Source organism: Grammomys surdaster, unplaced genomic scaffold (assembly GCF_004785775.1).
Source record: "Grammomys surdaster isolate TR1022 unplaced genomic scaffold, NIH_TR_1.0 125846, whole genome shotgun sequence".
NCBI classification, from domain to species: domain Eukaryota; kingdom Metazoa; phylum Chordata; class Mammalia; order Rodentia; family Muridae; genus Grammomys; species Grammomys surdaster.
The window spans coordinates 1,931,850-2,003,484 of NW_021620672.1; the positions used below are offsets into that span (position 1 = coordinate 1,931,850).

Genomic DNA, 71,635 nt, shown 5'->3' on the forward strand with positions numbered 1-71,635 from the left:
CAGGCATGTACCTGCATGAATTCGTGAACACATACACTGTGTGTGCACGCACAAACACACACACACACATGCACACATACACACATGCACACACACGTGTACACAGAAAATTCCAGACTAGCTTGAACTACATAGCTACACTTGGTATTTTTTTTTTTTTTTTTGGTTTTGTCATTATTGTTTGTATAGTTCCTTTGCTTTGAGACAGAGTTTCACAGTTTATCCCAGGCAAGCCTCGAGCTCCCAGCTGCCCTCCTGCCCCAGACTCCCGAGTGCTGCAATTATAGGCATTTGTCATTAGGCCTGGCAAAATTCCATCTTTAAAAACAGGTTATATTTATTTATATAACGCACACATGAAGCATAAATGATTCTTTTGTTGTTTCTTTGTTTGTTTGTTTGTTTGTTTGTATTTTGAGACAGAGTTTCACTATGTAGCTTTGGTTAGCCTAAAACTCGCTATGAAGACCAGGCTGACCTTGAACTTATAGAGCACTGCCTGTTTCTGCCCATCTAGTGCTGGGATTATAGGTGTAAGCCATCACATCTGGTGGCATCAATGAAAATTTTCGATCAGATGTAGTCCTGGGACGGGGGAGATGATGCAGTTACTAAGAGCACTTGCTGCTTATGACACTAAACTACAGTACTCCTCTCAAGGGGACTAGAGTTTATTACAGAGCCAAACATGAGTGGCCAGGGCCCAGAAACTCAGACCGAGGCCACCCCAAATTCAATGTGCCAATGAGGTAACAGTCTGACGGTGCTTTTTATAGTAACAGAACACAGAAAGTCCTAAACCAAGGCACTTTTCGAATCCATTGATGGAAATGTATAGGAGGCAGTTACAGTGGACAGGACGCCTAAGAGAAAGTGGGTTAGACCAACATTACTCTAACCTCTCCACAGCCATTGACATTCTGAGCTGTCAATGAGCTCTGCAGAACGTTCAGTAAAAGGTACAGCTTCTTCCTGAGGACTTTCAGCTGCTCTAGCAGAGGACCTGGCTTTAGTTCAAAGCACCCACCTCAAACAGTTCACTACCATCTATAACCCCAACTCCAGGGACTCTAACAGCCTCTTCTGGCCTCTGAGGCTGGGCACACATGTGGTGCACATACATACATACACACACACACACACACACACAGACACACACACACACAGAGGCCCTCACACATACACATAAAGAAGAGAGAGAGACTTGGATGCTACATGGTCAGCCATAATGCACTCAGGAAGCAGTAGCAGGTAGATCTGTGAGTTCCAGGTCAGCCTGGTCTACAGAGTGAGACCCTACCTCAGAAAAAAGACTTGGATCCTGTTCCCAAGACACTTCATTATACCTATGCATATATTCCAAAATGTTTTAAAGTTAAATCCAAAATACTTCTATCCCCAAGCATTTCAGATAAAAAGAGACACATTCTGTCCTGGAACTCACTCTGTAGACCAGGCTGGGCTTTAATTCACAGAGATCCACCTGCCTCTGCCTCCCGAGTGCTAGGATTAAAGACGTACACCACTATACCTGGCTGTTGCAGTTTTTTACAGTATGAGAAAAGAGTTTATGTGTATGGTTTTCCCCTTTCCTCATGTGCCCCTCCATATAACGTGGCAGCTCAAGATACAGTATTTAGTACATCCAGCTAAGAGCGACACTTTGGAATCAGAAGCCTTAGATGTCAGGACAGGGGAGCCCAGTATCCGGGTGCACACATGTGGATTGTTGGTGGCCATTAGACACCTGCCTTTACCTGGTGTAATTTCTACTCTCCTGTTCCCCACCTATCTCCACCACTGTCTGGGTCTCATTATTCTCAGGCCGAAGTGTCTGCAGCAGCAACTAAGAGCCGGTTCCAAACCTAGTGAGCAGAGAGCAGCCCCCAAGCACCTCCTCTGTGCCTTCCTGCGTGAGGAGGGGACATGGGATCCTCTGCTGGGGTGCCCAGCTGCTGGGGTGACTCAGCAGCATTCCAAACGCAAGTGAAGATGCAATCTCTCTGGTGGCTTGTATTGCTCTGCAAGCACAATGTCCCCATTGATAAGCTGACATAAAGCAGCACCTTAATAGATCCCTGCCTATCTCAGGGCACCTCCCAATGAACACATGCGTCAAACTGCCATGTGTTCCTGAAGCAAATGACTTTCTGAAAGTCATGGGTGAGTGCCCTCCTGAACTTCCTTTTGGCCTGCCCACTCTAATGTACCCTAGTCTGGCTGTTCTCCATCCACCCAAGACCGTTTCCTGGCTCCAGCTCTGGCTCCAGGTAGCTACCTCACCATCTTGTGGGGTGGATCCCAGAGGCTGCTCTGCCTTGGGCAGTGCCATTTCCATCACCCCTGCAGAAGTTGATGACAATTCCTTGCCAACACACCCTCTTCCTGCAGCACCAACCAAGACTTGGGAAGCCTTTGCAGAAGGGGGTGCGGGGGCCTTGGGTGCTATTAAGGGCTGCCTCCCTGATGCTCAGGCAGGACTTCAGTCCTCCTCAGCTAGTAGGAAGAGCCAGCCAGAGGGAGATCCTACCTGAGGATTCTCTGTCCCGGACCCAGGAAGGGTCATGAGCTGTTAAGCAAAGAGTTCCAATGGCTTATACAATGTGAGTCAAGGCTCTTCCAAAAGACATGACGTGTATCTAGAGAGAGATCTAAGATGTGGGCTTTTGTGAGTGTGGAGGCTTCATGGGCTAAGACTGTGGTGGGGCCTGTGGGAGATCCAGGGAGGGAGCGAGTTCAGTCCAAAGGCTTCCTGCTCACATCTGGACTTTTACTGGCAGGTTATCCCTTGTTATTCAGGCTCCCAACCAATTAGTTAGCTAAGTCCAAGCACGTAAGTTCCAACTTGATTCAGTAGGGGCATCTGCTTTAATCCCACTACAATGGGGAAACCCAAATCCTATCCTCAAGCCCATTTGACACAGAGAGACAACCATCTCTGAATCCCCCTGCGGGAGGCCAGTGTCCCTCCCTGTTGGCTGGGAGGGCACAGCTCTCTGCACCCTGGTAGGTCCTTCTCTCTTTTCTCATGTCTTCTGCTGGTCACCTCTGCTGACGCCTGGCTCTGCTTGCCAGCAGTGGCCTCACAGCACCAATCCTGGCCAGCCTCGGCAGCCTCTGAGGACTGGCTCCAGACTGGCTGCCTGGGCACACCTTTAATCCCAGCACTTGGGAGGCAGAGGCAGGCAGATTTCTGAGTTTGAGGCCAGCCTGGTCTACAGAGTAAGTTCCAGGACAGCCAGGGGTACACAGAGAAACCCTGTCTTGAAAAACCAAAAAAAAAAAAAAAATTAAGTGTTGTGGGGCCTGGAGAGATGGTTCAGTGGTTAAAAGCACTGATTGCTCTTCTAGAGGTCCTGAGTTCAATTCCCAGCAGCCACATGGTGGCTCACAACCATCTGTGATGGGGATCTCATGCCCTGTTCTGAAGACAGCTACAGTGTACTCACATACATAAAATAAATAAATAAATCTTTTTTTAAAAATATCAAGTGTTGTACCAGCAACAAAATACCAAAATCAGACCCACATATACATATAGATGCATATATATGTATGTGTATGTGTATGTATGTGTAAGACTACACTTAAAAAAAATTAAGGCCACAGTTTCCTCCTACAAAACTCCCAAAATCGTAACCCTCATTCATGGGGTGCCTACACCTGGGACTCCAATACAGTCTCAATGTTCTTCAGACTGTTTTTTAAGACAGGGTCTCACTATTGTAGCCTTGGTTGACCTGGAACTCGATATGTAGACCAGGCTGACCTCAAACTCACAAAGACCTGCTTGTGTCTGTCTCCTGAGTGCTGAACTAAAGGTACATGCCGCCATTGCTGGTGTCTTTATTATTTTTAATTACATATATATGTGTGTGACTATGTCGGTGTGCGCATGAGAGTTCAGATCCCTGTGGAGCTGGAGTGACAGGTAGTTATGAACTTCCCAACGTGGGTGATGAGAATTGAACCCAAGTCCTCTGCAAGAGGTGCTCTTAACCACTGGGCCACCTCTCCAGCCTCCATGTTTAACCATTTTACAGATGGAGCAGCTTATTCATGCTCAGCCACCAGCTCAAGAAGGACAGAGCAGGCCCTGGGCCTCTCTAGGAAGAATAGCTTATGCTTTCTATGGTCCTGAGCTTCACCCCTCAACAGGGAGCATATCCTTCACTGCTGTAGCAGTTGGGGGTGGCATGTCCCACAGCCTCTTACCATCTCTATACTGGCTTAGGAGCCCCAATTACCAAGCTCAAACCCATCTGGATACACAAACCATGTGTACCTCACACTCTAAGGCATGCACTTAGGGGAGGGAAGACTGGCCGCCGTCGGTGTGTGTGCAGTGTGTAAGCTGAAGTGAGCTCGGTTAATGGCAACGCTGAGCGATGGTCCCAGGGCTTCACTACTTTAAGACACAGGAAAATGGACATTTTTTTTTTTTTTGTAAATAGTAAGAACGGGGCTCTCAAGATGAGAAAACAGAGTTCAGTGTGTGTGTGTGTCACTACTTGTGACTGCAAGGCAGGATGGGTGGGGAGCGCTCCACCCAGCCCCAGCCCATCCCTGGGAGACAGTGGGACCCAGACCCCAGAGTGCTGGTCTGACAACACTGAGCTGTGGAAGACAGCTGGGAAGCGACTCTTCTCCACTCCTGGCGTCACTGCCTGCGGATGAGCTCAGGAAGGCTCCTGGACTTTGGACCCTCAGTCTACATCTGCTAAAAAGGAACACCTGTGTCGCAGGACTGTTTGAGAATTCAACATCACTGTGTCAGCAAGACTTTCCCGGCCACCCCTCCTAAAATGAGTTTCCTTGTGCTGTGGAAGCAAATCTCTGCACTGGGAGAAGCAGGACAACCTGGCTGTGTCTGCCTTCTAGACATCTGACGCCATACCCTTCAAAGTGTAGGTGTATTAGAGCATAGTATACTTTGCCCTGGAAGACGGTCTCCTCACCTATGCCTGTTTCTAGGGGCTTCCTATCTTCCTTAGCTCAATAAGGTCATGCTCCTGAATCTAGATGGACCAGTCCTTACTGTGGCCGCTTTGTCTTCACCACTCTTGCCTGCCAGGGCACCCTGCAGGCATTCCCAACCCTTCAGAATAAGCAGCCATTACGACAGCCAGCCATGCTTGTGCTGTCAGCCACTGACAGGAGACCTCATGTTTTCACATTTATCTACTTAATGTGTGTGCGCGTGCGTGTGCATGTGCGCATGCGTGCAGGAGCTGATTGAGTTGGTGATGGACAGGACCACTCCTTGACCAGAACTGCTTCGCCATGTAAACCCCTTGCCCTCTGTTTAAAACTAAACCGCATCAGGACCCTGTAGACAGGCTCAAGGTTTTGGGTGTCCACTGATCCTTTTTATTTGTTCCCGACTGTGGCCACACTGAGTAAATCTCCTTTGCTTTTCACTATTGCTCCTACCTTTAATAGCCCTACTAAGGACAATTGACCTAGCCAGGCTTGTGAGGGCTGCCAGGGATCACACCCTGACAGGACAACTCTGATAGCACGCCTACAACAATGTAGTCCTGGATTCAGGAGCCTGTGATCCAGACCCTTTGGGGACCGTGGTTCTGCTTCTGACAGCTCCCTGATGGTACAGTCCAAACTGTCACCACCAGTGGGCTGGTGAGATGGCTGCATGGATAAAGGCCTGCCAGGCCTGGTGACCTGCATTTTACCCCAGGATGGCAGAAGAGATGGTCAGTGGTGTTCTATGTCGTGTGCTCTCTCCTCCAAAATAAATAAATACACCAAAAACATTTTTGGTGGGGCATGGTAGTGTATACCTTTAATCCTAGCATTGGAGAAGCAGAGCCAGGAGGACCTCTGAGTATCAGGTCATCCTGGTCTACATAGCAAGTTCCAGGGCAGTCAGGGCTGTACAGTAAGACCCTATCTCAAAAACTCAAATTGTTAATATTCTCCCAGGCTCCCTTCCCTGCCCTGTTAACCCCTTAGATTTTCCTTCTTCATTATTTCTCTCTTCCCCTGTGATATGGCCGCCACATTGTCAGGGGTCCCAGAGGCAAGAGCTGCCCTCTTCTCACAAGTCTATCCTGACTCTGGGAGCTACAGAGATGGCTCAGTGGTTAAGAACATATATTGTCCTTGCACGGAACCCAAGTTCAATTCCCAGCACCCACATCAGGCAGTTTACAACTGACTGTAACTCCAGCTCCAGGGGATGCCCCTGCCTCAGGCACATGTGTGCATGTAAGCAGACACACACACATCCATGTAAATAATACTAAAAGTGTTTAAAATGTAAAAAAGGGAAAAAAAAAGCCTGGAGTGGTGACATATGTCTTTAATCCCCAGCACTCTGGAGGCAGACACAGGAGGACCTCTGAATTCAAAACCAGCCTGGTCTACAGAGTGAGTTCCAGGACAGCCAGGGATGTTACACAGAGAACCCTGTCTAGGAAAAACAGAAAGAAAGAAAGAAAGAAAGAAAGAAAGAAAGAAAGAAAGAGAGAGAGAGAGAGAGAGAGAGAGAGAGAGAGAGAGGGAGAGAGAGAAAGAAAGAGGAGGAGGAAGAGAAGGAGGAAGAGGAGGAGGAGGAAAGGAAGGAAGGAAGGAAGGAAGGAAGGAAGGAAGGAAGGAAGGAAGGACGGACCAAAAAAAAGCTGTGATTCTAGATTGTATGGTTTTTTTCTCCCAGGGAATTCACACCAGCCTTCACCTGCAAGCCCTGGGTACCCAGTACTCCAGAGACCATGGAGCAGAACGCACTCAAGGCAAAAGCATTGTCTCTGGCCCCTCAGTTCTCTTCAAGTGGCCCCCAACAGGCCAGCCGCCCGGCTTCCACAGCGTCCTCCACGAGGGACCTGCACAGTAAGTCAGCCTTCACCTTGCTGGAATGTTCAGAGGAAGTTTGTGTACAGAGGCTCTGTGCTGCTGTTAGTGCTCGGGCACATGAGGAAGGGACATTTCCCTCCTCTATAGAACCAGGGCCCTTCCCAGTGCTTCCTTTGTCCCAGGGACCTGTCCTTTCCTGTTTACTCCCTGCTCTTAGGTCAGCAGCTAGTGTCTATGCTGGCAGAGTGACACCCCGAAGGTCTTGTCTCTTAGAAATAAGATTCCCACACTCTGAGGGGCTTGCAAAGGCCAGCTGACCTGTCTCAACTGTGTAAGACTGGTCTAGAACTGAGATCCACCTTCTGGTGGGAGGCCTCTGCTCAAACCCAGCCTTTCCATCTTCCTCGACATCTTTCAGCCTCAGCCCTTTGACTGATCTACCCCAGCTGGTGGATCTTTCCCAAGGGCTTTACTAACAACAAAGAGAACAAAAGTCCAGAGCAGAGATGTCAAGCAGTACCAAGTCACCAGCTTGGGTACAGACACCTCTTGTCTCCACCCATCCCTGGCCAGGCCCTAGCATTCTGTCGAGGTGATGGGCCATGGCTAAGCCACCATGGGCTCTCTCTATTCCCTCTGGAAACGGTAAAGCGGAGGTTCAGGTCAGACTACTTCCTCCCAAACTCGGAGGCAGTGCCAAGGGGCCATGAGAAAGCCTAGCCAGGAGGAAAGCAGTCAGGCCTCTCTGACCCCATCCCCATTTCCAAGATGCACAGGGTTGGGGAGCCTCAGTTAATAATAATCTCAATAATAACACCACCCCATAGCTGATGGCTGGCCATACTCCACATCCAGTAGCATCCCGTAGCCCAAGCCTGGCGTACAGAGTCCCTGAGTGGTGGATTTGATATGTCCTGTGGACTCAGCAAACAGTGAGCTGTTGCCAGGAGGCACGATGAACAAACCGACCAGGCGGCCTGCTTCCTGTGAGGAAAGACCTGGGCGGGCCACAGAGCCAGGACCTGGGAGGGAAAGTTCTCATTATTCTGTTTGTACAAGGGCAGATTGAAAGAAGGAACTGTACGGGATAGAGGGGTTCTGTGCAGGAACCACTTGGCACTGGCATGTGCCTCTGGCTTCTCTCCTACAGGCAGCCAGTCCTTCAGGAAATGAAGATGGCTTCCTTCCCAAGCTGTGACCATCACGTTGTCTGAGGACCCATCGGCTTCCGGTTCTCCACCAGCCAGCAGCTGCAGGTGATGGATGTGAAGAGACACTTGTCTCCAAGATCCTGGGTGACCGAGGATCCCAGGCGTGCCGGCCCTCCAGGCTGCCCAGGAGTCGAAGCCCCACTGTGTGGGCATCATCTCCTCAGACTGAGCCAAGGGAAGAGGGTGGGGGGGTCTTGACTGCCCTCCTGGTGAGCGGAGGGTTCCTTGTCACCTTTTGCACCCAGAGGAGAAAAAGGGGTAGACTTTGATAAGGATGGCAAATTCTGGACTCAGCTTCCCTGGCCTTCATAGATTCCAGGCTAGACACAAAGCCACTCCAGTAAGACAGTATCATCCAGACTGAGAAGGATGCGCCAGAGGAGTCTTTTCCCAAGTGCCTGGCCAGAGTACTTGGCAGCCCCTCACCTCTCATGTGAACCAACCACAAGCAAGGAAGGAGGACAGGAAGCCCCCAGTCTCAAGGCATGAGCTTTAGCTGCCTCTAAACAAGTGGTTCTCAACCTGTGGGTCTCAAACAACAGGATCGTACATCAGATATCCTGCACATCAATATTTAAGTTACAATTCAGTAAGATTACAGTTATGAGGTAACAATGAAAATAATTTTATTTTGGGTTGAGGTCTCTACAACACAGGGAACTCAATTAAAGGGTCACAGCATTAGGAAGGTTGAGAACCACTGCCATAAACCTTGCTAAAGGTTATAAATTTTCAGGGGATGGGGGACGGGGACAAGGGAGAATGTGGTCCCAGTGCTCATGTACAAAGTTCTAAAAATAATAAATTTAAAGACAAGAATAGGCTGCGGGCCCATGGATGTCGCTCATGGGGAACAGCACTTGCCCAGAGTGCACAAAGCCCTGGCCTCCCTCTTTAGTACCACAGAAACCATATGCTGTGCTGCTCACCTGTCATTCCACATGAAGAAGGTCATCCTGTGCTATGTAGTAAGTCTGAAGCCAGCCTGGGCTACATGAGACCTGTCTTTTAAAAGAATATGGTGTGATCTAATGTATAGAGTAGACTCCATTTCCTCAGACAGTTGTCTGGGATTTTGTTGTTTTTTTATTGATTTCATTTTATGTGTATGCATGCTTTGCTTGCATCTATGTATGTGCTTGTGTGTGCCTGATGCCCATGGAGGCCAGAAGAAGGTCTCAGCAGCTCTTGCACTGAAGTTATAGGCAGCTGTGAGCTTCCACATAGATGCTGAGAACAGAACCCAGGTCTGCAAGAGCAGCAAATGCTCTTAACCACTGAGCCGTCTCTCCAGACCTTCTTTATACAGTTTTAAGACCTCAGAAGGATGAGGAACTTAACCTGTCCATCTCCCAACCCCTGGCAGTCACATCTCCATCACTGCAGAAATATGTGCCTCCCTCGGCTCTTAGGAAGAAAGAAGGCTGTGAGCTAAGGGCCTGAAGCACTCTCTGACCACCTAGCTCCACCTGTGGCTGCCCAGAGGAAGTGTGCCTGAAGTATAATGCAGCAGGGTGGCAGGCAAAGGGCTCTGGAATGGTTCTGTGATGAGATCTGGGGATGAACTGCAAAGGAGGGTCATGAAGAAGGCACTCCACCCACCGGCCAACGCCCCCAAGATTCCACAAGTGCCAGCGCCTGGCACAGCCTTTCCCTGCCTGGTGTGGGAGTGGCAGGCACCTAGACTGGGGAGAGCCATCTTTTCAGGCCCCTGGAATGAAGGCAACAACTGTCTCTTCCTCAATCCCACAGCTGAGTGGAAGTCAGACAGACTGTTCATCGTCTGTCTGGCCATTTCGGGAAGAAGAAAAGTTAGTAGTGTAGAGGGACAAGGGGACTCTTTCACAGGCTCAGCACACTGACATCACCAAGCAAGGTGTGAGCTGTTCTCTGGGAAATTAAGCATCACTCAGGCTTTTTACCGCACTCCTACAAGGGCTCCTCCCAGCACACATTTCAAAACTGAAACTAGGAATAGAACTGTTTATAATAGGGTTTCCCTGTGTAACCCAGGCTGGCCTGGAACCTGCTGTAGACAAGGTGTCTTCAAACTCCACATCCACCTGCCACATGCCTTTTAAAAAAAATATTGTCAACTGAGGGCTAGAGAGATGGCTCCGCAGTCAAGAGTGTGTGCTGCTCCTCCGGGGGAGCTTAGCACCAGCACTCCTGTTCAGTCCCCTACACAGACACGTTCATACACATAAAAGAAAAGAATTCTTTTTGACAACTTTTTAAAACAAATAATCCAAGCACCTTGAGTATCTTCTGTTGGCTCTGCTGAGATTGGGTTTGAATCAGTCTACAGGGGGAAAAATCAAAAACAACTTTTGGGTTTTTTTTTTATTTTATTGATTGTGTTTTTTTTTTTTTTTTTTTTTTTTTGAGACAGGATTTCTCAGTATAACCCTGGCTGTCCTGGAACTTGCTTTGTAGACCAGGCTGACCTCAAACTCAGAGATGTGCCTGCCTCTGCCTTTGCCTCCTGCATGCTGGGATTAAAGACGTGCACCATTACTGCCCAACCAAATCAAATATTTTAATTTCATTTATGCAAATATATTTTCTGTGAATGAGTGTAGGTTTTCTGGTTGCCCTGACGCACTCGTAGTCAGAAGTCAAGTTTATGGAGTCACTTCTCTCCTTCTAACTTTATGAGGGATCTGGAGATTGAGCTCAGGTCATCCATCCGTCTTGTAAAACGGGCTCTTATGAGCCGAGTTCTTGCTCCAGCCCAAGCAAGACATCCCAGAGAGTCACCTGGAGTGGTGGTGCACATCTATAATCCCTGCTCTTAGAGACAGAGGCAGATGGACCCCTGTGAATTCAAGACCAGCCTGGTCTACATGGGGATTACCAGACTATCCAGAGCTACACAGTAAGATCCTGTTTCCAAAAAAATAATCTGAAGAGATCTAATCACTTGGCCCTGAAAGTTTTCCAATGAAACTGACTGCGAGAAGCCATTGGAGGAATGTTCTGACTTCTGGAAGATTGTGACCATGCCCTTGTATGGCACTACGTGCTTGCCTATCCCTAATCCTGGTCTTTGTTACAATAAAACTTTATTTATAAAATAAGCAGCTAGCACATGGACAGGTTTCCTTGTTTGACTTTTTAAAAATACTGCATTAAGTATTTATCTTGATTCTCTGAGTTTTCAGGTTCTTGCTCAAATCTTGAATGAATGTGAATGTCTCACTTCCCTTTATCCTGCAGGGTCTGGGGGAACCCTGCTGGGCCTCCCAGTGTCCCTGACAGCATGTCCTATGGCTTAGGTGGCTGCACCTACTTGCCTGGTCATTTACTCTCACTCAATGGTCTCCAGTGTATTGAGTGCCACTCTTAGCCTTTGCATATAACAAAACATTTCCCACCACCACTTCTTAGCTTTACAGATATGTAGATCAGCAACTGAATCTGGGCTTGGAGCATCCTCAGAACTTAGCTGGACTGCTGAATTATACATTGCTGTCAGAGGCCGTTAGTTGTCTGGGCCCTCAGACAACTTGTGAGTCTTTATCTCCCAGTGAGGTGGCTGGGCATGCTCACAGTAATCTCAGAGTTCCCCTGCCACAGGAAGTAAAACCTAAGTACTCTTTAAGTCTCTTCTGGTTTCAGTCTTCTTCTCCCATGGACCAAAGCAGGTCACATGCTCAAAGCGTAAGTCAGTATGAGAGGCCACAGATCCAGGCTGTTGACTGAAGAGAGAGCATTACTGACCAGCCGCCACATAGAAAGTGCTGCCCACACACCTACCTACCCCTTCTGACAGAGCCTGTCAGGGTCATTTGCCCACTGTGCTGCTGCCTCCCTGTTTTCATTCAGCTGAAGAACTATATCTTCTGGGGCTACTGTGTGGAAACCTGGAAACACTACCCCACTCCCACAAATTGCTGTTAATCATCTATAAAGTATTCCTGGCTTTTGCAAATGGCTACAATCTCCACCAGAGCCTCCACTGAAGGGGGAATCGATAGACAGATTTGAAAAAAGATGGGCCTAGCAGGTCCTACCGAGTCCTCTCCCTGAGGTGTCAGGTGAGGCCTGGGAGAACATGAAAGGAAACCAGAAGAGAAAGAAGCAAAGAGAACCAGAGTGTGAAAAAGAAGAGGTAGACTGAGAGATCACTATCCGTAAGTCCCAAGAGCATGAGGATCTAAGTCCACTCCCCAGAACCCAGGTAGAAATACCAGGAGTCATGGCAGCACACATGCAATCCCAGTGCAGGGAGGTCAGACTTGGCCATCCTGCTTGGCAAGCTCCAGACCAGTGAGAAACCTGTCTCAGAAGAAAGGGGGAGGTGATGGTGTTGGAGAGATGGCTCAATGACTGCTCTTCCAGAGGTTCTGAGTTCAATTCCCAGTATCCATATGGTGGCTCATAACCATCTGATACCCTCTTCCAGTGTGTCTGAAGAGAGCAACAGTGTACTCACATACATAAAATAATTTAAAAAAAAAAAAGGAAGAGGAAGAGGAGAAAGAGGAGAAGAAATAAGAGGAGGAGGAGGAATAAGAGGAGGAGGAGGAGGAGGAGGAAGAGGAGGAGGAGGAGGAAGAAGAGGAGGAGGAGGAGGAGGAGGAGGAGGAGGAGGAGGAGGAGGAGGAGGAGAAGGAGAAGGAGAAGGAGAAGGAGAAGGAGAAGAAGAAGAAGAAGAAGAAGAAGAATCAGTATGTACAGAGAGCAGTAAACAACAAACAACACTGGAAGTTATTTACTAGCCTACATGTATGTACACACCACATGCACTTATAATCACACACGTGAACATGTATGTACGTACACATACAGACAGGGGCGGAGCTGGTAAAGAAGAAAGGCTCCAGGAGCTGAGAGATGGCTCAGCACTTGCAAATTCCAGAGGACCTAAAATAAACTAGGTTCCCACATCAGGAGGCTCGACAGCCTAAAACTTGACTTCCAAGGAACCCAATATCTTCTTCTGGCCTCCAGACCACACACACACACACACACACAATAAAAACTTTTTCTTTTTTTTTTTTAAAGAGAGTTTCCAGGGAGATGGGGAGAAGGGCACGAGGGCTGTCGCCACAGTCAGAACTAGAGGAGACAGGGATGGCTGCCTTTGAGAGTACTTTCCTCATAGGGTTGGCCAGAGGTCCTCAGTACCAGAGCAGACCACGGCTGCTGGATGGATTAGAGCTTTGACCAAAGAGCTCCTGGGGTGGGAGTGGGCAGGGAAGCTGTAGTAAAGAACTTGAATTCAGAATCTTGAGGGCACCTGGAAGCACAGAGCCCACCAGGACCTGGGCAGGGGACAGCATTATACTGTAGTGTGTTTGCAAGAGCTTCTTCCTAAATTATCGGGAGTTCTCTGAGTTGGCTTTAACATAGCTCTTACTGGGACTTAAAGCATGCTACAATTCAATGCATTCTATTAAAAAACAAGGAGGGGCTGGAGAGTTGGCTCAGTAGTCAAGAGCACTTGCAGCTCTTGCAGAGGACCTGGTTTTCATTGCCAGCACCCACGTAGTGTCTCATAACCATCCATAACTCCAGTTCCAGGGGCTCCAACACCCTCTTCTGAGCTCTGTGGGGACTGGGCACGCACACGACACACATGCATACATGTAGACAGAACACATGTACATATAAATCCTCAAAAATGATAAGGAAATTGGCTGAGGATGCAGCTCAGTGGGTAGAGTGGTTACAAGAAGTCCTGGGTTTAGCCGGGCGGTGGTTCCAGCACTTGGGAGGCAGAGGCAGGCAAGCCTCTGAGTCTGAGGCCAGCCTGTTCTACAGAGTGAGTTCCAGGACAGCCAGGACTACACAGAGAAACCCTGCCTCAAAAAACCAAACCAAACCAAAAGTGCCCTGGGTCTGATCTTTAGCACTTTAGGTGTGACAGCACACGCCCGCAATCCCAGCACTTAAGGTGGAATCAGGAGAGAAAGTGAAGATCATCTTCAGCTGAGGGCTTCCCCGGCTTGACGTGGATGTTCCTTCCTGCTGGCACATTGCCATGCTCACACTTCTGAAGTCCTGTGTCCCAGGCTTCCACCATGAGTCATCACTTCTTGGGACAGGAGAAGGTTCATCAGATATGCAACTAGATCCTTGGGACTTGTGCTATGATTCTTGGTTTAGGGAGGGGAGCACAAACTAAAAAAGAAGCAACTAGGAGATGGCTCTCAGACTAGCAGCTTCCCAACTAGCCTGAAGGTCCTAGTGACTTAGAGATCTGGAGGAACAGAGTGGAGACTCCGGTTTGCTGGTGGAAGGAAAGTGTCCTAGTCAGTGGTCTATTGCTATAGAGACACCAGGATCACAGCAGCTCTTAAAAAGCATTTGATTGAGGCTGGCTTACAGTTCAGAGGTTTAGTCCATTATCATGGCAGAGAGCATGAAGAGATAGTTGAGAATTACTTACTGATCTGCAGGAGGAGAGAAGAAAGGGGGGTGGAGAGGGAGACTGGGTCTGGAATGGATTTTTGAAACCTCAAAGCCTACCCCCTAGTGACACACTTCCTTCAACAAGGCCATGACTAGTCCAACAAGGACACACCTCGTGTCCTTTCAAATCCTTTCAAATAGTGCTACTCCCTGGTAACTAAGCATTCAAATATGTGGGCATAGGGGAGACAGGATAAAGTGTCTTAGCTACAAACAAAACAACAACAAAACCAAACCAAACCAAAACAAAGGCAAAAGCCACCAAAGAAGCCAAAGGACCAAGACACCCTCTGGTCCAACTGTGGTAAGATAAAGGGACTCCTGGGCACAAGGCTTAAGTGATGGCTCAGAATCAGCGTCCCTTTTGCTCCTGACCTAGGACCTTACCTAGGAACTATGTCACATAGCATATGGCCCGAGGAAGAGGGCTTTGTCCAGAGTACCAATGGCAAGGCGTATGGTGACTGTGGACACAGTCAGCTGAGGACAGGGTAGGTCCTGTGACTCTGCCTGAGGCTCAGGGTTCAGGCTGACTGTGCAGAGTGCAATGAACCTCAACATGGTATCAGTGTCAGTGCTGGGATACCCAGCAACCATGACCCTCTCCCCACAAAGTCATGGAATGAAGGGCCAGGGGACTGGATAATAAATAGGCCAAAGAGAAATTAAGCATTCTCACGTCTGTGAGACCACAGGACAGGGAGTCCCACAGAGAGAACAGGGCTAGAGCACACTAAGGGAATAGCAACGGAAGCTGGGCAGACCAGAGAGCCAGCCACCAGCGCTACACCACAGAAACGGGAAAGCGACAGCCTCACGAGCATACTGTACTAGAAACAGACAAAGCCATTTGCGTCTCTCTACAGAGTCAGAATTCACTGAATAACAATAGATTCATGAGGTTTATTGGTTTCCTATCTGAGTAGCCTGTTTTGGTTTTTTTTGTTGTTTTTTTTTTGTTTGTTTGTTTTTGTCATTTTAGTTTTTCAAGACAGGGTTTCTCTGTGTAGCCCTGGGCTTCCTGGAACTTACTCTATAGCCCAAACTGGCCTTGAACCTACAAAGATCTACCTCCCTCTGCCTACCGAGTGCTGGGATTAAAGACGTGTGTCACCATCTGCCTCTTTATTCCACTCTTAATTATTAACTTCATAGCACACACCACCGAGCAGACAGTCAGTATATTTTCTATCTATATACATATGTGCATGGATTGTGGAACAAATACAAGCCAAAGAGGCTGCAGTACTATTCAAGCAGGTTAGCAGTGGGTTGAGCGTCTGGATCGGTATGGTAATAAACCAGACCAGTGCCAGGAGAGAGCTGCTGGTGGAAACTGGAGAGCTGGAGTCAGCTTTGAGAGCAGAGCTGCAGACCTCTGCTGAGAACTACAAAGGCTGAGCCAGGTCTGGAGGAGGAATGGGTCATATCTGGGTCCAGATGGGAGGACAGGTAGACAGGCAGGCAGGTAAGTAGTTGGGGAATCTAGCCAAGTCAGGAAGTCCTTGGTCCTTGACACACAGACCAGGTATCGAATGAGAAATCAGTTATGGGGCCATGGCATCCCAGTGTTGGTCACATTATAAGGTCCAAGGGAAGGAGCTGCACCTTGTTCCTCTCTCTGTTGGCTCTGTTAAGGTTTTAGGCCACTTCCCTGATTTTAATATGCACAATTTCAATTCTTCTCAATAAACTCACAGGAATACTCACTTTCCACTTCCAGGAGTAAGGCCCTCATCAGTTCCTACTAGCAGGTTGGTCCCAACAGCTCCTGGGACCACCAGAAGCTACTGGTTTCCTTCTCCCTCAAAACAATCAAAAGCTGATTATAAAGTGGAATCTTCCTGGGCAAGGCACAGCCCGAAAAACACTCTTGTATTCAGTATGGAGTAACTTGGAGTATGGTACATAGCCTGATCTTAGCGGTTGGGCAGGGCTCAAATTCCTCTGCAGCCACCACAGTGGCAGTGCTGAGGTTTGCTGTTCCAGTGGCTAGAGTCCAGAGAAGAATGGAGGGAGAGGCCATCTCCACACAATGCCTTCAAGGAGAATCACTCCAACATCGCGCACAGATGCACCAATGGGGGAGGGGAGTTCACGACATGATATGACCACTCTGTCCTTCCAGAGGCTACAAACGGTCGCACACGGTCAATACGGAGCCAAGGACAGGAGGGACGATGGGACACAAGGCACCGTGCTGTTCCATGGAACTGGCTGCACAGGTTGTCTGACATGAGCTGAGATCCCAAGATTCCAGAGCAGTCTGAAATCAGGGTGTTCCAGTAGTCATGGTGTTGCCTGAGAACGTCAGCATTAGTCACAGCCTGCCCTGGGAGTTGACTGAAGCTGGAGGGGACCTTGATTTCTGTTTGCTTGTTTGTTTTTGGACATACATTGACTGATTGACGTATGCACATGCCATCTGCACAACATATCTGCAGGTTTTCAAGAGACAGCTCTCTTTTTCTGCCATGTGGGTCCTAGGGATCAAATTCAGGTTGCCAGGCCTTATGGCAGGTGCCTTACCCACTGACCCATCTTGCCTGCCTGACTTTCAAGGCTGCAAATGATAGATGCAGACGCCATATTTCAAGCTCTGAAGGAAGCCACAGGAAGAAGAAAAATAGCCACTATTCAGGAAGTCTGTGGTTGCCACCGTTGGTAATAACACCCTGACCTATTCCTGTTCTGCTTCTCTGAGCCTTTTTCTTTCTGACTTAAAAAAAAAAGATTTTTAAATTGTGTGTTGCTTGTTGATAACTAAAAGATGCGTAGCGAGAACAGTGGTCCAGGTCACTCAGCCATCAGTAGCCACTCAAGCATCTCCAGCCACAGTGTTCTCGGTCATTCTTACAAATCCACCTTAGGTCACACAATGGGTTGGGTCCTCACTGAAAATCCCGATTTTTTTTGTTGTTGTTGTTGTCAGCAAACACTTCTCCCACAAAGTTAAAACCCACTTGTCCTTCATTGTCATGAAAGCAACTTTCCACTTTCACTTTGACTTAAAAATTAGAGAGGGTACCCTCCTACCCCACAACTGTCAAAACTATGATGAGACAAGAACAGGAACAATATGGCCAGTGGTTGGAGAATCCAAGCATGGCAGGCCAGGCCATGGTCCACCTGACATTCATGCTTTGTTGATGGATGAGACCTTTTCAGGATGCCCAGGGCTCCTGCTGAGCTTTTGTTGGTAATGTTTCTATTTGTTTTAAAGCAAGTCTCACTATGTATCCCAGTCTGGCCTTGAACTCATAAAGGAACAACCTGTCTTCCTCCTGGGGATTTATTTTAAAGTCACCAAACAAACTTTAATAATTTCAAGGCTCACAATTACAATTGAAGAGAACTTGCCAGAAACTCAGTCTGGCCCAGGATGAACCACACTGTCACACTTTTCCTGCCTGGTAGTTTGTTCAAGCAAGCACTGCTAGAATGGAAGGCCCCATGATTAATGGCCCAGGATGGGGACAGGCTGATACAGAAATGCCTCCGTTGGGGCTTATGTACCTCTGAGGTAGCCTTGTTGCAAGGCCCTGCCCCTCCATCCTCTCCCTGGTTGGTTTACAGGGATCAGACACTGAAGCAAGTCACCTCAGTACCCCTTGAGGACAGACTCAACACCGAACCTTGAACCTTGTAGCAAGGGGGTTCACTACATGGGGAGTAGTGCTGTCGGAGCCTGGCCCATGCTCAAAGGTGAAGTGCGTGCATGTCGAGAGTAGGGACTCTTATCTGTTATGAGCAAGGGGTTAGAATCCCCTGAGGGGAGAGGATCGACAGGTCCTGCTCCACTCAGGGATCGTATATTGGATTTGACTGTGAGATCATCAGCTCCTGGAGAGGGAAGAGAGAGTACGCCAAGAGACAGGAGTTTTGTGATTCAGTTACTTTTTAATGATGCACAGCAGACAATATATTAAGGCAATTGCTCCAACAAGGTATTACCACATTTCCTATGCATTGCCTCTAACAATATGCCCAATGAACACAAATAATAAGTTGCTAATTACCAAAGAAATAAGCGCATAGCAATAAATACATCATTCATTCATGGATTATACAACCTGAGTCCTTATGTTGGTTTTGGGTTACAGGTCCAGAGTCCGGGAAGGCAGGTCAGGCTGTGGCTTCCAGATAGTTGAATTGATAATTTGACGTTGCAGGATGCTTGACCACGAAGAAGCTGGAGGCATTGGTCTCTTGGTTAACTCTTTGATGACCGGGTGCTGAGGAGGCTTTGTCCGGAGGATCACATTGGTCAGTCATGGCTACAAGTGTGATGAAGTGCTCTGATCGGGCTCCTCTTTTATGTTGGATTTGGCGTTACTCCTGACATGCATGGCAGATAACCACTCGTGTCTGGTTATCTCAGCACAGCTTCATTTCCACACTTGCCTTTACAACTACCAGACATGTCTTTACAAGTGCCAGACTAGTCTCTACAAGTTTCCTATCACAGAATGGAGTTGGTCCTGTTTAAAGGCCTTCTCCTTACGGTGCATGTGTACATTACCACTCCAGGCTGGCCTGGAACTTGCCTTGTTGACCAGGCTGGCTTCGAACTTACTGAGATTCACCTGCCTCTACCTCCTGAGTGCAGGGAGGAGATAAAGGTGTGCGTCGTCACCCCCGGCCATTAGTATATACATTTTAAATTATAGATTAATTGATTTGTATACATGGTATACTCCTGGCGTATGGCCAGGACTGTGCCACGGTATGTGTGTGAAGGTCTAAGAGAAGACAACCAATGGGAGATGGCTCGATTCTTCAGCCACATGGGTCAGCTTGGTGACAAGCTCCTTTACCTACTTAACCATCTTGACAGCCATATTGCTATATTGTATCTGAGAAATAGTAACTGTGCAGAAGCCTCAGGTACAGCGTGGCATTTCAGTACATATAAACAACATCTACTGAGATCAGATCTTAGGCTGGCAGGAGGCGTATGGTGCACCTCAGACATTCATCATTTTTTTTTTTCTGTTGAAAACATTCAAGACTCTGGCCCACTAGCTCCTTTGAAATACTCAGTGAAGTCTGTAACTGTAGCTGTCCTATCAACTATATTCTTCGATCACAGCCACACCTGTACCACCAACCACCCTCTTCCCATCATCCCTCCCAAACATGCGTTTTTCCAAAGTTTTACCAAGGCATCATTTGGGACAATAAACTCTGTGTTTAGAGTCCAACTATGACACACTTGGAGACAAGTCATTACTGTAACCAGTGTAGGGATCAACTCACGCACGGGGACCGACGTCACTCCTGTGGTTTTGTTCACCCTCTCTCCTAACCTCTTCCTTCTGCCTTACCCTATGGCAAGTAATTCATCTTTGTCACTGTGGATTTGTTTACATGTTCTAGAGTTTTGTACATATAATCACAGAACAACATGTGCTGCTTCTCCTCTTCCTTTTTTTTTTTTTTTTTTAAATAAAGACAGGATTTCTCTGTGTAGCCCTAGCTATCCCAGAATTTTCTCTGTAGACCAGGTTGGCCCCAAACTCAGAGATTCTCAGAGATTCTGCTTCTGTATCCCTCCCCCACCAAACTCCCCTCACATCTCTACCTCCTGAGTGCTGAGATTAAATGCATGAACCACCACTCCCTGGTGCTTCTTTTTCTTTTTTAATCATGAGAGTTCTTTTGAGATCCTTTGTATGACATATATTGATGACATTATTTGATAAATAATCCCTTATTATCCTTTAGCATACACTGCACGGGTACACTGCAAATTTGTATCACTCCAGGACACAAATACATTCTGAAAAAGGCAGCATTAGGCAATTTCATCATTGTCTGAACATCAAAAAATGTGTTTACACAAACCAACACAATCATAATCACTAAGCCATAACCCCCCCTGAAGAACTAACAGATTCCTTGTTGACTAAAATATCATGTGGTGACCATCACTGGCTGCTACAAAAACAAACAAAATAAAACAAAGAAAACCCTTAAAAAATAAAATAAAATAAAATAAAATAAAATAAAATAAAATAAAATAAAATAAAATAGAAAACTCTTGTCAGGCTTGGTGGCCAACAACTGTAATCCCAACAGAGGACTGAGAGTTTGAGACCAGCCTGAGCTACATAGGGAACCTAAGGCTAGACCAGACTACAATATCAAAACTCTGACTCAAAAATTAAGTACAGCCTGGAGACATACTGGAGGTTACTCGAGAGGCTAAGGCAAGAGCTCTGATGTAAGTTTAAGGCCAGTATAAGCTCCATAGCAAATTCCAGGCCAGCCAAGGCTCCATAAAAAGGGCCTGACTCAAGTGAGGTGGCTCAGCAGGCGCCTGCCGCCAAGGCTGACAACTTAAGTCCATCCCTAGAACCAGCTAGGTGAGAGGAGAAAAGCCAGCTCCAACCTCTACACAAACACCTCAGCACACGTGCCCACCACACACGGTTTCCAGACGTGTACTGATTCACATTCCCACTAGGACTGTATGACAGCTCCAGCCGCCACACAGCATGCTTAACTCTGACACCTCAGGTGCACGTCAGCTTCGTTCACATCACCCTAGTGACGAACGGTGTTGAGTGGACGCCGTCTGTGTATACCTGCTCTGTTCCTTGGAAGGGTCCTTGGAAGGATCCATTAACACTTTTTTTCCCTTTTGGATAGTCCTGGGCTTACAGGCACCACTGTGAGAAAGCTGATTACGGGCCCCAGAACTTCATGCACAGTAGGCAGACATTCTACTGACTGATCCACATCTCCAGCCATTCAGATATTTTCCCTTTTTTTTACTTTTTTTTGGGGGGTCAATACATTTTATCATTTTAGTGGGTTTTTAAAAATTAGGATCGTACATAAGACTTCTTTATTCCTTTTTAAGATTTATTTTATTTAACTATGTTTATGTGTATCTCTATATGCCAGGTACAGCATATGGGTGCCCAAGGAGGGCAGAATGGACATTGGATTCCCCAGAGCTAAAAATACAGATGGTTATGATCCACTTGACATGGAGGCTAGGAGTTGAACTCTGGTCCTCTGAACTCATAAGAGCAAGTGCTCTTAACTTCTGAGCCATCTCTCCAGACTTGTTTGTTCTTGATCATAGCACTATAGCACTTTGTCAGAATTGTGTTCCCCCCCCCCCCCCGTGTGTGTGTGTGTGTGTGTGTGCCTATCTGTCTCTGTCTCTGTCTCTGTCTCTCTCTCCCTGGCTGGCCTCAAACTCACAGCACTCTGCCTACCTCTTCCTCCCAAGTGCCGAGATTAGAGGTCTGGCTATCACACCTAGAAAAAATTATCCTTTAGAAGTGTCTTCTCTAAGACCGGACTGCACTGGTCTTCTCATTTTTCCTCAGATATTTTTCAGAGCTGAACTTCTAGACTTTGATGAAATCCAGCTCATCAGGGTGTTTTGGGTACCGTATCTAAGAAATGTTCGTTTTCCTCCTGTGCCTGGCACCAAGCCTGCATGCCCTCCTTGCTCAGTCAGTGGGTATGAAGAACAGAGCAAGGGAAGGGGTGGAGTGGGGGAGCAGGAAAGGGTAACGAGACATGGATGAACAGGGATTACGGGGACTCTGGGGAAGGTCCCAGAGGGATGCCACTTTTTTTCCATTTGAACCCAGGGCTTTGTACATATGAGACACACGCTCTACCAACTGAGTCACACCCCAAACCCACATTGCTTCTTAAGAGGCTCTCAAGAGACAAAAGTTAGTTCAGCCTTATGATCCCACAAGTAGGTTAGAGGCAGACTGCAGATTCCAGAGGGAGCCCTGGGGGAAGAGAGTGGGAAGCAAGGGAAAATGGGGTCCTCTGAAGCTCTGATCTCCTGTCCATAAGTAAAAGATGACATCTCTTTCCTTTATTTAGCCCTCTACCTCTCCCCTCTGATTCTTTATTTTCAGACTTACTTTTAACTATGTGTATATATGTATATACTATAATGCTAGAAGTACTAGACATATATGTATATTATATGTATGAGTATGTATGTGTGGGAATGTGCGCGTGAATGGAGGTGCCTGCGATAGTCAGAAGAGCGCGTCAGGTCCCCTGGAGCTGGGGTTACAAGTGGTTGTTGAGCCTCCTGACATGGGCTGGGAACCAAACTCTGGCCCTCTGCAATAACCAACCACACTTTTAGCAGCTGAGCTATCTCTCCAACACCATTACCCCCAATTTTTCTTTCAAATAGGGTTTCATGTAGTACAGTCTAGCTTCACATGCACTTCCTTGAACTGATCCTCTCCCCCTCCACCTACAAAGATCTGTGGTGGTGCCCTCACACCTGCAGCCCCTCCCCTTCCATCTTCCTTGCCCCCTCCCTTCCTTCTCACCTGTTTGCCAACTTCGTTCTCTGTGAGGTCTCAGCTCATGTCTGCCCTGGGGTCTTCCTGGCTTCTCCTGCGACCTTGCAAAAAAGAAAAAGTCTAGGACCCTGTATGTAGCGAGCTTAGCGTTAGTCTTTTGTGTCCTGCTGTTACCTGCCTTCCCCTTACAAATGGCTCCCTGTGTCTTAACCAAGACGCCAGAGAATGTTCACAGATACTTTTAATGCTTCCTTCCTCAGTGACCTCAGGTCAGCTAGGTTCGCGCTGGCAAGGAAGAGGGACTCCTCATACCTTTGAAGGCTCAAAGGTTCTAGAGAGATTTTTGCTGTCCTTAAGTTCTGGGTGTTCTGTTCCCACCCAATCTGCCGAAGCTATGCAAGTCAGGCAAGGAGACAGATTACAATAGCACCATCATTCTGAAATCTTGAGTGGGGGATTTATCAAATCACAGATGACAAATTCCTGGCTCCTGAAACCAAACCAGGAGAGAGAGGCTCAGCAAGGGGCACCTGTCAAGTTCCTCATACCATGTTCATTGATCACAAGATATGGCTTAAAGCAGCACACCTCCTTGAATCTCAATCTCTCTCTCTCTCTCTCTCTCCCTCCCTCTCCATCTCCCTCCCCTCCCTCCCCCTCCCCCTCCCCCTCCCCCTCCCCCTCTCCCTCTCTCTCTCTCTCTCTTTCTCTCTTGACCATACCCTACCCAACACTGGTTATAATCTTATCTGATCAGATCAATTGATTATCTGAATCAGATTTTATATGGCTGAAATCAAAGAGTCAATCATGTGGGCTCTTACTAGGCTAGGGAAGACCCTGTTCCAGGTTTTTCAGTACCTACCTTCAGGAAAGAGAGGGGTCAGGGTTCTTACCTGCTTTGGTCTCTCCAGTTGTCTTTCTACTCTTTTTTTTTTTTTTTTTCCTGAGACACGGTTTCTCTGTGTAGCCCGGGCTGTCCTGGAACTCACCCTGTAGTCCAGGCTGGCCTCAAACTCAGAAATCCACCTGCCTCTGCCTCCCAAGTGCTGAGATTAAAGGCATGTGCCACCACTGCCTAGCATCTTTCTACTCTTAAAGAGACAATTCCTGCATTTCAGGGCTTATGTGTCTAGATTGGGTCCTGACTTCCCAGGTATTCCCCCAAGTCGAGGTCCATGATCTTTTTAATTTTTTAAAAAATTTTACACGTATGAGGGTTTGCTCATATGTACGTTGTGCACCGTGTATATATCTTGTGCTCATAGAAGCCGGAAGAGGTCGTGGATCCTCTGGAACTGGAGTTAGAGGCTGTTGTAACCACTGTATGGGTACTGGGAACTGAACCCAGGTCTTCTTCAAGAACATCCAGTGCTCTTAACTGCTGAGACATCGCTCCAGTCTCCAGGTTCATAATTTTAATATAGGCCTTTTGCCAGTAGGCTAACATAGTCCCGGGTTCTGGGTCCTAGGTGAACATCTTGTGGTCACAGGGCCTCTGGTACAGGAGTCAAACCCTGCTCTCACCTCGTTCCTCCCCTTTCTTGTGCTACTTCATTCTGTCTCCTGCAGCCAAGAGTCAGGAATATAAGACATTTTCTTCCAAGATATTGAGTTACACAATCAGTGAGTAAAGGTTCTTGCTGCCACGCCTAAGACATGAGTAATTCCTAAGAACCCACGTGGTAAAAGGAGACAATGAATTCTTACTGCTTGTTCTCTGACCCCCATAGGCATTCTACGGTACATGTACACACGTACACACACACACAATTTTGTTTTGTTTGTCTTTTAAGATAGATTTATTTATGTAGCTCTGGCTGTCCTGAAACTCACTCTATAGACCAGGCTAGCCTCAAACTCACAAGAGATCTACCTCCTTCCTCCTGAGTACTGAGATTAAAGGCATGCACCACTACCACCTAGGGAAAAAAAAATGTTTTTTAAATTGCATTTATCAGAGACCAGTCCTCTTTAAACACCCAAGGCAAAGCCCTGGCTGGTCCACCATGCTAAGCATGCTCACTCTGGACAGGAAAGGCCGAGATGCTGGACAAGACCCCTGCAACTCCAGCCAGACGCAGAAGCCAAGGAGCCAGCTCCTGTAGTCTCACTACAGGAGCAAGATCGGTTAGGTACTAGGTACAAAGCCCATAACCGAGGTTTGGGGTCACCGTCACAAGGTAGCACCTGTGGCCTCTTCTCCAGGTGTATGGGAGGTTGCTCTTTCACACTTCACCACAAGTCTATTAAAATAGATCATTGAGATCATGCCAGGCTATTGGCCCGGGATACAGTTATAGTCTTCACCTTGCTCTAAGTCTCATTGCATTTCTCTGTAACATGGAAATGATAATAATCTTTGCCTGGCCTACCTAGTTAAGGGTTTTATGGGAAGGAGACAGGAGGCTAGAATATGGAGAGAACTCTGGTGTGTGTGTGTGTTGAGAGAGAGAGAGAGACAGACAGACAGACAGACAGACAGACAGACAGAGAAATACTCAGCATAAGCACACTGTGGAGCCTAAAAGGCACGCATCTCTGGGTACTTCAGCTCTCCAGCCCACCCCTCATCTCTCTGGCTAGATATCTGGCCGGCTGTCATGGGAACGAGGCTGTCCAGAATGCACCTGGTCCGGGCTCTGGTCTGAAAAGGCAGCCATTCAAGGTTGGCTTGGCCAGGAGCCTTGTGATGAGAGACAGGGGGCCCTGTGCTCTGGAGGGAAGGAGGCCTATGTGGCCTCAGTGTGGAGCTAAGCTGTCAGCCTGGGAGGGTGGCAGGCTGGTTGGGAGGGGGAGGTGTCTCAGAAGGAAGACTGAACTAGTGTTTAAGGCCTAGAGCTGAAAGGCCGCTGTGTGTCCCATGCTAGCTGCCTGGCAGGCAGGCATGTGACTCATTGGTGGCCAGAGGAGGGTGTAGCCTGGGCCCAGCTGGCCAGGACAGGGGGCTCACTGCCCACCCATATGCAAATGTATGTTAGGATAAGTTGGAACAGGTATGCTAGTGCTGAGGCTACCTATCTGCCTGGGCTCTTGGGACCCCTTGCAGTAGCCACCTCTTGTCCCTCTTCTGACTGTGGCTGTGGTAAGTCTGTCTCTCCTCCCAGTCAGGGTCTCTTGAGGTGGCCCACGCCTGCCTTCATCTCCGCCCCCATTCTATGCATCCTTCCCTGGGTGCTGCCCAGCAGAAAGGGTTGTCCTTGTTCTTTAATTGTACCCACTGTGGTAGGACAGATGAAGGAGGGAGGGATCGACAGCTTGTTAAAGTGATGCTAGCCATTCGAAGCCGATTTGTAAAGGCCAGGAGGAATTCATTCCGTTTCTAAGGACATAACACAGTTGAGCGGAAGGAAGGCAGGGTATTGGGGAACCAGAGGGAGACAGGGGAAGTCTTGCTTGCTGGAGTGGCAGCAGGAGGCAGCGCACACTATTAAAGGTTTGTGGGTAGAACCGGGGGTCCTGGAGCAGGCACAGAGTTGAGGACCTGGGAGTGATAGAAGAGGCTACACAAGACCTATAGCCTATTCCCAAGGGCCTGCCAGGCAAGGTTTCATTGAAAAAAAAAAAAAAAAAAAAAAACAGCTAGTCACGAGCAAGTGTGTATTTATGTGTGTCACTAGGTAAGCAAATATCTCAGAACTTTGTGTGTGTGTGTCCATCTATGAATTTTCTACATGTCTCTGAATGCTTATATATTCATGTGTAGTTTGCTTTTACTGTACATGTGAGTGTCTGGGTATATGTGTTCACAGTCTGTGCCATGTGTACATTTATGTGATTTTATATATGTCAGTGTGTGATGGTTTATTTATGAACCTAACTCTGTGTGTGTGTATGTATATGTGTGTCCATGAGTTTTCTACGTGTCTGAATGCTTATGTATTCAGATGTAGTTTGATCTTCCTGTACATGTGTCTGGGTACATGTGTTGATAGTCTGTGTCTTATGTACATTTATGTGGTTTTATATATGTCAGTGTGTGATGGTGCATATCTGCCTGTGTGAGAGAGAATGTTTGTGTGTATGTGTGCCCTACTAAGAGGAACTGGGGTTCATCTCCAAGACACAGGCAATGCTGGGAACCAACCACTAATCGGCCCTCCACTCCTTTCTGGCCCCCCCTGTCAGTTTATTTCTGCTTTGCTGCCCCTGGATCCTTTAAGCTCTGTCCTCTGAGTGACAGACCAACTCTACTTCCACTTGACTGCCACCCCATACCCACAAAGCCATGGGTGGCCTTGGCTGTCCCCACACTAGCTGGTTTGTGCTTGAGCACAGGAAGGGACCAGAAAGCTGTCCAGCCCAGAGGTGCTGTGTCCATCTTCTATTGGCTAACCCAGGGCTCCTCCCCATCCTAGAAAGAGATGTCTAGACAGCATGATGCAGTTGTCCACACAGCACCGCCCTTCTTCCTCCTGGGCTCTGTATCTGAGCAGTTTGTCTTACAGAATAGCCAGAGAGTCCTGGAGGCTTGGCCTAAGTGGTAAACATGACTGGAACGTCTCCAAGGTATCTGAGTGAACCTCTGACTGAGCAGAGTTTTTAAGATCTGCAGAATCACCAGGCAGCGGTGGTGATGCATGCCTTTAGTCCCAGCACTCAGGAGGCAGATGCAAAGGGATCTCTGAGTTCCAGGCCACTCTGGTCTACAGTGTGAGTTCTAGGACAGCCAGAGAAACCCTCTCTCCAAAAAACTGCCTCTTCTGAGAGAGAGAGGGGCAGACTCCTTTGGAGGCTATACCCCCCCAGCTGTTCCTGGGGGCTGCAATTTCAGTATCTTGTGCCATGCATAGAATGGAAATTATTACCCAGGCCTGATCTGCCATGCTACTTCAACCCTGGGGATGTACTCACTGGCCTAGGGTGGGACAGTCCCTCCCTGAGATTTTATATGAGGAAGTAGAAATGGGGTGTGTGGGATCTGGGGTGAGGTAATAAGTATCTAAGGGTATCTTGAAGCCTTTGCCCTTCTCGTAAAAGGACAGGATAGCCATAAAGTGTTGGTGGTATTTCTACTATATAAGCTAGCAAGTTTCTTTTGCTTCAGCTACTTAAGAGTTGGGACTTACTATCACTTAAAGCCAGAGGAATCCTGGACTATTTCTTGCCTGAGCCACATGTTTGGTCTTCAGGGTGCCAGAGCTACTTTGCCTGGCTCATAACCTCCTCATGGCCCCTCCTTGGCTCTCTCAGTCCCCACCTAGATGTCTTACTGCCAGCGTCCACTCCTCTCAAAGGTCCTAAACCCACCTCCACTGTCTCTGTCACCACCTACTTCCTCAGCTTTCTGGCCCCAGTCCTTCCACAGCTACTTCCCTGTCTGTCTGCTTCTCCCCAGCCTCACAGGAAGGCTGTGTCTCTTCAGGTCCTTGCTCAAAGCTGGCCAGCCGAGCTCGGGAATGCTCCAGGAAGATGGCTTCCCTGCATCAGAGGTGCCTGGAAAAACTAAGAGCTGCTTTCTTTCTCCAGGGCTTCCCAGGTAGCTCTCCCCGGTCTGGCCTTGGGACCAGCTCTGGGAAACCCCCGTCTATCACTCAGTACTGTCACCTCCTTGATTGCTGAGGATTAGCTCCATGAGTAAGGGACAATCAAAGATCACCTTGGGTTCCCTAGAGCTGGGACAGGTTGCCTCACTTCCTCCATTCCTGGCTCTTTCCCTTGTGATCTGCATTTCTTTGGTGTCTAGTAGGCCTTCATGTCCTGCGCATGCACACTCTGTCAGAAACATAGAGGACCACGTTCAGGCCTTTCTACAACGTCCGATTTTATTGAATAATGAATTCTCAGAGTCCAGAAGTTTCACTGAGGGCAATTCATCAGCTGGTTCCACTCTCCTCCCTAGCCTTGGCTGAGGAAAACACAGATTCTTTCATTCCAATCTTAATTACTAATATTAACTGAGGTCACAGATTACAGATCGAGTAGTAAGTCTATGTATATGGGTATAGTTATAAGCTACAGAATGGCCACTAAAGTTGCAGGGGTCCCAGCAGGATTGGGTCCTCCCTTTAAGGTCAGAGGCCAAGAAGGAGGCAAGGAGTTGAACTTCAGAGCATGGAGTGTCCTCCATTTAAATCTAATTGAGACTCTTGGAAGTTAAAACTCTGAAGGAGCTTCAAAGTGGCCTAAGAGATAGAAGCTGAAAGGAACACAAGGGGGGGGGGGGGGGGGGAGGTGAGACAGTAATGCACAAGGCTGCAGAGCCACCGGAGACCCCACTGACTGCTGCCACCACAGAGCCAGCACAAGGCTGGAGAGCGGCAGGAGACCCCACTGACTGCTGCCACCACAGAGCCGGGCTGCAGGGCAGGGCACGGCTGAGCCTCAACTCTGAGTCTTGTGTCAAGAGTGAGAATCAGGACCAGTCCAGAAGGATGGACAGATGGACGGACAGATGGAAAGACAGCAGTTCAAGAAGGCTGTGTTAACATCAGGGAGTCAGCCAAACTGAAACCCCTGAACAGTCAGAAATTCTGTCAGTCCACTGACACAAAACCCAGGTGGTCAGTGGGACCAGAGCCATGGCAGGGTTAAGGGTCTGTCCCTTCATGGGGTCCAGGTGGCAGTGTTACACCACTTCCCCTGTCTAGTGTGTCCCTTAAGTTCTCAGGCCTCATTTTCCTGATGTGACGATTCTCATGTGCTCACATGGTCCCAATTTACTTTGATAAATATAAAGGGTGACACCCTTTCCACTTTTAGAAATAAGTTATTTATTCGTCTGTATCTCATGTATAGCAGCATTCATACTCAAAATAAAGCCCAAAGTGGCTTGTAAAACAGTGTCTCTCAGGGCAAGGCACAGCCTGGAAAACACTGCTACATACAATATGGAGGGACTTAGGGCAGGGACTTCCTGTTCCCAACACCTTGGCTGAAGGAAATTCTAAGAATTCAACTAGACTCTTCCGTGGAAGATCCCCAGGCTCTGAGGATTCTCCCTACTCACCCCTGCTTCCCATCTCCTCCCATGTTACTCCTTGCTCCTTCTTGGGCCCCCGACTTACAGAGAGGACCTAGGCCTGTAAGATGGTTCAGCAATTGTATCTCACCTGTCAGCCTCATGCTGGAAGGAGAACTGACTCCTGAAAGTTGCCATACACACACACAAACCACATAATACACACATATACATACATATGTACACAAACACACAAACATACACATAAACAACACATACATACACACATATACCATATACACACATATATACACATACATATGCACACACACTAAATATATAAGTGTACATTTAAAATTGAAAAAATAGGCTGGAAGGATGGCTCAGTGGTTAAGAGCACTGACTACTCTTCCAGAGGTCCTGAGTTCAATTCCCAACAATCACACGGTGGCTCACAACCAAATGAGATATGGTGTGTCTGAAGATAGCTGCAGTGTACTCATATACATAAAATAAATAAGTAAATCTTTATAATTGAAATATAAAGGGGATCCAGCCTCCAAGGAGATACGTCCCCTCTGTCCATCCCTTAATATTCTCTGGTTCCAGATCCTGCCTCCCGTACCTCCATGTGGGGAAGACCATTTACCTGTGGGTACTCTTCTAGTGCTGACTTGAATGGTATCCCTGGGGTCTCCCTGACCCCTTCAGCACTACCCTGTACTGTGTCAGGTTCTCAGTAGCAGATACCTGTGGCCTATGAGGACCAGAGGTTTCATTCTCAGACTGTCTCATCAGAAATCATCTCAAATCCAGATTTATTCACTGCAAACTTCTAGAACAAAATGCAAAGCAAGCATCCTACCATGGTTCAGAACTTGCAGAAACTCCTTTTAAGATCTGCACAGGAAAACGTGTCAGGGCGATTCTCCTGGTCACTCTGATCAACAGCTAGCCCTGAAGTCACAGAGGACCCGTTATAGAAAGTTCCAGACCAGGGTAGTGCTCCACAGAGTTGGTCTGGCATGGACAGAGGAGCCAGGCCATTATTTCTTAACAGACAACACTTTTCCTTCCAGCAAATGACCACTGACTGCCCCAGCACTGGTTCATCAGCCTCCAGCTGTGAGTGTAGGCAGCTGACTCTGAAGCCCCTGCTGTGGCTACCCCTGGAGTGTAACACTAACTAAAACCAATTCACTTGCCCTCAACAGCTCTGGGCTGAGTTAAACTGACTACAGCTGACATAGCTTGTTGGTCCTTCAGCTCCAAGTCTCTGCCCGAGGTAGACTCTCCAAGGTGCCCAGAGTTCCTTACTTTCTAGTTTCCTGTTCTGTCTGACCCAGGGCATCCCCCACATTGTCCAGCAACAATATCTACCCAGTATGCCCTCTTGTGGGTCAGCTCTCCCTACATCTCAACTCTCTGCACACCTAACGGGGAGGGAGAAGTCTCAGGGAGAGGAAAATGGGAGCTGGGGGAGAAGCGAGTTATTCAAAGAAGAAATAGGGAAGGAGAAAGGGGTGTTTCTTAGTGTACTTCTATATATGTCAGGTCACTCAGCACCCCTTCTGGCCCAGCAAGAGAACAGTTCAGAAAATGACTTGTTAGTTTAGGGACTCTCTTCAATCCCTTCTTCCACCCACACCAACGTTTCCTGGAACTGCCGTCTCCTCCCACCAAACTCTCACCTCAGCATGGGGTGGGGGGGCAGTGGCAGAGTCCACTGCAGACTGGCCTTGCTCAGCCAATCCACTTGTTCCGAGACAGTCCCCATCCCTTGAGGGATGCTATGGCCTCAAGGCTGGACAGGTGGAGGGGATCAGACTATGAGCCCAACGGTGAGAAGTCACTGTGCTTCTGAGTAGTGATGGGGATCTGTGGCTCACTGAAAGCAGAATGGGGTAACCTTGGAAAGTGACCAGAACCTGGGGAACACACACACACACACACACACACACACTCATGTACTTCATTGTTACGCATTTCCTTAGTCTGAATTCTCAAATCAATGATCTTTCACAAACTGTCCTGATTGACCAGTTCAACTGCAAAACCCAAGGTGACCTTGGGCAGCTTCACCCCCCCCCCTCCCTCACTCCTTACCCCCCCTCCACCCCGCTTCCCTGATTACTCCATGTTCTCTTGTGGTCCCAGGATCCCCTGGGATAGGTCAAACATTAGTGATCAGAATATCAAAAGCACCCACCTGTCATAGGCTCTGTGTGTCTGTGTGTAGGGGACACTGGTGTGTCTGCTTCCTCTGCGTCATCTCACATAACTCTACATTGGCAGGAAATTGAGGTCTCAAGAGGATAAGCAGGCTGCCCCCTAGAAGCAGCCAGGAAGTGCGGAGGACTGGCCCAACCCCCAACCCTCTGGCACTCAGATCTCAATCCACAGGCCCTTACCAGAAACACCTGTGTCTACCTTCACCTAGCACCTAGAGAAACGCCACACTAGGGTGAAAGGTGAGTCAGAGGCTAAGAGGACTGGTCTCCAGCAAGGCAACTTGTGGAGAGCTGGGACAGAGCACCTGCTCTTCCCCAAAGTCACACTTACAGGGCAAAAAGAGAGAACCCCAAAGCTTGGCTGGTGCCAGGTGTGATGACATATCTGTAACCGCCATCGTTCAAGAGGCTAAGACAAAGAGATCTGGAGCTCAAGGCCAGCCTGAACTGCATGCCAAGACCCTGACTCAAAACAAACAAAACAAAACACAGTACCCTGGGTGGTGGAGACAGGGATGGGTAGCCAGTGCCAAGCTAAGACAACGAGGACCGGTGACCTGGGACTAGTGGGACTGCAGTGACTCCTAGGGGCAGGCAGCCAGGCCAGTGAGACTTACACTTCAGGCCAGCAGGGCTTCTTGAGGACTTAAAGAGGGCATTGTCCCGGGATGCTCCTCTGAAATTCTGATCTGAAGGCCCTTCATCATTTCTGACTGGAGCTTACAACATTCCAGAAAATTCCACTGTATGTTTAAGCACATATGGGAGCCCAAGGATCACTAAGGGAAGGCCAAAAGGAATCTTCACCCTCGAGACTCACTGGGGCTATCTAGCCTCCCTGGGAGTATGGGTCAGTATCTAGTATTCCCTGGGAGAGGAACAGCATTGCAGAAAAATCGTTCCCCATTCCTACTATCTGATAGAAATGCCTGAGGCAGGACTTACGGACCACCTCCTGAGCCAGACAGACCTCCTGGGTTTGAATATTAAGGTTGTGACTTCATCCATCTTGTGTTCGTTCCTGACTCTACCTCCTGGTAAGATAGAAACAAGACATAGCACATGTCACCAGAACCAAGTGAATCACTAATCCCAGGGACCTAGAACTAGGCTTGACAATAGGAAGCGCTGGATGTTAGGAGTGGACTGTAAAAAGTTCGATTTCAATCCTGTGGGTATTTCTGAAGCCTTACTGTGTACTCTGCATTGAGACCCCAATATGGGTCCAGACATCTGGATGACAGCAGGACCAGTAAGTAGCCTTATCTGCCAGAAAATTTCCAAAGTTACCCAGAGGAGACATCAACCCAGAGCCTGGACCAAGGTGTCCCCTCCCTCCCTGTACTGTGATTGTGTGTAGCCCACTCCCAAGAGAAAATGGTGCTCACGCAGCAGATTAATAAAAGCCTGGAGGCAAAAGGAAAAAAGTGGGAAGTGGTTAAGTGAAGGATTTGTTGGCAATACAAGAAGGAGGTTTTTGTTTGTTTTGAGACAAGAGTCTCATTAGGGAGTCCTGGCTGACCTGGAACTCACCACGTAGACCAGGCTGGCCTTAAATTCACAGAGATCCACCTACTGGGATTAAAAGCACGTGCGAACACTCTAGCAAAAGAAAGGACTTTTTTGCAGAGGCTAATAAGCATTCTTACTGGGGCAGGGTAGAGCAGAAAGAGTGGGGAACCCAGAGCCTTCCTGGGTGACCTGGGCTGGCTGGGGGTCTGACACAGGCAACCCAGCCTCTCCTAGCATCATCTCCTCTTGAGACCGCCGACCAGACCTAAACGATCGCGGGAAGAATAAAAGTAGACGGGCAAAAAAAAAAAAAAAAAAAAAAAAAAGGAAGCTTTAGGGAAAACAGCCTTTATTCGCCACCCTCCTGACTACACACCCAGGGCAACTCCAGAAGGAAGCAGCCAGGCCGCTAGGCGCCGGGTGGGCGTGGAGGTGGGCGGCGTCCGACGTCCCCACGTGTCCCGAAGGCAGGCGACCCCGTGAAGGCCCAGCAGCGGGGAAGTCGCCGCCTCAGGATGTTGGGGATCCTCAAGGTCTCTGAGATTCCGGCTCTTACCTTCGCGATCCTGCGGGGCGTGCCTCTGAGGTGACCAGGGCTGAACGGAGTTGCTGTCCCCGCAGTGAGCCAGAGTGCGAAGGGTTAACCTACCTGGGCCGCCGCCCCTGCGGCCCCTCCTCCAGCCGCAGGGAAAAAGAAAGTCTCAGCGGGGGCGCGGCTCGGCCTCGTCCCGCCGTCCCCAGCCGCGGCGCCCAGAGCTGTGATCCGTGCGCTCCGCTCAGCTGCCCTGGACCGGGCCGCCATGTCTCTGTGGTGAGTCGGGGTCCCGGTGGGGCACAGGGTACCTCCGAGATTCACCTCCTCCCGTGACCGCAGACCGCAAGGGATGCACGCTGGGTGTCCTGGGACCGACCCCAGTTTCCCTGGGCAGCGAGGGTGGCGGGAGATGCGGAGCAGGGAGCAGCGCCGGAGCGGCAGGTGGGATGTGGGAGATGCGGGACTCTCGCTTGGCTCCCCGGCCGCGACTCGGGCAGCCTGTATGCAAGGTCTCTCCGGCCTTGGGATCTCACTAGCAGACACACACACACCTGACCCCTTCGGTTCCTCTTTCCTCCTGTGGCCTCTTCTCTGGACCGCCTCGACCCTTCTCCCTCCCTGGCTTTGCTCTTACAAATGGAGTGAACTGGTATGTGCGAGCCAGGGCTCTGGGGCTGGTCCTTACCCGGACTCTGAAGCTGCGGCGTGGAGCTTCTTTAGAACCCTAAGGACTGGAACTGGGTTCAGAATCCTCTGCTCCGGTTCCCAGCAGTGTACCTAAGTCATTTTTCTGTCTTTCTCTCTCCTTCCAACTTGATGGTCAGGAAGTCATGAGGCTCTTGGGGAAAGCTCGCTGAATGTGGGGAGGAGGACTCAACATTCACTCACCCTGCGCCTCCGCAGGCTTAAAACCTGGGGTTGCCGGGCAGTGGTGGTGCACGCCTTTAATCCCAGCACTTGGGAGGCAGAGGCAGGCAGATTTCTGAGTTCGAGGCCAGCCTGGTCTAGAGAGTGAGTTCCAGGATAGCCAGGGCTATACAGAGAAACCGTGTCTCGGAAAAAAAAGAAAAAAGAAAACCTGGGATTATCTCTACCTGCTTCGTGGCTCCCTGGCTCTTGTATCTCCCCGCCTGGGGGAGAGCCATCTCTCTGCTGCCCCAGCGCTGGAAGGTCATGAGTCTCCCAGTGTGAGCTAAGGAGAGAAGGTTCTCAGGGAAAGGGGCACAGGCTGGATCGTTCCTGAGAAGAGCTAGGATTTCTGCCTATGAAAAGGGCGTGGTGGGATTACCTGACCAGGAAGGGTCCCCGGAAAGTGGGTTTCCTTCCCAGGGATGAAGGGCTAGGCACCTCGCTGCTCCATGTGCTCCATAAAGGTAGGCGTAAGGAGTCTGATGGGATTTGTCCACTCCCTTCCCGGCCTCCCATAAAGAGTGAGAATGGCTGTTGAGTCGGTGGGGGCTGCTAAGCCAGAACCCACTCCCCACTGCACTCCACAAGGAGACTCCCCAAAAGCTGCAATAAGGATACTGTCTTTTCCCCTTAGAGTGACTTGTTCAAAGTCACCTGGTGATACTGCTGTCCACTATTTATGTGAAGAACTAAAAATGAAAACCAGAGCACAGGGGGTGGACAGAGGTCTCTTTTCCTGGCAAAATGACAGCATTTCACTGAGTTCATCCCTGGTATTTATCCTGTGCCTTGTCCCATTTTGGGGGAACTTGAGGGGTTAAATGGCCCCCTTCCCAAAATTGTTGGGTTTGGGATCCCAGTAACTAATTCTACAGTGCTTCTTGAGTTGGGCAGTTAGCAGGAGAGAAGCAGGATCCTCTGACCGTCCAGGAAGTAGAGGCCACTGGTCCATCTGTGGGCCCCTAATCCTCAGGAGGAGGATGAGTGCCACCTCACCCTCTTCTCTGCTGCTCCCCCTAGGAAGAAAACCCTCTACAAAAGTGTATGCCTGGCTCTGGCCCTCCTTGTGGCTGTCACTGTATTCCAGCGCAGTGTGACCCCTGGTCAATTCCTTCAGGATCCTCTACCACCCACACTGGGGCCACCCAAAACTGGAAATCTGGTCAACAGCTTCTGGAAGAGTCCAAAGGATGTAGCAGCTCCCACCCCCACAGTTCCTCGGAGACCCCAGGTCTGGGATGTGATTACCACTAACTGTTCTATCAACATCAACCTGACCCATCAGTCCTGGTTCCAGAGTCTGGAGCCACACTTCCGACAGTTCCTGGCCTACCGGCACTGCCGTTATTTCCCCATGTTGCTGAACCACCCAGAGAAGTGTGACAGCGATGTCTATCTGCTGGTGGTAGTCAAGTCAGTCATTACACAGCATGACCGCAGAGAGGTCATTCGTCAGACCTGGGGCCATGAATGGGAGTCAGCAGGTCGGGGCAGGGGCGCCGTGCGGACTCTCTTCCTGCTCGGTACAGCCTCCAAGCAAGAGGAGCGAACCCACTACCAACAGCTGCTGGCCTATGAGGACCGTCTCTATGGTGACATCCTACAATGGGACTTCCTTGACAGCTTCTTCAACCTGACCCTTAAGGAGATTCACTTCCTTAAGTGGCTTGACATTTACTGTCCCAATGTCCCCTTCATTTTCAAAGGTGACGATGACGTCTTTGTCAACCCCACCAACCTGCTCGAATTTCTGTCTGACCGGCAGCCTCGGGAAAACCTATTTGTAGGTGATGTTCTGAAACATGCTCGGCCCATCCGCAAAAAAGATAACAAATACTATATCCCCTCGGTCATGTATAGCAAGGCCACCTACCCACCCTATGCTGGTGGCGGGGGGTTCCTCATGTCTGGCAGCCTAGCTCGGCAACTCCACCATGCCTGTGACACACTGGAACTCTTCCCTATTGATGACGTCTTCCTGGGCATGTGCTTGGAGTTGCTGGGAGTGAAACCCACAGGCCACGAGGGCTTCAAGACCTTTGGCATCTCTCGAGTCCGAGGTAGCCGAATGAACAAGGAACCGTGCTTCTATCGGTCCATGCTTGTGGTACACAAGCTGCTGCCTGCCGAGCTGCTGGCCATGTGGGATCTGGTGCATAGCAATCTTACCTGTTCTCTCAAGTTCCAGGTGCTCTAATGCTGCTGGGCCACCACTGCATTTGTCCTCGAGTCCTTGGGGTCCTAGGACTGGAGATACATGGCATAGTCTTTGGTCCCCTGCAAGAGGTGAAGGGTTTGGCCCCTCTGTGCCCCTAGGTGTGGTGGGGTACAGAGAGCCAGAGAGGAACTCCCAGAAATTCCCAGAAAGAGGTCCAGGAATTGCCAGAACTTCCCTGACTGGAGGTTATCTGAGGACCTGGATCTCTCCTAGCAGGGCCTCTCTAGTCTGGTAGGAGGCCCCAGTGGCCTCTAAAGGAATTTTGCTCAGGTACCTGAGCTAGACCTGGCCCCAGTGGGTCTGTGGCTGTCTCTTGTCTTCACAGGGAAGTCTCTTTCCTGTGAAATGCCTCTGACTCCCTGAGGGCCAGGCAGCCTTTGCGGGAGCTCAGTCCTGTGCAGGTCCACAGGTGTCCCCTGGTCCACATTCCTGGATCTCCTGAGACTGGAGCTCCACAGGCGATCAGCACAGCCCCAGGCTTGCCTGGAGTCAGCTGCCGAGGCATGGCTCCTAGCTAGGTCTTCTCTTGTCCAGAAGCCTGACTGGCCGCTCTGACTACCTCAGCACTCCTCTAAACCTCAGTGTGGGCTAGCGCCGCACCTCACACCCCTGACACAGAGCAAAAGAGCAGTGCTCCTGGCCCCCAAAGCACAGTGATCCCTAAGCCCAGCCCAAGCCGGGTCTCACTCTTGGCACTTCACCAATACTGACTCCCTGGCCAGAAACTGGCCAGTTAGGCCCTAGATGTAAGATGTTCTTTTATTACTGTGAAATTTTATTTATGAAGAATTGGAAGGGGAAGGAGGCGTCTCCAGGCCTTGGGAGGTGTACCTCTCTTCAGTACGCTTTCCCTCAGCAGCCCCATCTACCGGCTAGCATCTTTACCACTCGCCCCTGCCTTTCAAGTCCCACTCTGAGCCCTCCCCAACTGACACCCCTACTTTTCTGGGGCCTGCCCAGACTATTTTCCCCTGTGAAAGAATGCCACCTCCCACCTCTGCCTGGGGTTACCTGAAAATGATGGAGGCATCTTCTCTATTTTCTCAATAAAACTGGACTGGTTGTTGAAGGTGTCTGAACTAGCTGCTTCCTTGGTCTTGGCTAGTGGGTGTGTAAGACCTCTAGAGGGGCCTTAGAGGAAGGGGGGACTGTGGTGGTGCAAGAAGCCTGGGAGCTCTAACACTCAGCTATCTCAGGTGACCACATGGCCAGCTGAGGCCTTGGCCTAAGTATCAATTAGCAAAGGTCAAGGCGAGAGTTCAGGCCTGAGGCTAGTGTTCTAGTGGGTGCCCTTAGGCAGGGTGTGCAGAGTCTAACCGGCTCCCTGATGTCCTTGTGAAAGCATTGAAGTAGTCTTGGCTGGAAGGAGAGCTTGCCACCACGTGCAGGACTTTTGCCAAAGCTGCTGCTTCCGGAGGAGGAAGGGCAGTTACTGCCAGGACAGGATCTTCTGAGACAGTAGTGAGCAAGCCAGCTGTGTCCAGTTCAGATCCACTATGGGCCCAGCTGCCCCAGTCCAAGTCCTAGGATTGGAAGGGACAGGGCTGCCACCATTTCTCCCTAGCACAGTTCTTCCCACACCTTCCTTTGTTAGCTGGCTGTATTATGTGCAGAGCTCAGTGTAGAACACATGCCTAGTTTGCAGAAGTTAAAAACTTGAAGATTACAACAGTGCAGAGTCCTTTGGAGGCGCCAGCACCTGTTCCCAGAACAGCAGCAGGGGAGCTAGAAGGGCCAGGCAAAAAGCTCAGGTCATCTGTAGCCACATTTAAGGACCAGGCAGAGACATGATTTAATCAAAGGTCCAGGGAGGGAGATGGATGCTTGGTTGTGCAGTTAGATGGCAGACAGGCCTGAATCTCAAGCCTCAGAGGTTTAGAGAAGTGTCTGGAGCTGACCCTGAGGATGGATGGGGCAAGAGATCAGGAGTTCTGAAGCTACTACTTTTGGTTTCCTTTGTCTTTGACTTGGGTCCTATGGACTGGGAACTCAGTGGAAGTAGCCTGTCTACACGGTGGGTTTTGATGACTGGTGGTGTCATCAAGTTAAGACTCAGTGCTTTCTGAGCCTTGCCCACTGAGCCTGAGTGTGTGAGGTTTTGCTTCACTTGGGCCCAAGGCTGGGCAAGCAGGCCACCTTAACTCAGGAGAAGGAAGGCCAAGGAGCCCCTAAGGGGATGTTGTGACATTTCCCATCCCCCAGCACCAGCGCTGACTGAGCTTTGTACCCACTGCTTAAAGGGATAATTCCCTGAGGTAGACTGGAATTTGGGGAGGAGCCACTGTGTGTGTGTGGGGGGGGGGGAGAGACAAAGAGGAGGTTCCCTGCTGAGTTTGTTAACAGATCCCAGTTCTTGGGTCTGGGAAGGGGTAGAAACACACCAGACCCAGAGATACTCAGACAAGAGCCAGTTCAGGCCAGTGGTTCCTAGAACAAAGGAAAGGGGTTACTCTAATAATAACTCTCCAACCATCCCATCCAGGTTATCTGATGGAAGGAAAGGAATCAGAACCAGAATGGGTATTGTCCAGACTTGACTGGTCAGGGGCTAAGCAGTCTCATGCGGTTCACTGATCAGCTGTGACTCTCAGGGTCGGGATATTCTCTAGAGACTGCCTTTATCCTACATCTGAGAGAATGAATGATTGTGGTTCTTAGCTCTAGGCTGTGTGGACCCTGGGTCACTGTTTGAATCTGCGGGGAGAGGACCATCCAAACAGGCAGGATCCTCCCTAGGATCAGATGGGTCTAGCTGTTCCAGGTGGCCCTGTCTGTTTCAAGTTAGGGTGCTCTCTGCAGGCTCTGAACTATGAGAACCCATCGGGTAGTCAAGGGTCCACAACCTGCTAGGCCAACCAGGACAGGCACATATCCCCAAAACTATACTGTGAGATGTTCAGAATGTCCCAGCTGCTGCAGCCCCTACCAGGCCCCCTCTCTCTGTTGCCTTTGGCTTTTTTCAGCCTTCTCTATCCAGACTGTCTCTATAAAGATACTTTTATTGCTGGGATTACTTAAGGAAATAGGCATAAAGATAAAGGTTTTCCTGGAAGATTCAGGCATTGTCACTCATTTCCTAGTTGAGAGGTGTGTCCCATCACCAAGGTTGCATAACAAAAGACAACACGAAAAGTCTTAACAGGTTCCTTCCTGAGGTCAGTCTCCCTCTCCCGTACCCCAGGTTGAACTTGAACTCACAATAACTCAACACCTCCTGGTAGCTGGTGTTTCAGGTGTTAGATAGGAGCTGATGAAGGCTAAGTGGAAATGAAAGGAAGCTGACAAGCATCTCTTGAAGCAGAATTGTTCTTTAATCAGAATGGCTGGAGGACAACCCCTGCGGAAGCAAGACTGTGTGAACATGGCCTGGGGGGGGTTGGGGGATTGTGGGCCAGTAAAGGGGGATTGAGATGGAAAAGTCCAGCTGTAGGTCAGTTCCCCCCACCTACCCCCAGTCTCAAAATGGTAAATACCACCCAGCAGGTGGGTATGTGAATCACCTGATCGGAAGCTCCCACCCGTGCTGTTAGTCAACTCTGCGGCCCAAGTCTCTCAGCCCACCTGAGGCTTTTGGGTAATTAACCCTTCAACAAGCAGGCTCCACCATGTCAGGCTTATTTATGCAGTGCTGAAGGTTAAAGCAGAGGCTTCTTGCCGGCTTAGGCAAGCACTCTACCAACTGAGCTATCTCTCCAGCTCTGTTTAAAAGTTTTCCAGTAAAAGCAAAAAGTTTCTGAAGAGGCAGAACTCAAAAACTAGGGAAGACTTTTTATGACCCAATTGAAATCACACTCAGTGGGGAGACTGAGGAAGGCCTGTCTGCTTGGACTTCTCACCCAACGATCCCTCTCTCTCTCTCTCTCTCTCTCTCTCTCTCTCTCTCCCCCCCCCCCTCCCCCCCTCCCTCCCTCTCTCTCTCTCTCTCTCTCTCTCTAGAACGACAGATAGAACTCGTATCCCCAGGCGAAGATTAGGACCCTCTGAGATGAGTCTCTCCAAATAGAAGGGAACAAAGTGAACTTTCTAAGTTTTATGGTTTATTTTAAGGGAGGAGGGCTTTTCTTTTCCTCTCCTTTAATTCAGGGTGACAAAGGGCCGGCACTTTTTTCTGGGTGGACATAAGTAACAACTGTGGAGTGTAGTCAATATGCCTGGCGCTGGGAACATCTTGCATGTATAAGCTGTATTACTTTGTCTTTAGTTAAAAACAGGTTTCCGTTTCAATGTAAACTCTTTTATGTACCCTCGTCGGGGTGGGAAGTGGGGAACCCAAGCATACCCTCAGCAGGCAATTCCAACTGTTAGCTCTCGCTCCCCACTGGGGCGCTGCTGAGCGGACCTGCGCAGTTCGGGGGCTTCTCAGGCCACGCAGGCTGCGGGGAAGCCTATACTTCAGGCATTTAAGTATCTGTCTCTAACACTCACCGTCACAGCCATCCTTCACCAAAGAGCAATTGGATGTTGGGGACCTGGGTCCAGGGCCTCTGGATGAATTCCATAAACTCTCTCAGGCTCTCTCATACAGTAGCAACTTTCAGGCTTAGGATAGCAATCGGTGTTGGGAGGAGGGTTTCCTTACTAAGGACAGAAGGCTTCAACTGCAAGAAGTTCCTGTCCTCAGCCACCAGCTCTGTATTCAGAGGGGACTTGAAAGGGGGCAAAAGGCCATCCCACTGTTACCCAGAGCTGGGCGGCCTCCTCCAGAAGATTTGCATAACTAAAGGAGACCACTTAAGGAATCCTGCCTTTCACAAAGGAAACCTGTTCCTAGGTGTAGTACCGGGGAGTAGAAGCTTCTGGAATTCCGTTCAACACTATATTCAAAGGAAGAAATGGAGGTCTCAGAAGGATCCCACAGCTATTGTGTGACAGGGATTGACTGGAACCGAATGCTCCCAACCCCCAGTCCATCTCGTCTCCCCCGGCATTCCTCTCCTGTTTTCCTTACAACAACTTAGTGGTAAATGTGTTTGCTTCTTTGTAAAAGCCTACAGCGCAGCAAAAAAAAAGTTAGATTCAATGAGTGATGGCATTTGGGAGAATCTCAGAAGCATAGCACCAAATGAAAAAAAAAATCCAGATAATTATTTAAATATTCTGATGCAAGGATTTTCTGATCCTATAAAGCCCTGGCACTGACTGAAATGTCTGCTGCAAGTCACGTTCACTGTCGGAAGCCTCTTCCTACACTTTTTGTTAAAAAAAAAAAAAAAAAAGTTTTTATGGGAGGGGATGTGTGTGTGTGTGTGTGTGTCAGTGGGGAAATCAGAGGACAGCTTGCAGGAGTAAATTCTTGCCTTTCAGTAGGTAGGTGGGGTCTGGGGATAGAACTCACGTGTCAGGTTAGGCGGGGAGCGCCTTGCTCAGCCATCTGGGCTGGCCCCCCTTTCGCACCACTTTCTAAGTTCATGACTGCAAACTGCCCACTCTCGGGGAGCACTTAGGTTGACTTTTCTCCCTTCTGTGGACAAACCAGTTTTCCTCCGTTTGCAATTCAATTCTTCAGCTCTGTAAAGAATGTGTGCTGTTGAACGGTTCCTCTAACTGCTCACGGCTTCCCCTCGAACCAGAAACTAAAATCCCTAACGCATACTCACTTTTGTGGTGAGGTGTTTTCTTATTTAAACAAACACCTAAGCACAAAGTGGATAGAATACAACTTCTGCATATATTTCTGATACAAAACTGGAACTGTGGGAAGATAGGAGATGGTTAATTCTAAATAGGTAGGTAGTTAGGGAGAGAAGTCCGAGATGAGATCAGACTGACCTCCGAGCGCTTCCACTATAGATGGAGCTGGGCTGTTGCACAGAAGAAACCCTCCTTGTTTCTGTGGCTTGTTTTTCACTCCTGCAGGCCTCTGAACTAACTGCCAACCAGCAGGATAACTCCCTGCCCCATTCCCTAGCCAGCCACAGGTAACCCAAAGGGTGGGTTTAGCTAAACTAACTCCTTATCCCTCCCAACTGCACTAACTGCTGGCCGCAGATAACCCTCAGGGTGGGTGTGGCCCTCTTTTGAAGGTCCCCACCCCTGTCTTAATCAAGTTCTTGCAGACCTTTAAAATGACCCAATGGACTAAAAGTATCATGCCCAGTCTGATTTTAAGGGAACCAAGCCCTGCACTGCACCCTATTAGAAAGTATAAAAGCCAAGAGCTGGGTGTAGTAGGGCACTGTTTTAGTCCCAGAATTCGAGAGGTAGAAGCAGATGTATCTCTGTGTTTTCAAAAAAAAAAAAAAAAAACAGTCTAGCCTAAGTAGTGAGTCCCAGACCAGCCAAGGCACAAAAACCCAATACACACAGAGGGGCAGTGAGACGGAGAGAAACAGAGAAACTAACTACCTCAGGACAGAGAACTACCTTTTTCTGACACCTCCTGCCCCCAAGCCCCTTGTTAGGCACTGGGTTCCGCCTCTACAATAAAAACTGTGAAGATGGACTGCAGCTTTCTTGTCCTGTAATTCTTTTTTTTTTTTTTTTGGTTTTTTGAGACAAGGTTTCTCTGTGTAGTCCTGGCTGTCCTGGAACTCACTCTGTAGACCAGGCTGGCCTCGAACTCAGAAATCCGCCTGCCTCTGCATCCCAAGTGCTGGGATTAAAAGGCGTGCGCCACCACCGCCCGGCTTTGTCCTGTAATTCTTTACCAGGCAGAAAGATGTACTGGAGAAAGGAGAACTAGCAGGCAACATAAACTTGGAAGTACATTTTACATTCTCTATAGGCTCATCAAGGTAAGCCGAGTACTGTATCTAGTCTCTTTGGTGTGGTCTGAATCCCCCTAGTGGCTTGGAGAAAATACTTGACCAGGACATAAACTGAGCAGATTAAAAAGGAACCCGAGGGTTCCGAGTGGACTTGACGCTAGCCAAAGGCCTTGGGACTCCCAAGAGCCTGGTGTCAGCAGCATCCTGGCAGCATCGAGGGACAGGGATTTACTGACCCATGCAGAACATGAGGCGACCTATCCCGAATCATCCTGCATCCGGATTTCTCTGGCACAGCCCAACGGACTGGAATGACCGGAATTCCTTCCCAGTCCTGGGTTCTGCAGGCCCAGCTCTTGAAGTCACCGGCAGGAGGGAGCCTCAGGTGGTCAGCATCTGAGACCCTGCTGGGGACAGATGGAGTGCCCTGAGCACCTGCTGGATCCGGCGGAGGAGGCTTATTGCGGGCCTGTGTGTGCGCATTCAGAAGGATTGACTTTGTGCTGGGCACCAGTGGCGTGGGTAGTGTGCAGTGGTCGGCACACCCCTGGGGCAGGCTAGGGGAGGGGTTCCCTATGTTCCCAAGGAGCAATGGGATCTCCGTGAACCCGGGAAAATGTGGGGAGCGCCCCCTGCCGACCTCTTAGATGCCAGGCTCTAGAGAACTGATACCTTGGACCATTAGGTGCAATCTGGAATTTAGCATCATTTGAACATTATTAACGTTTTGGGAGAGCGTTGTGTGCCTCGGTATCGGCTTCACACCAGACAGGTAGTGGGAATTGACCTCTGACAGTGAGTACGAAGGGTTCTTGCTCTTTGCATACCCGGACTGTATAAAGGTCTCCATTGTACCCATTTTGTAACACAAAAGCTCCGGCTCCAGCAATTCCAGCAAGGCTGCCACCTCCCACAATATACCAGTTAAGAGTTATGGTGTCCATGGAGGCCCAAGCTTGGAATCTTAACATTTGGGAAGTTGAGGCAAAAGGATCCCACACAAGTTTGAGGGCAGCTTGAGCTACAAAAAAAGCAGAGAGCTTTACTCAGTGTGGCCACATTGGGAAGAATGAATAAAAAAGGTCCAGCAAGTATTGGCCGGAACCAGGTCTAAAGAGAAAAAGAGCTGAGAGACAGAGATGGCAAAAGCTATTTGTGTTAAGCAGGCCTGGTGAATATGTGGTCTGGCCAATTGCTATCTCTGTTCTGCCACTGAGCTATACCCTCAAGTCTCTCTTTCCTTTTTTTTTTTTTTTAATCCTATAACAGGGCATTGCTAAGGTTCCCAGGCTGGCCTTGCATTTGTTCCATAGCCCAAGGTTGTACAAGGTGGTCCTAGACTCCGTCATGGCTTGAGGGGCTCAGCCTGGGTCCTAGAAGATGAGCACTTCCGCCTCAGGCTGCAGCCTGCCTTTCTATATAATCACCCTTGTGTCGGGACTGGTTTGTTTTCCAAGCTTTGATCCTCCGGCAGAGTTAGAATAAGGACTTATCTCTGTGCCTTCAGCCAAAGGAAACATACACAGGAAAAGCAGAGATGCCAGGTTCCATCCTGCTTTAGGTACCCTGTGGTTACACAGAAAAACCTTGTCTCCAAAAACAAAACCGAAAAGATACAAGAAAGAACACAAACTGAGGTCTATGTACACTATGGGTTAAATAGATGTACCAAGGTTCCTGGTTTATTATGTGTCATTTTTAAGAAATAGTTTTTTTAAATGTTTTATTAGGGGCTAGAGAGATGGCTCAGCAGCTAAGAGCACTGGCTGCTCTTGTAGAGGACCTGAGTTCAATTCTCAGCAACCACATGGTAGCTCATTCACTTGTAACTCCAGTTCCAGGAGACCTGATATCCTCTTCAGGTGTCCATGAACACTATGTGCAGAGACAGACATGCAAACAGCACACCCATACATATACAATAAGTTGAGTCTTTTTAAAAGTCATTAGATGCATTCACTTTATGTGTGAATGGTTTGCCTGCGTGTATGTATGTCCACCACATCCATACTTAGTGCCCTCAGAGGTCAGAAGAGGGTACCTCCTGGAACTGAAGTTATAGATGTTCATGACCTACCCCATGGGAGCTAGGGAATCAAACCAGAGTCGTCATCTTTTTTTAAACATTAATTTATTTTACATATGTGAGTATACTGTCACTGTCTCCAGGCACACCAGAAGAGGGCATCAGATCTCATTACAGATGGTTGTGAGCTACCATGTGGTTGCTGGGAATTGAACTCAGAACTTCTGGAAGAGCAGACGGTGCTCTTAACCACTGAGCCATCTCTCCAGCCCCCAAACCAGAGTCTTCTATAAGAGCAACAAGTGTTCTTAAGCCCTAAGCCATTTCTCTAACCCCTAAAGAAAGTTTTTAAAAATTGCTGAGCATGGTGATAGACACCTGTAATCCCAGCCTTCAGAAGGTAGAGGTAGAAACATGAGGAGTTCAAGGCCAGCTTCAGCTACACTGTTAATTCAAGATTACCCTGGGGGCTCCAGTTACACATAGACAGGTGGAGGGGGGGCACAGATCATCCTGGGGGTACTGGAAAGATGGTTCAGCAGTTAATAGTGGCTTCCTGAAGCCCTGGGTTCAATATCCAGAAACCATATGGATGGTTTATAACCATCTGTAACTCCAGTTCCAGGGGAATCAATGCCCTCTCCTGACGCATCTTTGGTTGGATGTAGTAGTGCATGCCTTTTATTTCAGTGCTTGGGAAGCAGAGAAAGACAAATCTTTTATATGAGTTTGAGGCCAGCCTGGTCTACAAAGAGAGTTCTAGGTTAGGGCTACAGTGTAAGACCACTTGAGTTTGGAGCCCCTAGACCCACATAAAGTTAACGTGGTAGTGGGTCTACAATCCTCTAAGAAAGGAAGCAGAGATCACCAAGCATGGGGGTCAGCTAACCTGGCATATAGGGCAGAGAAGCAAAGACCTAGTCTCAAACAAGGTGAAGATAAATAACTAAGGTTGTCCTTTGTTTTCCACACACACACCATGGCACGTATATGCTGTGTGTACATAAACACACACATACACCAACAGAACTGTATCTGTGTGCCACACATAGATGTTAATTTCCCTTTTGCGTATAAAATCTTAGCATATATGCACATTTGAAAGAAAGAAAACATCAAGTGTATCCAAGCCAGAACTTGACTAGGCCCAACGCCACGTCACAACAAGCTAGAAACCACCCACAGAAGTAAATCAGATAGCAAGGACAGTGATAACAGCCACCTTAGTTTCCTTCTTAAATGGTTACTGAGACCAAGAAAAAAAATTATAATGGTCAATTGTTTTGAAATCAGGTACACTAGCTACATGATTGATTACATGTTAGGTGCTAATGCTGCCAATTTTCACCGTGCTATATTCTTTAGGCCTTTGGTCCCCAGTCTTTAGCTACAAAAGTTGTAAAATTCTACAACTTTAGATATATTCAGTATTCTTTTTTTTTTTTTTTTTTTTTTGGTTTTTCGAGACAGGGTTTCTCTGTATAGCCCTAGCTGTCCTGGAACTCACTCTGTAAACCAGGCTGGCCTCGAACTCAGAAATCCACCTGCCTCTGCCTCCCAAGTGCTAGGATTAAAGGCGTGCGCCACCACTGCCTGGCACATTCAGTATTCTAAGAAGAGGCAATCCAAATAAGTAAATTAATGGTGCCAGCATTTTAGGAAATGAACATGTAAAGGCTAAGAAATTCAGAGGATACTGAAATCAGCCTGTGCCCAGCCCTGAATTATAGTGTTAGACAGTAAAGTCCACATGAGGCTTGCAATGGTGCCTCGGTGAGTAGGTAAAGCACTTACTGTACCGTGTGAGGACCTGAGTTCTAATCTTGCTCCCACAGAAAGCTGGTAAGTGAGTTGGTAACGCCAACATTCCTTCAACATTGAGCACAGTACTGAGCACGGCCCTGAGAAACTCCATTTTGCAAGCAGTTTTTGACTCTGTTTTGAATGTAAATACAGAGGCAAAATGACCCTGTACCTGGGTGGACACACGAGCAATATCACTCGTCTGTCACCACCCATGAAACACAAACATGTAAAAAACATATTCCTAAATCAAAAGGATTCCACCCTATAGACTTATCAAAGTAAATTGGGATCATCGTAAGCATAGTAAAATTATACCAGGCTGGAGAGATGGCTCAGTAGTTAAGAGCACTGACTGCTCTTCCAAAGGTCCTGAGTTCAATTCCCAGCAACCACATGGTGGGTCATAACCATCTGTAAAGGGGTCTGATGCCCTCTTCTGGTGTGTCTGGAAACAGCTACAGTGTACTCATATAAATAAAATAAATCTTTAAAAAATTTTTAAAAAAAAACACTTAAAATAAAAATAAATAAAATTATACCAAAAAGAACTAGAAAGCTACTTCTGCCCAGCACCCACATGGCAGCTTACAACTCTGTAATCCAGTTCCAGGGGATCTTCTGGTCCTCAGGTACCAGAATAAACATGATACACATACATACTTGCAGGAAAAATATTCATTTGCATATAAATACTTCTTAAGAAACCAAGAAAATCAGGCCTGAGAACTTACCAAACACATTAGACTAAAGAAGGAAGCAATCCTGTTCCCTGGATCCCGTGAGGAGGAGGGCACTGAAGATGTCAGCTGGACAAACTTGTCATTTGACCACCCAGTGTTTTTATTCAAGGGACTGAAAGGCAGAGAACTCAAGACTGTCCCAAAGGTGCAGCCTGGTCCCCACTGCTGATTCTGCCTTCTCCCATGGTTGTCTGTCTGTCCACTGACCTCCCTCCGCAGGTCCACCTGGACCTATCTGATTCACTACAGCCTCTACCATACCACTCCTCACTTGGGTGGCTCCACATCACCCTGAGGCTCAGCTCAAACCTGTGGCCTCCTGGTTTGCTTCTGCCACTGTGTCTCCAGTGGCCCTCCAGCCCTGTTCTTCCTCTAACTCCCACAGAGACTCTTAACATGTGTACCAACCTTTGCTTCTGCCTCTCAGGAAGGCCTGTCTAAATGCCACCACCTTTTTAATCCTTTGTAACCATTGCATATATATGTATTTGTAAATATGTACATATGTGAATATGTGTATTATATGTATAGATGTGTATATGTATATTGTATGTGTGTTGTATGTTATGTATATATGTGTGTATGTATATTATGTATGTGTGTATGTGTAGACATGTGTATATGCATATGTGTATTATGTACATGTATATATATGTATGTTGTATATGTGTGTATATATATATGGGCGTATTGTTTATGTATATATGTGTATTGTGTATATATGTATATGTGTGTGTATGTATATATATGCTTAGTGAGAGAGAGAGATTTACTATGATGTGCTGTGTGACGTGCTATTTCTAGTAACTGAGATTAGAGGGAAAGACTCTGTATTGGCCAACGGGCAGCTATCAAGGAAGCAGGACTACTGGGCAAATCACTAATATAGCTTGCAGAGACCATTGTTATTCCATCTCCCTGGCGTTGTGGAAAGACACAAATGTATCTGTTTCTGACACAGCGGTTCATGGCAGGCTTTGCTTTTTTGTTTTTATGTTTTTATTTTTCAGAGCCAGGGATCAAAAGCACAAACTTTCACATGCTGGGCAAGTATTCTATCAAAAGTTAAGTCTAAAAATAAAAATGATGCCGGGCGGTGGTGGCGCACGCCTTTAATCCCAGCACTTGGGAGGCAGAGGCAGGTGGATTTCTGAGTTCGAGGCCAGCCTGGTCTACAGAGTGAGTTCCAGGACAGCCAGAACTACACAGAGAAACCCTGTCTCGAAAAAACCAAAAAAAAATAAAAATAAAAAAAAAAAAATAAAAATGATGATGATGATGACAATGATGTGGTGGTGGTGGTGGTAGCTGGAGAGACAGCTCAGCAGTTAAGAAACAGGCAGTCCTCTTCCAGAGGACCTAAGCTGCCTTCTCTTCTCCCTAGGGTCGTTGGCCACTGGCCCACAAGAACAAAGAGAACAGAGTCAATGAGCAGGGTTTCAGAAGGCCCATAGGTATGACAGGGTTTCAGAAGGCCCATAGATATGACGGAATGACAGACTCATCTCCATGATCAGCTTCAGAGAGACAGCACAACTTTATCCGGGGTGAATCAAGGGCTGTATAGTTTTTGGAAAGAGGGTAGGGAGTTTTAGGCTGTGCATGTATCATTGGCTAGAGCTTAGGGTACCTCATGTGCACGGAGAGGCATTTCAGGAATTCCAGGTGCTTGCGGGACAGGTTCTTATCCAGAGAAAGGAAGCTGAGCCTGTAATCTCACCAAGGCTGTGTGACATTCCTCAGGTAGTGGGTATGAGGTCTGGGATCCCCCAGGTGAGAGGAAACCTCTCAGATGCTGACGAAGAAGGCTACCATTTTGCACCTACCTCGAGGCTTTCCAGTAAAGTCACACTTTGGCCATAGCAGCAGGATTTCCTGACACTTCCCAGCAGCCACACCAGGCAGCAAGCTTACAGTTACCTATAACTCCAGTTCCAGGAGGACCTGGTGACTCATACACAGAGGCACATACACATATGTGTCATTAAAATAAAAATAATAATAATTGGGCATTAAAATCATTGTGCTGTCCAGACATATGCCAAATTTAACAAATGAGGATGAAAGACAAATATAATTACCATGAGGCTGAAGAGATGGCTCAGTGGTTCAGAACACGTATTCTTACGGAGGACCTGAGTTCCCTTCCCAGCACTGACATCACACAGCTCATAACTTCTTATAACTCCAGCTCCAGGGGACGCCTCTCGCCTCAGGCACATGTGTATATATAGACACATACACATAAATAATAATATTTTTAAAAATATTGTGTTGATGAAATTAAGACAGATTGCCAGGCAGTGGTGGTGTACGCCTTTAATCCCAGCACTTGGGAGGCAGAGGCAGGTGGATTTCTGAGTTCGAGGCCAGCCTGGTCTATAGAGTGAGTTCCAGGACAGCCAGGGCTATACAGAGAAACCCTGTCTCAAAAAACCAAAAAAAAAAAAAAAAAAGAATTATTTATTTCATATATTTGAGTACACTGTAGCTGTCTTCAGACACACCAGAAAGGGCATCAGACCCCATTACAGATGGATATGGGCCACCATATGGTTGATGGGAATTGAACTCGGGACCTCTGGAAGAGCCTGTAGTTCTCTTAACCGCTGAGCCATCTTTCCATTCCCTGAAATTCTAATCAATGAATGTGCAGCCTCTGTCCTTCTGAGATCATGGCTGGACATCATTTGTCCTCTTGTTGTCACTGTTCTGAACCCAGGATGATGGCTGTGTATAACTGCTCCTAAGGACCCCCAGGCCTTAGAAAGTCACCTTGGGACACCCACTACATCCTGCAGGGGCTGACTCACACCAGCATCCTCCCAACACCATACACTTTGTCATCCCTCCTTCTCTTACTCCCCACACCCCAGCCTCTCCCCTGCACCCCCATATCAGCACCTAACTGGGAGCAGCTCCCCTGTCCCAGCTGGGAAGTGGATTCTACAGTAGTTGCTTGGGTCTCCCTCAAGCCAGAATGTGAATCTTTCTATTTTAGCACAAATTCTGTTCAGGTTGTAGTTGTTCCCTAACAGAAGCCAAACTAGCTCAAACAGAAGACTTCTAACCTGTCACCAAAACCTCTCAGACTTTAGCATGTCCAGTACAGGTGTCTGTATGGCTGTTCCTTTCCTGTCTGTGTGGCTTCTCTGAAGCAGCTTGAGTCCCTACAAGCTGACTTCACCTGTGGAGAAGATGATTTGGGTAGCCTCACATGGACATGTCTTTCAGCTGGTGGCCACAGAAGAGGAGCCGGAGCTCAGTTGGTAGTGTTTGCCTAGCAAACAGAAAACCCTGGGTTCAGTTCTTACCACCGCACAAGCCTATTTTTCCAACTTGGGAGGAGATAAAGAAGATTAAAGTAGATAAAGCACAATTTCAGGTCATCACTGACTACACAGGGAGTTCTAGGCCAGCTTGGGCTAAAAAAAGCTGGGCAGTGGTGGCGCGCGCCTTTAATCCCAGCACTTGGGAGGCAGAGGCAGGCGGATTTCTGAGTTTAAGGCCAGCCTGGTCTACAGAGTGAGTTCCAGGACAGCCAAGGCTACACAGAGAAACCCTGTCTCGAAAAAAACCAAAAAAAAAAAAATAATAATAATAAAATTAATGCCTAGTAAAGAAAGCAGATGAGTGGGCAATGGGAAAGGAAGGTCTGAGGCCCTGGCACACTTGGGGATGACACTTGGGGGTGTCAGTTTTATAATCTCCAGAAACAGGGTATTTCACAGGTTTTCTCCAAGGAAGGCTTTGAATTTGCATATTCTGGTCTCTTGTATTTATTGTTATTTCACGTGTGAGACCCATAAATATCATTTCCAACTCTGTATTCTGCAGGGATATCACTTGGCTGGTCCTGCCGAGTGACTGTGCAGTCTCCCCTGAAGTGACTTTATATCTTCATCAAAAAAAAATTATTTGCAGAGAACCCCTGTCTCAAAAAACCAAAAAAAAAAAAAAAAAAAAAACCATTTGATGGGCTGCTGAAAGGCTGTTGCCATGCAGCCTGATGACCCTAGTTCAGATCCCTGGAACCCATGTATGTGTTAGGAGAGAACTGGTCTCCACACAAATCCCATGGCATGTATACACACACAGAGAGAAAGAGAGAGAGAGAGAGAGAGAGAGAGAGAGAGAGAGAGAGAGAGAGGGAATAGATGATAGATAGATAGATAGATAGATAGATACATACATACATACATACATACATGCATACATATATAAATACATAGATAGACACATAGAAAGATATATACATAGATACATAAATACATAGAAAGATACATAGATGGATATATAGATACAGAAATAGATGTAACTTAAAATTTTTATATTAATGAGGCAGCAAAATAGCTCAGCAGGTAAGTTGCTTGCCACCTGGTCTGAGGACCTGAGTTCTGTCTCCAGGCCCCACATTGTGGAAGAAGAGAATTGATCCCTGAAGGTTGTCTTCTGACTTCCTTCACACAAGTACACACACACACACACACACACACACAAAGAATAAGCAAGTATGTATAAATAAAATGTAAAAACAAAGAAAAAAGACCGTGTTTGGTGATGTATGCCTGTCTGTTAGCCCAGCACTCAGGAGGTAGAGGCAGGAGAATCAGGAATTCACGGTCATCCTACATAGGGAGTTCAAGGCCAGCTGTGATACAGGAAACTTTGTCTCAGAAAAAAAAAAAAAAATGAGCACCTCAGTGGTTGTGTGAACTTGCCTCCAACTCTGATAACCTGAGTTCAAGGCCCAGAACTCAGAACTCACATAAAAATGGAAGGAGAGAACCGAGTTCACAAAGTTATCCTCTGACCTCCACACATACACCATGGCATGCCAGCTCACGTGTTATGTACACAATAAATACATGTAACAACATTTCAAAAATTGGTTGAGAGGCTAAGAGTACAGGTCAGTAGAAGAATGCTTGCCTAGCGTTCATGAGAGTCTGAGGTCTACAAATCAGGCATGACAGCATATGCCTGTAATCCTAGCACACCAGAGGCTGAAACAAGGATTACCATGAGCCAGCCTGGGCTATGTAGAACCAATTACCAGGCCAGCCAGTTTAACAAAATGCCTAAACTAATAACAAAAAACCCAATTGATATATATAATTGATATATTTATTGATATATCTGGACTCTAATGTATTTGTGTATCTTTACATCAATACACATTTGTTTGATAACTCCATAAAATTACCTAAATCCTCTTTTTTTTGTTGTTTAAAGATGGAAGCTCACGTATCCAGGCTGGTCTAGAACTAACAAAGACCCACCTGCTTCTGCCTGCTGAGTGCTGGAACTAAAACTTCACACCACCACATCGCCCCTTCTTTGGCTTTTATGGGGCTCCATGGCATAGGTGTGTTACACCCACATGGAAATGTATTCAGATGATGCGGGCAGGCTACGTGGAGGAACCCAGCAAGACCTGTCTGCTAAGATTCCTTTAGTGTCCTCCCTAGAGGGTATGAGAAGAGAATCTCTCGTAAGCTTTGCTATCAGATAAGAGAGATCCCAGCATTTAAGATTAGAGTTTTTATTACCCACCCTAATGAAAAAAAAATTCCTGTTTCTTCCATCCAGCTGCAGTGAGAAGGACAGACTCGGTGGCGCCAGGCTTCCGCCTTCTCGTCCCTTAGTCTGTCTGTGTAGCCTCAAGAGTAGAAATCGCTGAGGAAGTATGTCACATTTTTATGACTTGAAAGTTTCAAACATTCAAGAAGAAATCAAGGAAAGAAAGAAGGCTATTGGTGGTGTCTCCATGCTGACATGAGGCACACAGACCTTGAAGAAGGCAGAGAAATCTTGGTTTAAGACGTTGGTGTTGGAGTTGGAGAGGTGCCTCGGCGGTTAGGAGCATGGCTGCTCTCCCAGGAGACCTGGGTTCAATTCCCAGCACCCACATGACAGCTCACAGCTGTTGGTAACTCCAGTTCCAGGGGATCCGACACCCTCACACAGACATACCTTCCATCAAAACACCAATGTATGTTTTTTAAAAAAAAAGTCATTAAAAATAAAAAGACATGTGGTTGCTGGGAATTTAATTCAGGACCTCTGAAAGAGCAGTCAGTGCTCTTAACCACTGAGCCATCTCTCCAGACCTAAACTCTGGATTTTTTTTTTAATAATATAGTTTAAAAAACAGTAGAGCACCAGTGGTGTGAAGAGAGTGAGCACATCTTTGCTAACCTTGGCAGTTACGTTGTTTCCTTTGCTTAAAGAAGGGACTGTAGGGGCTGGAGAGACAGCTCTGCGGTTGAGACCACTAGCCGTTCCTAGAGAGGACCTGGGGTTAATTCCCAGCACCCACAGGGCAGCTCACCACTGTAACTCCAGCCCCAGGAGTTCCAACACCTTCATACGGAAACACATGCAGGCAAAACATGAATGCACATAAAATAAATACAAATAATTAAAAAAGAAGGGACTATAATCTGTCTATAACATAGGTCTAACTTCTCTATTCTTTACTAACTTTAAAACAAAATAATGAGATCGAATTCTCTATAACGTGTAACAACACTAATACACACCTATCAGCGGTTAGACTAAGCCAGCCCTTTTAACTCTGCAACGTACATCATGAGATCACCAGAGAACCGCGTCCACCTCAGACTCACAGGGGTCTTGCAAAGCATTTCAAGAACACTGCTGTAGCGTGGGAAGCGGTCCTGCGCCGCTGTGAGAAGCTCCAGGAGGCTGGAGGCTGCTTCAAGTGACGTCTATTCTCCGGAGAAAGTTTAATGCCTTGTAGCTGGTGGGTCAGAATTGATTGAGGCAAGATGGAAATAAAAGAAAAGAAGCAAGTGGTTCTTCATTAACAATGAAGAGCAGCAGTTTCTGTGCGGGGAAAGGGGACCGTGTGCCCAGACGCAGCGGCTGTGAGAGTTTTATAGGGAGATGGAGGAGTTCCATCCGTGTACCTGTGTCCTGAGGGTGCAGGACAGGAAATGGCGGCAGATGTTCTTAACCTCCTGTCAGGACTTTCTCTACTCATAAATGCCTGCAGATGTTGTTATCAACGTGTGGACTTTGTCAGGAGATTTTCAACTCGTCTAAGGCTCTGTGGTTTAGGTGACTTATCTTTCAGTAACCAAATAATTATCGTTGTTTGGTTTTTTTGAGACAAAGTTTCTCTGTGTAGCCCCAGCCATCCTGGAACTCACTCTGTGAACCAGGCCAGCCTCTTATTCAGAGATTCACTTGTCTCTAGTGCTGGGACTAAAGGTGTGTGCTCCCACCACCCAGCTAACCCACTGTTAATGAAAAAATAAAATAGTATATTGATAAGCCAGGATCTTGATATGTCAAGATCTTTACTTCTTTCTCCTTTAGAACTATGCTGTACCCAACATATAGGATTGTGGGGGTGTTGATATGTTTGCTCTGCAGCCTGGTAGAATACAGCCATTAACCAACTATGTGAGTGAAATGGGTCATGGGGAGGGGCAGGGGGATTGACTGGAGCTAACATTACAGGTGCGACATTGGCAGTGTAGAGATGCACAAACAGGTGAACTTAGAAGAAGCAATACTGGCTTAATGTAAAGAAGGACGCCTGGGAGCTGGAGCTGGAGAGGTAGGCCCCTCCGTGGTTAAGAGCACTCACTATTCCTACAGACCAGATTTGATTCTCAGCATCCATATAGTGGCTCAGTACTGTCTGCAGGGGATCTGATGACCTTTTCTGACTTCCACAGACTCCTACATGATCACGAATTCACATACACACACACACACACACACACACACACACTAGATAGATAGATAGATAGATAGATAGATAGATAGATAGATAGATAGATAGATTTTTGTTTGGTTGGTTGTTTGGTTTGGTTTTTAGTTCTTCAGCCCTGACTGTTCTGGAACTCAACTCTACCAGCTCTGTAGACCAGGCTGGTTTCAAGCTCAAAGAGATCTGTCTGCCTCTGCCTCCTGAGTGTTGGGATTAAAGGTGTGCACTATCTCAGGGCAATAGATAATTTTTAAAAAGATGCCTTGGGAAGAAGTATCAAGATATATACTATATTATCCCTACCACTTGAGTAACACATTTTTTTCTTTTAATATTTGTTTATGTGTGTGTGTTCAAGGACACACCTGTGCACATTCATGTCACAGGTGCAAGTGGAGGTCAGAGGACGACTTGCAGGAGTCAGTTGTCTTCTACCATGTGGGTGCCAGGGGATCAAATCCAGGTTGTCAGATTTAACAAGTACTTTATCTACTGAGCTATCTCACTGGCCTGAGAATTGACATTTTAATAATGCTAAATTCCCCAATCCATCTACGAGCAATATATAAAGACACGTATGTGTATGTGTGTACCACGTTATTATATCTTTACGCAACTCTAAAAACCTCCTCAGTGTACAGGGCCCGTACATCTTTTACCACGTTCTTTTGTATTTTGCTGTTTTAATGATGGGAAGAGAAACCCAGTGGCCTTTACATGAGCTGAGTGCATTCAACCACAGAACCACACTTGTCAACTTTTGGGAAGCTACTTTTAAGTGGTGTGTTGGTGTTTTGTTTTTTTTTCTTTCTCAATGTTTTTTTATATTTTTCAAACTCCTGATCACTCATTGCTAGTATTTAAAAACAACTATGAAGCTGGAAAGATGCCTCATGAGTTAAGAGTGCTAGCTGCTCTTGCAGAGGACCTGGTTTGGACAGCTCACAACTGCTGTTCCTGCAGCTCCAGGTGATCCAATGCGTTCTTCTGTCTTCCACAGACACCACACACACTCATTGAATATACTTAGACATACACAAAATATAAAAGTGAAAGTGGTGTTTCTCTTCTAGCATAGATGTAACGATACAGAGAATCTCTCTCAATAGCTCTGGCTGGCCTGAAACTCTCTACATAAACCAGGCTACAAGAAGGGGCCATATTCCTTGGAACTGGATACAAACTATTGTAAGACATTATGTGGTACTGGGAACTAGCACTCCTAAAGGCCCCAGCTCCATGAAGCATTTTTAAAAAGTCCTCTGAGTGGTTTGTAAGAGAGATCAGTGGGTAGTGAGCAAAGTGTTTGTCCTGCAAACGTGAGGACCTGAGTTTGGGTTCCAAGCACCTGTGCAAGAGCAAGACATGGCTATGAAAGTTTGTAATCCCAGCACCTGGGGGTGGGGAAAAGAGATAAGGGAACCCTGGGGATTTGCTGGCCAGCCAGTCTAGCCAAAAAACGCAAGGTTCAGTGAGAGACCTTGCCTCAAAATACTAGGTAAAGTGACTGAGGAAGACATCCTGACTTCAGCCTCTGGCCTCTATACATGCCTGTGCTGGGCACACCTGCATACCAAACACAGACACACATGGACACACAGACACAGACAAAGAGACAGACAGACAGACCTATACACCCACACACACCTACACGCACAACACAAAGCATATCTAAAAGAATAAGTAATCAAAGCCAGATAAGAAGGTTTGAAAAGGAAAGAAGCTACTGGCTAACAGGATGCTTTGAGTGTAAAACATCCCTTACAGGTACAGGCATTTAAACACTTGGTCCCCAGTTGGTGGCACCGCTGTGGGAAGCTTGAGAGGTGTGGACTTGCTGGAGGAAGTGCCTCCTGGGGGTGGGCTTAGAGGTTTTATAGCATTCCTCCACCCCTCCTCTAGCACACATACACTTTCTCTGTGTCTCTGTCCCTGTCTTTATCTGTCTTTCTGTCTCTGTCTCCCCCACCCTCCTCCATTCTCTGCTTCAGGCTTGTGGTGAAAGATGCGATTGCTCTGCTTCCCGCTCCTGCTACTGCATCTGCTGCTTGGTTGTATACATCCCTGCCATGATGGGCTCTTACTCCCCTAGAGCCATGTGCTAAATAAACTCTTCCTTCCATAAGTTGCCTTAGTCATGGTGTTTATCACATCGAAAGGAAAGACTGAAATAGGCGTTATGAGACTAAAAATCTGCTGCAAATGGAAGCCAGCATCAGTCATTTACGTGGCCTGCTAGAGCAATGCATGGTCAGGATTCATGACGCCTGACAGCTCAGGAATCAGTCCCGAGAGCATCAGGACCGTCATACAAGACAAAGAAAGATCTGTAGATTCCCGGAAGAGTTCATGTTAGGAGTGAGTCTAAAATAGGTTAACTACCTTTTTTTCTATTCTGGAGAATAGGAAAATGAGCATATGACAAAGTAAGCTCCAGATAAAGAATGAATCATAACAGTACTGGAATCCCAAAATAATAGGGCCAGCATGCAGACAGTTATGCGTCTGTCTTCTCTACATAAAGCAACAGTGAAAGTCACAAAACACAAGGCAGCAAATAAAACGTTCACATCTCAACCTTTGGGGCTTCTGGAGCCTAGGGACACCACACTTAAGAGGTGATGTGAAGTCAGGGTATTGGAGTTTCTTCTAGGCTCTGCCCCATGGTTACCTGACAACAGGCAGGCATGCCTGACTATAAAAGGGGCTGCTTGCCCCTCCTCACTCTTTTGCTCTTGCTCCTCCCCCACTTCCCTCTCTGTCCCTTCTCTCCCCATTTTCCTCCCCATTTTCTCTCCACATGCTCATGGCTGGCCTCTACTCCTCTCTCTTTTCTCTCTCTCTCCCTCCCCCCCATCTCCCTCTCTCCCTCCTTTCCTTTTTCTGTCTCTACTACCCCCTCAACACCCCTCCCATGCCCTAAATAAACTCTATTCTATATTATACCATAGGTACCTCAGGGGGAAGGGATGCTTCAGCATGGGCCCACAGAGGCACCCCCTTAACCGCACCATACTGCACTTCCACCAAACATATCCCTGTTTTGTTTTTGTTTTTATAAAACACAACATAGTGAGTCCTGGGGGTTGAGAACAATTGGAAGTGGAAGAGGCGCAGGGCAAGGAGAGGAAAACTCCTCAGGCTCTGATATTTAAGTTAAGATGCCCTGTCTTTTGTCCTCTCAGCTGATCCTGAAAGACACTTCATGATCCTGTGGCCTTTGATCACTGGCCAAGATGAACGACTTGGCACAGAGAAAACCAGGCTCTTGTATATGAAAAAGATGAAAAGGATGAAATCCCCCAGGGCAAAAAATGTTCAAAGATGTACCAAAGAAGACGTGAAAGCAGAATAATTAATAAAGTAATTCAATAGCCAGAGAGAAATCAGCCAATTTATGAGAAAATCTGGGTGAAGCCAAGTCATCCAGCATGGTAAGGTTTTCTAGATAAGGCAATGTCTGTCTGAAATGATTAATCCTTTTTTAAATGATTTAATTAATTAGTTAGTTATTTAATTCAGAGACAGAGTCTCAACTATGTAGCCCTGACCGGCCTTGAACCCATAGAGATCTACCTATCTTTGCCTTTTCAAGTGCTGGAATTAAAAGTGTGCCAGAAGAGGGTGTAGGAATCCCAGAGACTGTAGTTACAGATGGTTGTGAACTATATGAGTGTTGGGAATAAAACCTGGATCCTCTGGAAGCATAACTATCTCTCTAATCCCTGGTGTTCCTTTCTTTCTTTCTTTCTTTCTTTCTTTCTTTCTTTCTTTCTTTCTTCCTTTCTTCCTTCCTTCCTTCCTTCCTTTAATTAATTTATTTTTATTTTATGTGCATTGGTGTTTTGCCTGCATGTATGTCTATGTGAGGGTGTCAGATCTTGGAGTTACAGACAGTTGTGAACCACTGCTATGTGATTGGTGGGAATTGAACCTGGATTCTCTGGAAGAGCTGTCAGTGCTCTTAACTGCTGAGTCATTTCTCCAACCCCTTAGCCCCTCTTTCTTTCTTTTCCAGACAGGGTCTTAGCATGTAACTTTGTCTGGCTTTGAATTTGCTCTGTATACCAGACTGGCTTTAAATTCAAAGAGAGCCACTTGCTTCTGCCTCCCAAGTGCTGGAATTAACGGTAACCCCCATGCCCAGTTGTAGCAGTAGTAGTAATTATGTGTGTGCACGTGAGTGTGAGTGTGCCATAGTGCATGTGTAGAGAGTAGGGGACATCTTTTGAGCACAAGTTCTCAGCTTTCCTTTTTGTTTTTTGTTTCTTTTTTTTTCTTTTTTTGGTTCTTGGAGACAAAGTTTCTCTGTGTAGCCCTAGCTGTCTTGAACTCTCACTGTAGACCAGGCTGGCCTTAAACTCACAGATCTGCCTGTCTCTGCCTCCCAAGTGCTGGGATTGAAGGTGTGCACCACCACCACCACCACCCTGTAGCTTCCGCCTTAAGGCACAGTCTCTGGCTCGGCACTGTGTGCTCCAAGCTGACTCTGGTCCCCAGCTTCTGGGCCATGCTCACAGTTTCACCTGTGGTCTCTCAGGAGATTCTGTGATTGTAGGTGTGTGTCATTTAATCCAGCTTTTTTTTTCTCCCACATAGATTCTGGGGATTGAACTAGGATTGTCAAACTCTTGCAGTTGGTACTTTTACCCAAGAGTCATGGAGTCATCTTCCCAGCCCAGAATTCACTTTTTTCCTCTGCTCCCCTAACCCTGGTGACATTGAGGCAAACACCATCATCCAGGTTGACAGGAATTGTTTTGTCCCTTGGTTGGGGTTCTACTCTCAAAACCTTCCGAGGCTTTCTTAAATTCTGTGAGCTACCCCTTTGGTCTCTAGGGCTGTTAAGACTCACTGTGTAAATGAATGAATGAATGAATGAATGAATGCACTGTTACATCCCTGGTGTCCAGCCAAGAACCCTCTGCCAAAACCCATTAACCTTGCACTGTGAGGACCTGCTGGCTGGCTCTACACTGCCTCTTTGGGAGACTTTCCTTCTTTGAGAAATACAATTTTATTTTTCTTCAGGATCATTTGCCTCTGTGTGTGTGTGTGTATGTGTGTGTGTGTGTATGTGTGTGTGTGTGTTTGTGTGTGTATGTGTGTGTGTGTATGTGTGTGTATGTGTGTGTGTCTGTGTGTGTGTATGTGTGTGTGTGTATGTGTGTTTGTGTGTGTGTGTTTGTGTGTGTATGTGTGTGTGTATGTGTGTATGTGTGTTTGTGTGTGTGTGTGTATGTGTGTGTGTGTGTGTGTTTGTGTGTATGTGTGTTTGTGTGTGTGTGTGTGTGTATGTGTGTTTGTGTGTGTGTGTGTGTGAGAGAGAGGGTGGGGGGGGTCCGGGGCATGTTGGGCAAGTGCATGAAGTGTTTCCAGCCCTGGTCATTTGCTTTGACTCTCATGCCCACTGTACAAAACTACAGGAGAGTGCTAAGGACGAGCCTCAGTTGAAGGAGTTTGTCTAGCAAGGCTGAAGTTATGCATAAGCCACATGAACTGGGTATGGTGGCACAAACCTGTTCACGGTCTTAGGTTTGAGTCTTTGCCTCCTGTAAAATAGATCCCCCAACCCCCTTATGCTCCAGTCTGAATTCTGACCATAAATGAAATGCTATTACAAGATTTAGAAGGGAGAAGTGGAAACTAACCAACCATACACTGAGATGAACAGAGAAAATCACTGTTGGCATCTGTTCCTGGTGTCCAATGAGCAGTTGAGAGCCTAGCAGATTTTCTGTAGCTCCAGGTCTCCCCCTAGCGGTCATCTGTTTTAACCACAGCTGCCTGTGATCATCAGTAAGCTCTCCCCGTTGGTCTTTTTCTCCTACAACCTCCCTGACTTTTCCTTTTCCATACCATTTAATTCTTCTGCAAATCTATAATCCCTTGAACCAATTCTCTTCCTCCTATTCAGAAGAGACAAGGTCCTGCCTGTGGGTGAAGTGTGGGGTCCCACTAACTCCAAGGTTCCTGTCTCCAGGCTAAATCAATAAGTTGTCACTGAGGTAACCAGGTATGATGGTTGATTTTGAGTGTCTTGATTGGATTGAAGGGATGCCTAAATAATTGGCAAACTCCTTTGAGTTGTGTGTAAGAGTTCTTCTGTAGGACACTGGCTTATGAGTCTCACAGAGCCCAAGCCATGCTTCTGCCTCCCCCTTCCAAGTGACTGAATTTAACAGGTATGCACCATCATACCCAATTTATGTCTGTCTGTGTTTACCTTGCTAAGGTGGGAGGGGTAAAAATAAACTTACTGAGTATACTTTATTGGTTCCTTAGCATTGAACTTATGGCCAGCAACATCATGCTGAATTTTCCCTGGAAGGCATGTCACAACTTTCTTGCATTAGTAACGCATGTCAGCTCTTTAGAACTGCCTGTGGGGCCGGGCAGTGGTGGCGCACGCCTTTAATCCCAGCACTTGGGAGGCACAGGTAGGCGGATTTCTGAGTTTGAGGCCAGCCTGGTCTACAGAGTGAGTTCCAGGACAGCCAGGGCTACACAGAGAAACCCTGTCTCGAAAAACTTAAAAAAAAAAAAAAACTGCCTGTGGGGATCACATTCAACAGGGATATTATCAATAAAAAGTACAACCTGTGGGCTGGAGAGTTGGCTCAGTGATTAAGAGCACTTCCAGAGGTCCTGAGTTCAATTCCCAGCCACCGCATGGTGGCTTACAACCATCTGTAATCGGATCCAATGCCCTCTTCTGGTGTGTCTAAAGACAGTTACAGTGTACTCACATACATAAGTAAATTCTTTTTAAAAAGTACAACTTTCAAAAACTGGGGACTAGAATTTTAAAAACATAACTACTTATAGAAAGAAAACAAAACAGTAAGAGATCATTGTCGATAGACCAAAGATTTTGCCACTCTGTATGCCTATAAATGGCATACACACATACACATATACACACATACATACATACACACATACACACATACATACATACATACATACACACACATACACACATACACACATACACATATACCCATGGAGGCCAGAAGGAGGATGTCAGAACTCCTGGAAGTGGAGTTAATAGGCAGTTATCAGCCAACATGTAGATCCTAGAAACTGAGCCTAGGTCCTCTAAAAGAACAGCAAGTGCTCTTACCTACTGTGCCATCTCTCCAGCCCCTCAAGCACTGATTTGAGTCACAATTTTTTTAAGATTTATTTTATTTATATGAGTACATGGTAGTTGCCTTCAGAAAGAAAAGAGCATTGGATCTCCTTACATGCGGCCGTGAACAACCCTGCGGTTGGTGCTGGGAACTGAACTCAAGTTAAGAGCAGTCAGAGCCATCTCTCCATCCCTTGAGTCACAAATTTTAACAAATAGATAAATTTGCAAATATGAAGTCTGTGGATAATGAGGATGGAGCTATGTTTGAGCTTTGTATCTAGAATGTCCCCCAAAAGCTCACACAGTAAAGGCTTGGTTCCCCGGTTCCTGGTACTCTAAGGAGCAGTGGTGAAACCCTTAAGAGGAGGAGGAGCCTTGTTAGAGAGAAGTGGCGAAGGGATGCTCATGCTTTCCTTGACGGCTTAACAAGAGGACCCTAGCCCTTTCTGTCTCACTGAATTTCTTTTTTTTCCTTTTTCTTTTTTTTTTTTTTTTTTTTGGTTTTTTCGAGACAGGGCTTCTCCGTGTAGCTCCTGGCTGTCCTAGAACTCACTCGGTAGACCAGGCTGGCCTCGAACTCAGAGATCTGCCTGCCTCTGCCTCCCAAGTGCTGGGATTAAAGGCGTGCACCACCACCGCCCGGCTGTCTCACTGAATCTTGTGTTTGCAGTAGGGCCTTGAGCATGCTAGGCAAGTGCTCTACCCCTAAAATATACCCACAGCCCCATAGACTGTATATATTATGTTTATTGCAAGTTATTGGCTTATGTGATTGTGGAGGCTGAGAAATCTAAATTCTACATGGGGGTGTGGCATTCTGCAGGAGCTGAAGTTCATGTGCAGAAATATATTATTTCTGCATATATTATCACTGTCCCCTCCCCTGGCTGAAAAATATTCAGCAAAAGTGACAAGGCACTGGAGATGGTGTCAGCATATTAACTGTTCAAATCATTTAAGAGTTCTGGGACCCTAATAAATCATTGGGGTTTTGCACCCTGGCTTCTACCCTGTTCTGGCATGAAACTTCCTAAACACAGGTACTGGAGATTGACCCTAGGACTTCATTGGTGAGCTATATCCCTAACCTTTTAAAAATTTTCTTGAGCCTTAGTTGCCCAGACTGGCTTTAAGCTCACTCTGTAGCCCAGATAACCCTTTAATTTATCATTCTCCTATCTCAGCCTGCTAAGTAGTTGAGGTTATAGGACTGCCTGCCCAACCAAGTCCAGCATTAGAGCCAGAATTTCTTTTGTATGTATCTATGCATATGTGTGTATTGGGGGGTACTCGTGCTTATGAAGGACACAGATTGCATCAAGTGACTTCCTCAATCATGCTCTTATTTTTGGGACAAGGTCTCTCACTGAACCTGGAGCTTACTAAGTCAGCAAGGCTAGCCCAGCCAGCAAAGCCCAGGATTTTGGCATGAGCCATCACTACATGTAGATTTTTTATTTGTGTGCTGGGATGTGATGTCTACATGAATATGACCAGCACTTTACTAAGCCATCTCCCCAACCCAGGACCAGAATTTACTCAGAACGTCTTCAGTTGGTTGAGGCCTTTACTCCTCTCCGCAGCAGAGGGTAGGTTCACTGCTGAGTACTGTTGTCTAGGTAGACTAACATCTCAAAAGGCTATTAAAGTCCTTGAAAGAAATTGCACACGCTTTCCTATCACACTACAGTAGCCCCATTGAAGGAGGAAACCATGAAGATTACCTCATATGTTTCACTTTCAGTCATAAACACAACAGAACACAAAAGCAATGGTGTTTCCTTTGCTGGAAAAAAATGCTTGTGGCTGTTAGAATGAAGCCAGCAAAACTGAAAAGATCACTCTTAGAAATACATGTAAAGATACACATATTTAGCCAGGCATGATGGCACGTCTGAAATCATGGCATTAGAGAGGCAGAGACAGGAACATCGACTGCAGGTTCAAGGCTTCCCCGGCCTAGGGTCTAGGACAGAACTATTCAGGAAATCCTTGTCACAAACAGTAAAGAAACCAAAAAACAAAACCCATGAAAGCAAGTTTTTTGTGTTTTATTTAGTATTTGTGCCTGTGTGCCTCTGTAAATGTGTGTGCGTGCGTGTAAGAATGGGGAGTGAAAATGAGGGCATACACATATGTATGGAGGTCAGTGGACAACTTTTAGAATTGGTTCTGTTTCTACCATGGGCCATGGGCCCCCTCAGGTCATCTGGCTTGAGCAACAATCTCTTTTCCACTGAGCCATCTTATTCTGTTTTTGACATAGGGTCTCACTTTGTAGTCCAGGCTTGCTCACCATTCATACTCCCTCAGCCTTCCAAGTGCTAAGATCACTCCTAGTTTGCAAAGAGGTATTGTATAAAGAAAGGTCAATTAAAGAAAGGGATTGGGGTGCTGGAGAGATGATTCAGCAGTTAAAAGCACTGATTGCTCATCCAGAAGTCCTAAGTTCAGTTCCCAGCAACCACATGGTGGCTCACAACCATCTGTAATGGGAGCCAATCCCCTCTTCTGGTGTGTCTGAAGTACAGCAACAGTGTATTCATAAATCTTAAAAAAAAAAAAAAAGGGATTAGGGGCCTGTGGATAGAATTCAGTGGTTGAATACTTACAGAATATGTGAGAGGGAGGCTGGTGAGATGGCTCAGCGGTTAAGAGCACTCACTGCTCTTCTAGAGGTCATGAGTTCAAATCCCAGCAACCACATGGTGGCTCACAACCATCTACAATGAGATCTGATGCCCTCATATGGGTGTCTAAAGACAGCTACAATATACTTTCGGTTAGAGCAGAAAACACTAGTAGTTTCTCCTGCTGAATGACTGTTCATACCTCTTTATGGCAGCATCACCTTAAGAGCTTTTGATCCTCCTGCCTCTATCCTAAATGTTGTTTATAAGTGGTACCACCACACACAGTTGTATTGTCTTTGTTGGCAATGGAACCATTGGGGCTATTAGGAAGGCATTCTACCAACTGAGCTGCATATCAACAGTTTGCCCTGGTTTTTTTTTTTCTGGTGCCTGAAGATTTTCCACTCTCAAAATGCTTCCTTTGTAGTTATCTTCCCAATCTACAAAAGCCATGGGTGTTTGGGAAGTGATTTTGTCAAACAAAATTTTCCTTGGAAAGAGCTTCATTGTCTCTACCAATCAAAATGCAATTTTGTCATCTTGTTTAAAAAGAAGCTCTCGGGTCATCACCCAAGGCTGTGTGTGCAGCACTTCCTGTCTATCTCTAGAGTTTTGACACCATTGATGGAAGCCATCAATTTAACCACACATTGTCTCTCAGCTGCTGTATTCATAAACCTTGAAAGGGGAAAGTGTGCCTAAGTGTACCTTTCTGGGTTCCAGAATCACTTTCTCAAACTGTCAGCAACAGTCATTTTTTCTGAAGGGAAAAATAAAACAACCCAGATCTAGAGACACTTACTAGAGGTCTTATCCTGTCCGCGGTTTACCTTGTGGATGTTAATTATTTAACGTTTAAATTACTGTATGTGATATGCATGTTTAGGTACATGCCATCTTTACCAAGTGAGTTCACTGGCCCCTCTTTGCAGATATTTTTAACCAACAAATGCAATGTCTTCCTATTTAAGGACCAAAAGTTAACATGATGCTCCTAGAAAACTTGCAATCTTGCTTTGATATGGAAGAAACTAGAAATGACACTCTTCCAAATAATCAAACACTGGGAAAATCTGCTATGATAGAACAGAGAGACACAAAGGATTCTCTATCAAAATTGCCTTACAAAGAAATCTGCCGACACTCAGAAACTTCACTACTTCTCAGAGCTATTTCAATCTTAAGAACACCCAGGTTGAATCAGATAGCTATCCTTTCTCATCTATGATCCAGCTAAAGATGAATTTGATATTAGGATGAACACATTAAGTGGCTTTAAGGTAAACCTCATATTCGACAAACAACAAACTCAGATTCCACTAGCTTCTTGTCACTGTGACAACATACAAGATGCAATTTAAGGGAAAAGACATTTCTTTTAGCTCATGGTTTGGCAGGAAAGGCATAGCAACAAGTTGCTCATGGCAGCTGGGAAATAAGGCTGTTTTCTCATGTGGGAACAGATTTGGGAGCAGAGACTCAGCTTTCTTTTTGTCTTTTTATCCAGTCTAAGACCCTGGTCTATAGGGATACCACCCACATTTAAGGTGGGTCTTCCTAATTCAGCTAGTCCTCTCTGGAAATGCCCTCAGACACAGTGTTGTCAACTGAACTGGATCTAGAATGAAATAGGAGACATGCTTCTAGATATATCTGTAGGGGATTATCTAGATCAGGCTAATCCTGGCTATGCCTATGAGAGGTTGTCTTGATTAGGTGGAAGTAGTTCCATTCCACCTCAATTACCTCAAGTAGGTACAACCATCCCTAGATTGGAGTCCTAGTCTTCATGGGAAGGAGAAAGCTAGCTAAATACAAGCATCCGTCACTTTTTCCTAACTATAGATGCAATGTGACCAGCTGCTTTGCGCTCCTAGCACTCTAATATCCTTGTCCCTGTCATTCTGGAACTGAGAATCAAAATAAACCCTTTTCTTTAAATTGCTTTGGTCAGGTATTATGTCATAGCAACATGTAACTAGTTCACTAATACCCCAAACACTTATCAACCTAATCAAGTTTATAACTGATATTAGCCAACAGAGATACCAGTTGCAAATCTACTCTCTGGCTCTAGACCACCAAAAGGAAAAACTGCAGGCCAAGAGTGATTAAACATGCCTTTGATCTAGCACTCAGAAGGCAGAGGTAAGTGAATCTCTGGAAGTTAAAGGTCAGCTAGTCTACATGGTGAGTTTTAGAATAGCCAAAGCTATATAGTGAGAGAGATCTTCTCTCAAAAAAGACAAAAACCCAACAGAAATTTAAAGGAAAACAAAACAAGAACTGCAATCAATTATATGTACAAGCTGAGGTCCTGGTCTAATTTCCAAGTACCATAAAAATAACTACCAGACAGAACTGACACACGTACTCTCAAAGTCAGTGTTTAGCCTGGCTTTCTACATGTATGCCAAGAGAGGGGTACTGAGGAGAGGCTGAAGAATGAATCTGGAAATTTGGAGAAAACATGAACAAGAGCAGTAAATTTGACATAGAAATTGTTTCGAACCTTTCTAAATTTTAAATTTTCCTCAAATATATGGGGAATATATAGTATTTGCTAGCATTTATGCTTCTACACCATGTGCATAAAGTACCTAAGAAAGCAGAAAAGGACTTTGGATCCCTGGAACTACAATTACAGTGAGGCACTATGTGGATGCTGGGAATTGAACTGGGGTCCTCTGCCAGAACAGCCAGTGTTTAATCACGGCAACTCCTAATTTTCCACTTAGTGATTACAATGGCTCAAGAAAAAACACAGCTGGTATTCTTAGGATGAACACATTAAGTGGCTTTAAAGCAAATCTCATCATATTCTATGAAAAACAGAAATTCAGATTCTGCTAGGTACTTATCACTGACAACATATAAGATGCTACTTAAGGGAAGAAAAGCAGGTGTTAGAAGGGTCACAGCTTAGGTACAGGATTAAAAGCAGAACGTGAGAAAATATACTTGAATTAGAAAGATTAAATCTAAGTCCCACCATATGGCTTCTAAATGTGGGTCAATGTCCAGTTTAGACATACAAGAGTAACAACTCTCCATAATCCAAAACAAGTACTAAACTACAACTCATGTTAAAATTACAAATAAGGGGTGGCTCAGCAGTTAAGGGCATTGGCTACTCTTCCAAGGGGACCCTAGTTCAATTCCCAGCACCCACATGGCAGCTCACAACTGTTTGTAACATGGTGGATCTGACTTCCTCACACACACATACAGGTAGGCCAATGCACATAAAAAAATTTACAAATGACTTCAATCTCTATAGATGTTTAGGAAAAGAATTTAAATGACAAAGTGGAGGCTTTGTAAACTGGAAGCCATGAAAATCCTAGAAGAGAAAGAAGACTTTTGAAGAACTAGAGAGCTCTCTAGAGTCCAGAAAACCCAAGTTTGATTCACAGTACCCACATGGTGGCTCACAAGTACTGGAAGATCCACCCTCTTCTGGCCTCCTGTGGTACTGCATGCACACAAAGACTTACAACACACCCATACATGTAAGCTTCACTAAAGAGCCTAGCAGAAGAATCAGTGACTAGAAACCAGACCAATAAAAGTATCCAAATTAATATTAAAAGAGAAAAAACATGGGAAAAAAAAACTAGCTTCAATGTCAGTATCAGGTTATCTAACAGAGTACAGTAGAGAATGAATGGGACTGAAAGACATTATTTGAAAAATGGATGAGAATTCAGTTAGAATCTAAGTACTGATTGTGGCTGTGTATACCTGTAATCTCAGCACTTGGAGCTGAAGCAAGATATTAATTTCAAAGACAATCAATCAGGGATACACAATAAAACCCTATTCATAATAAAACAAGTAACCCCCCCCCCATAAACCCAGAATTGGTTTTTTGAAAGGATTAAAACGGGCCTCAGCCTATTATCCTTCTATTATTAATGTGTCTATATAGTGGAGCCTGACATGGTGGCACAGGCCTTTAATGCCAGCACTCAAGAGGCAGACAGATCTAAGTTTGAGGCCAGTCTAGTCTACCTGTTGAGTTCCATGGTGGCCACAGAACTAAAGACTGTCAAAAAACAAAAACAAGATGGTGGCCTTGAAGATATTAGTGAGAACCTTATGACCAGGATCCCTGAAACCCATATAAAAATGCCACTGAAATGGTGCATTGCTAATTTCCACATTCCTGTTGTCAGAAATACTTGGAGCTTGTAGGGAGCTATGAAGCCCAAAAGGAAACCAAGAGACCCTGCTTCAAAAGGTAGAAAGATCCTCTAAGAACACAGTTAATTGACCTAAAGGTCCTCACCTACAATGTTGGGTATTTCCTGAAATCAGTTCCATCACCTCTTGCTTAACACTTAGCATTTAGTAGGCACTTAATGGAATACAGCATCCAAAACTAGGTTTTTTCTTTACTATTTAAGGCCTTGGGAGCTCTGTTATTCCATGGCAAAGGGTTTACCGTTATCTGGATGTTAGCCTGTAAGATGCCAACCCCAGGGCTACAGAGCTAGCCGTTAAATATGTCCAAGTTCAATTTCCAGTACTCATTGTCCTGAAATTTTAACTAGTTCCAAGACAATCTGACCTCCCCCACCCCCAGCCTCTGGGTATCAAGCATACATACAGCACCCATACATGCAGACCAAAACCCACATAGAAAAGAAAATTAGTCCTTAAGAACTTGCCTTCTCCCCTTCCTTTCTACCTCAGTATAGGGTCAGAGCTATGGCCCCAGCATCTGTCTATTGTTCCTAAGGAGCAGGTAAACTGAAAACTACATTAGGCAACCTCAAATCGCTAGCATCTTTAGGAAGTACCATACTGAAAGGCTAGGTAAATAGTTAAAAAAAGGCTGCTATTGCTACTTAAAAAGCTTTGCTGCTTTTTAAAAACCTCTACACAATGCTATGGCTATTCAACAACCAGAATGAGTTTGGTGTTCATAACTGCCTTTCCTCTACCCTTTCTTCAAGTTCTCATGTCCTTATGTTGCCACCTGCTGAAACAATGAGAAAAGGAAACCACCACTTCTGGAAGTTTACTGCTTTTCTAAAATGTCCACGGCCTTAGCAGTCCCTCCAGTTTAGGGGGAACTATTCAACTGTAAATCTTATGACCCTGCAGGTTATCTCAATCCACAAAAATTATATGCCTGCTTAGCACCAGAATCATACCATTTCTTTGGTGTAGTCTTGGGGTCTTCTATGTAGCCCTGGCTATTTGGAACTCTACAGGGTAGCCTCAAATTGGTCTGCCTTATGTGACTAAAGGCAGTTGGATACCCACAGCTATAAGCTGTTAACCTTTTTTAACTAGGAGGCTAGCAGAACCAAGAGCTACCCACCTCACAGCGAAAAGAACCTACCAAACTGCTCCCCACTATACAAATCTAGTGCCCATCTACCTTACTTTTAGATAGGAGACTGCACTGGCCATACCACATACTCAAGCCACCAGACAGGTTCTAAGAGCTATCCTACAGAGGCTCTTTGGGTTTGTTGATAAAGGGACTCAAAAACAGCTGACTGGCCTTTCTTGAAAGTCAATTTGTTGGGAGTGGGACATGGAAAAACACCTACAGTAAATAGTTTCTATTAAGGTTATCTAGGCACCCATGTCCTGTACTAAAAAAAATAAAAAAAAATAAAAATGTGCATGATAGTACACCCTTGATAGACCACTGAAAGTCCAAGGGCCAATGTACTGCTAATTATACTGGACCTCTACAACACAAACTTCCTGTTAAACTAAGTCAAAAAGGCCACCGTTCCCTCTCTGCAATTAGATAAATACCATA

General features: G+C 46.8%; 2 protein-coding genes and 1 long non-coding RNA gene across 5 annotated transcripts in view; 2 read left to right on the forward strand and 1 right to left on the reverse strand.

Moving 5' to 3' along the window:
* The window catches only part of Armc9 (armadillo repeat containing 9), a 129,518-nt gene extending 120,764 nt beyond the window's left edge, over positions 1-8,754 (forward strand). Inside the window, exons 24-25 of the mRNA XM_028789580.1 lie at positions 6,677-6,849; positions 7,964-8,754. Of these exons, the coding sequence (XP_028645413.1) occupies positions 6,677-6,849; positions 7,964-7,986 (196 nt within the window). The 3' untranslated portion in view covers positions 7,987-8,754. The remainder of the gene's footprint in view (positions 1-6,676; positions 6,850-7,963) is intronic.
* A 10,082-nt stretch (positions 8,755-18,836) lies between these two features.
* Positions 18,837-31,968, reverse strand: LOC114640611. 3 transcript variants are annotated; one of them, XR_003714176.1, is made up of 5 exons: positions 31,858-31,968; positions 31,340-31,536; positions 23,060-23,237; positions 22,775-22,848; positions 18,837-22,210 (listed from the first exon to the last, which is right to left on the reverse strand). It is a non-coding gene; the product is annotated as an uncharacterized LOC114640611 (long non-coding RNA). The 3 variants fall into 3 exon arrangements; XR_003714174.1 differs by having other exon boundaries at positions 18,837-22,848; XR_003714175.1 differs by having other exon boundaries at positions 22,775-23,237.
* A 1,926-nt stretch (positions 31,969-33,894) lies between these two features.
* B3gnt7 (UDP-GlcNAc:betaGal beta-1,3-N-acetylglucosaminyltransferase 7) lies at positions 33,895-38,122 on the forward strand. The gene is made up of 2 exons (XM_028789574.1): positions 33,895-34,202; positions 35,856-38,122. Exons 1-2 carry the CDS (start codon positions 34,192-34,194, stop codon positions 37,030-37,032), a joined length of 1,188 nt encoding a protein of 395 aa, XP_028645407.1. The 5' UTR covers positions 33,895-34,191; the 3' UTR covers positions 37,033-38,122.
* The last annotated feature ends 33,513 nt before the right edge of the window (positions 38,123-71,635 follow it).